Genomic DNA, 62,462 nt, shown 5'->3' on the forward strand with positions numbered 1-62,462 from the left:
GATACAGTGCACTTCCCATATTCACAGAATTATTACTTATAAGAGCCAAGACAGGGAGGCAACCTAGTGTCCATCCACAGATGAATGGATAAAGACGATGTGGTATATATTAGAATGGAATACTACTTAGCAAAAAAGAAAAGAATGAAATTTGCCATTAGAAACAATAGGGATGAGCCTAGGCATACCGTGCTTAGTGAAATAAGTCAGAGAAAGACAAATACTATATGCTATGACATATATGTTAATCGAAAAAAAAGAAGAATAACAGAACAGAAACAGATTCACAGGTATACAATACAAACTAGTGGTTACCATTGGGAGGGGGAGGTGGGAGGGGCAAGTTAGGGGTTAAGGATCAAGAGATACAACCTGCCATATGTAAAATAAATACACTACAAGGATATGTGGTAAACACAGGGAATACATACAATATTTTATAATAATTTCAAGAGGAGTATAATCTATAAAAAACACTGTATCACTAAGTTGTATATCTGAAACAAATATGTTGTTCATCAACTATACTTTAAAAATTAAATGAAAATAAAATAAAGCATATACGTTTTGAGTCAAAACATACATTCTAATGTGCCAGGAGAAAATAGGAAAGAATACAAGTGTAGAAATAAATTCCCAAGCTTAGATGAAAGGCAGTTCCTTTCATTACATTGGGGAGATGGCATAGTTAATACATGACCCTACAAGAGTTCTTTAAATCTTATGGTAGAAACAGTCCACACTCAAAATTATCTATTTCATTTTGGAAACAGTCTGTACATAATCTGATGGATGTAAAGGAAAAGGATGAGTCCATGGAGACTGAATGGTTATGGCATAAGTTTAAAATATTCTTTTTAAAAATTGAAGTACAGTGGATTTACCTTAATATACTAGTTTCAGGTGAAATATTCTTTAATGAATATGGGAGATGGAATTGAAATGCACAAGATAACAGGATCACCAGGCATTGTATGAGGTATTAAAAAAATGTCCTCAGATACAGTGAAATACTGTGTCCCTTGATTAAATTTTTTCCACTTGGCAACCAGAAGTTTTAAGCTTAAAGAGCCATCTTCACATCCATAAGCTTTCCACTCAAATGTTTAAATAACATAACATGTGCATAACATGGAAATAAAATTACTTATAATAGTTGAACATGTAGGAACACTTGTATGGATTTTCCTACTAACCAAGAAGCAAAGTATAAAGTTGTCTTCCCATTTTCTTTACACAGTTAATAGATTTTTTTTTTTGAGAGCAAACATTTTATTACTGATTTCTTGTAAATTACACATGGCTGTGTTTTAATGGATTTTCCTTCCAAGCCTCAGTCTCACAACATGAGTAGTTATATAGATTTTTATTATGATCTTGAATATTGACTTTTAATTATGCACTGGTTAACAAAACAAATAAGGCTGTCATTTCCATCAAGGGAGCATTAAAGATGGAGGGTATCTTTTGACATCACTCCTGCTTTCCCATTCCAGTACTGTTTTTTTTTTAAATATAAATTTATTTATTTTAATTGGAAGCTAATTACTTTATGATATTGTATTGGTTTTGCCTTAATAGAGTCTTAACATGTTCTTGAAGGTACTGTGTCATCAGTACTCTGCAGCCCAGCAATAGATTCTATGTTGTCGCCTCATTATTTATATTTCAAATGTTCATAGTTCTTCATCTTGTATTTTATTTTTAATTCCAAATTTCTCCCAGGGAACCCCAGCTTCGTTTCCACAGAATCCCAGTGTGTCTGATGCCTTGTTATTTGAAGACAGTACAGAGAATGAACTCAAAAGTATTTATGAATGAAGAAGAGAATGATGGATCTTCTCACTGTCCCTGGACAATGTCATTGCATCTTTGCTCTCCAACACTGGGTGTGGGTTACAATTTCAATTAATCTGGAAAATCCGGACTTTCAAACCGGACGGGGCGTGGCTCACAGACTGAAACCCTATTAAGCTCAGGATCTTGATAGGGTGGATCAGGTTGGGTTATAAACTGCTATTCAGGTTTAAAAGGACGTCAAACAGACAGAGGGAGGGAGGCATTTGCTCAGAGAAGAAGCTGGACTGTTTAGGAGGTTGGAGGAAGAGGAACAAGCTGCTTGCTATGGAATCCTTAGAATCCACTTGGCTAGACCCACTCCTCCAATTTAGGATTTTGGTGAGTGCTCCAAACTGTGAGATAGGAGTGTGCTTCCTTCCTTTGATGTTATGTCTTACCTGTCTCTAGACACGTCATGGTCTCTGAATCATACTGTGTCTACATTTTCTCTGCCACTGTCATTCCAACCTTTGACTGTTCACATCCCTTTTTTCAGCTCCAAATTTCTGTCTTGAATCTATTTATTCACCTAACCTAAGATCCTAATCTTGTGCTTTCAAACACACTACCATGTGGCTTGAACATTTAAATTAATCCAATTAAATAGCTGAATTTCAGCCATTGGTACTGCCAGCCAGACTTCATCCCACGTGGGTGACACTTTCTGTATCACACGAAGCAGATACAGAGTATGTCCTTCGTCTTGAAAAGTGTTATTGGTCATTGATCTACATCTGATGGTTTTAAATATTTGTTTCTAAATATTTAAATAATTGTCTTCTAAGTATTTCATTTTCTGCTTCTCTGAATTAATTTCCTTTAATGGATTTCATCAGGTGATTTTCCTCACTTTATTTCTTATGTGTCTTGAGATCTATTTTTATGTTGAAATAATTATCTCAAGGTGGAATAAATCACTTGAAATACTTAATTCTTCCAAAAAATTAATATATATTAACCTCCTTTGATTCTTATGACATCTAAGCTGGACATAGCCAAAGTTGCCTAGGTTCCATCTTCTTTCTGTTGTAAGCAGCCTGTTACATATGCCTGGGGTTTCCCTGGATATCACAGTAATTTACCTATTCCTATTATCAGTAGAAGAAATATTCTAAGAGTGAAAAAGAACACTTCACTTCACTTTGGAAATTGTCTGAAGTAAAATCTAAACCAAAGGCAATCCACGGTCAAGTCTGGATTGGTTTTCCTAGACAGTCCCTCCCAGCTTGGGTTTCCCCAGGTGCTCTGTATAATCTAATCACTAATCCAATCACTTTTTCTTGAGTGGATTTTGGGATCTGTGCTTTGTCCTGGACACTAGATTCCTCTCCACAGTGAGCAGAGGCGTGGGATCCAGGAATTCATTTCTGATAGGAAATGACACCTAGGCTTTCACTTTGGTTTTGAAGGGAGGACCCAAGAACAGAAGACTGAGAGCAAATATCTCCAGGGAGACTTCTGTTTCAAGACAGAGGGGATGTGGTGAGGGGATTGGCTTTGGAAATATGGAGACGTTCCCCCCAAACTAAGCGATAAATACGGAGAAATAACAGGAGTTTCTTCCGTATTGTTGTTAGAAGTCATATTACAGGTAAAACCTATTGATCTTTGTTAGGCTAAAGGTATTTGATCACAAGACACAGACTGAGCAAAATTAATGACAGCTGCTCCTTCCTCTAGTGGAACCCTGTCAGATATTAAAGATTTTGGAACCTCTGGGTGTCCATTGTAAATTGCTAAACAATTTCCTTCTAAATCTCCATATTTCTGACCATCCTTGACCAGGAGGATTGAGATAGTCTAGGACAGTAACACTGTGACTCCTGGACTCCTGTGACTTTCTGGTGCGGGGGATAAGGACAAGGCTGGCAGGGTGGGTGCTATGGTCCCTCCAAATGGAAAAAGTCCTCCATTTAACTCCATCCTTAAAGAGGTCCTCAGTTCAGATTAGTTCAGTCGCTCAGTCGTGTCCGACTCTGCGATCCCACGAATCGCAGCACGCCAGGCCTCCCTGTCCATCACCAACTCTCAGAGTTCACTCAGGCTCACGTCTGTCGAGTCAGTGATGCCATCCAGCCATCTCATCCTCTGTCGTCCCCTTCTCCTCCTGCCCCAAATCCCTCCCAACATCAGTCTTTTCCAATGAGTCAACTCTTCTCATGAGGTGGCCAAAGTACTAGAGTTTCAGCTTTAGCATCATTCCTTCCAAAGAAATATCAGGGCTGATCTCCTTCAGAATGGACTGTTTGGATCTCCTTGCAGTCCAAGGGACTCTCAAGAGTCTTCTCCAACACCACAGTTCAAAAGCATCAATTCTTCGGCGCTCAGCTTTCTTCACAGTCCAACTCTCACATCCATACATGACTACTGGAAAAACCATCCTAGGGTAATTGATATCCACATCCATGGGGGGAGAGAACTAACCTCAGGGCTGAGGGAGAGCTGGAAGGCAGTGTGTTTCCAGAGGACTGCCAGGGCTGTTGGAGAAGCACTGCGGGCGCACAAGGCAGGGGATGATCTGGGGGCCTCCAGAGCGCTTACCTACAGCAGTAACCACCATCCACTCTGGCGAGAGTCAGGGTCCCCGAGGGCTGGAATCAGGGAGGACACTGAGCGATTCTGGGTGCCACGGGCTGATGAACACAAAGTCAATGCTTAGCACATCCTTATTTGCAGACTCTGACTTGCTGTGTTAGCAACCGCAGCTCTAGCTCTTCACATGGGATCTGGGAGAGAAGAAGCTGCATAGTATTCCCTGGACGCACCACCGGTTTCCAAGTGCTGGGCTGAGGCTACACCCAGGTGAAGGTTGGGGGCTTGAATTCAGGTGGGTCTGGAAGCACAGGACTGGGGTCTCGTGGCTTCTCCATCCTCAGGTTGGCCTGCCTAGTGCCTGATCGGCTGAGTGAGATCCCGAGAAAGGCTCCCGGTGACTGAGCTGTTGAGCATGGAGCCCCTGGTGAGTAGGGGTGCTTCCTCCTGACGCTGCCGCCAGTCCCCATCCTTCCTCAGCTCAGCCGCCCACTCTGGACAGCGGGAGGGCTGCTCTGTCTAAACCAGAACATCCTGATGTTTTAGGAATCGGTGACATTTGAAGATGTAGCCGTTGACTTCACCCAGGAAGAGTGGAGCCTGCTAGACAAGTCCCAGAAAAACCTGTTCAGAAATGTGATGCTGGAAACGGTCACCCACCTGGTCTCTGTAGGTGAGTCTGTCAACAGGGATGTGCCTGCGCCTGTGTCCATTCTGTTCATTCACTCACTGAACGAGCATTTAGAACAGCTTCCCTGGGTCCCACTCCAGCTGCTCCCTGATTCTCTGCGAGTCCTCCTAACTACATAAAAGGAACATGTTCCTTTCTAGGTACTTTTTATTACCACATGGAAGGGGTATCTTGGCCAGGTTTCATATATTTGTTGCTACTCAGTCTCAACATTCAGAACAGAGCTGAGGATTCAATGGATATTGTAATACATAAATAATAGGATAAAGGATGAAATATTTTTAAAAATAATTCTTTTGTTCCTGTCACTGCATGAAGGCTTGAGACCAGAGTACATGTATATGTCATATTCATATGTCTGTATATGACATAATTTTGATTCTTCCTGTAAGGTGAATCACTCCTGGATCCTGTTTGACAGAAATATTCAGCCCACTGTAGAGTCTCTTGATCTTTCCCATTTGGAAAAGATTCTGTGGCCTCTCTCTGAACTGGTGCAGGGGCATCAGCCCTTAGACAGCCTCACTGTTCTTGCTGCTGCTCTGGGTTTCTTCCTGGTCTGCTTAAGGGCCTTCACTGTTCTGTCTGGTAAAGATGTTGCTGCCTGCACTGACCTTCAATTATCTCTTTATTTTCCTCAGTACCTTACCTGTTTTGAGCACAGCAAAGAGTAATTAGCCTGGACTCAACATCCACAGCTTTTTTTTTTTAATCAAACAGGCTATCAGATCAGCAAATCAGATGTGATGTTCCAACTGGAACAAGGGAAAGAGTTGTGGCCGGAAGCAGCAGGCCTCCAAGGTCAGAGTCCAGGTGAGCATCCTTGGAGATACCAAGTGGAAGTGAAGTGAGGGACATATCCTAAAATGGAAGTGAGGGCATTGGGCATATTCCTCAGATTGTTATCATCCTGTGCATCTATCACTACAGTTCATATTACTTCCTTCCAGCCACTTCCTCTTCTTTCAGGGAAAAAGTGCTGTGGACTTTCTGAATTTAAAACTTCTACACAGTGATTCTTGTCCTGATCCTCGCATTTAATGTTTTTTCCATCATTTGTTGACCCAGTGTCTCTTCACCACGTAACATTTCTATATTTAATCCTGGTTTTCTTCTAATAGACAACGACTCTAAAAATATATATATTTTTTTTAATATGGACCATTTTAAAGTCTTTATTGCATTTGTTAGTATATTTCTCCAGTTTTATGGTTTTTCAGTCACAGGACATGTGGGATCTCAGCTCCCCTATCAGGGATCGAGTCCACACTCCCTGTACTGGAAGGTGAAATCTTAACCACTGCACCACCAGGGAAAATTCTAGAAAATTACCTTTAAAGTATTTCTACTACCTCAGTATTTCTTTGTTATACACAGTTTCTCCATCTAAGTACCAATTTTTGAAACACAGGCACAGGGACCTTGGTATTTATCTATGTTTTCATTTCTCTAATGCCATTCTAAAATCTATATATTTTTTCCATTTCTGTAGGCAGTGAAAGTCTCTTTAGACATCAAGAAATGATATTAAGGCAAAGTGTTTACTGGAAGCACACATCCCCAACCAGGATAATGGTAAGTTTCATGGGTGAGAAGTCCAGGCATCAGCTGAATGACCTAGTGATAAGTTGGTAACTGAGCACAATTTCCTGTATGTAAGTTGAAATTGAGCATTTTCTAGGCAAATTTTTAGATATAGAGAAGCTACTTAATAAGATCGTATGAGCTCAAAACCATAATATAAGAAAAAAAAGTTGCAGAAACATTGCTCATCTTATAGTCTTTAAAACACAATAAAATCTTCAAAATTAATCTGATATCTGTGGTCAGGAAACTATAAAAGAATGTTTGTGCCTGCAGGGGAGTAACACAACATGTGTTTGCAACCAACCCTGGAGACACTTTAACAGGAGACTATTATCAGCTGATGCTCTAGGGTGAATATATAGACAATGAGTGTCTATCTGGACATGGGCAAACCAGTAACAGCCTCATATCTCCTCCCCTCAAAGCAGGTTTCTCACCCACAAAGGGATCCTGCTGGATGCGCTGATTTGAGAGATGAAGTTACACCTACATCTTCACTTCAATATCCAGTAGTTCCCTTCAGAAGCAAACATAATGTCAGCAAACAGCATGGCAAATCACTTAGTCAAGGGTCATCCCTCAACGGACAGGGTCGCATTCACACTAAACGTAAATCATGTGAATGTGTTCTGTGTGGGAAAGTTTTTAATAGATGCTCTAGCCTTAGCAGACATAAGATGATTCACACTGGAGAGAAACCATTCAAATGTCAACTGTGTGAGAAAGTCTTCAATCAAAGATTCTCCCTGAAGGTACATGAGAAAACTCACACAGGAGAGAAGCCCTACGAATGTCATCAGTGTGGAAAAGCCTTTAGTAGATGTGCCAGCCTCAGGAGACACAGCATGATTCACACTGGAGAGAAACCATTCAAATGTCATCTGTGTGGGAAAGTCTTCAATCAAAATTCCTCCTTGAAACAACACGAGAGAACTCACACAGGAGAGAAGAGATATGAATGTCATCAGTGCGGCAAAGCCTTTCTTCAAAGCTCTGGCCTTAGTTCGCATAAGAAAGTCCACACTGGAGAGAAGCCACATGTATGTCTTGAGTGTGGGAAGGCCTTTACTCATAGTTCGGGGCTTCATGTGCACAAACGAATCCACATTAGAGAGAAGCCATACGTATGCTCTGTGTGTAGGAAGGCCTTCAGTAAATATACTAAGCTGAGGGAACATGAGAGAACCCACAGCGGAGAGAAGCCCTATGGATGTCAGCTCTGTGGAGGACACTTCACTCGTGCCTCTTCCGTTAGACGACACAAGGGAACCCAGCACAGGAGAGAAAACCAGTCACACCCTCAGTAGACATTCTGACCTGAGGTGACATAATCAATATGGAGGTTCCTTCAGGCCCTGTGCTGTGCAGTCCAGACAGGCGCTGTCTGTGGGTGTGGATCCACACGTGTGCTATCTCTGTGACTAAGCCTTTAGTCATTAGCCTGACCTCGTGTAACTTAACAGAACTCACTCAACAAACACAATATGGGTGTTTCCAGCAACAGCCCCCAACTCTAAAGACCTTAGAGGACATGAGCAGAGGATAAGCAACCCCTTCTTTTCTTCGATAATTATTGATCAATGTGAACCAACTCCACGGAGAGAACCACTAAGACTGTAATAACTGTTGACAACCATTCAGTTGAGGGGCACAAGAAACCTTGAGAAAAAAATAAACACAAGAACAAAGATGAAGACTCTTGAAAGATACCAAAGTAGGTTGAGCAACACCAAGCATACTTTTAAATAATTCATCCTAGAGAAGTTATTTCATGGAAATGTATGCGAAATTCTTTCTCCATAGAGCAACCCTCCCGGTTCACACATGCTCAGGCTATAGAACACTCTCAGGGTCGTGACAGAAGGGAAGACTTCAGGGATCACTTTCATTTCTCAGTCAACATTAAATTCTCACACTGAGGATGCAGCAATCCTAAAATCAAAAGTGAATCTACAGCTAGATTTCATATCAGAAAAAGAAAAAAAGATACTGTGTGGGAAGGGGAATCCTAAAAGAATCCTATAAAGAATCCTAAACTGCCTAAAAGAATCAGGCAGTTTGTGACTGAGGGAAATACCTCTTCATGAAAATGTGGTATCAAATGGAGAGTGAAGTGACCCAGCAACATGGAATGTAGGGTTTTGTAAAATTAAAGTCTGTCCAAAAAAGTCATAGTTGAAAATATTCAAACAATAAAGTCTGGGACTAAAGGAGCTTAGTGTTGCTGTCTGGTTTCTTTGGGCCCCTGTAAACACAGGGATGGGCTTCCCAGGTGGCACTAGTGGTAAAGAACCTGGCTGCCAGTGCAGGTAGATGTAAGAGACACAGGTTCGATACCTGGGTCGGGAAGATCCCCTGGAGGAGGGCATCACAACCCACTCCAGTATTCTTGCCTGAAGAATCCCCATGGACAGAGGAATCTGGTGGGCTACAGTCCACAGGGTTGCAGAGTCGGACATCACTGAAGAGACTTAGCACAGGGGTGCAGGTCTGCACTCTGGGAAAGTGGGCAGAGACTCAGCCCCACTCTCTGAGTCCCCCTTTCTCCACTGCTCTTTCCTCACAACTCGGATCCACTCATTCCAACACCCCCCCGCCGCATCTACCCCTTCAGGTCCTGTGGGTGACACAGCTCTGATCTTCAGCTTCACTGGCCACGTTTCCCAGAATGTCACGACCTGCTCAGGCAAGGTCCTGGGGGAGGCTCAGAGACATCTGGTCCTACATTTGAGGCCCTTCAACCTATGGCTGCAGAGAGAAACCACCTGGGGCTCAAGAGACAAACGTCTCTGCCCTCCCAGACCTCAGAAATCTCTGTTATTCTGTACCAAAGCCTCAGAACTGTGCCAAGTGGATGGAGGGTTCCTTCCATGATCATACTAACTTACTCAGCTGATTCCTGAATTATGCACACAGTTGTCTCACTAAACAGGATAAGCTCATGGAATAAATCTGCAGGAATATAAAATGTGTAAAGCTACCAGCCATCACACAAGCAGGTTTTTAAAATAATTAGTGTAATGTACTTTTCCTCCCTCAAAAAATGCTGTCACAAAGCAGATCTCCCCACTCTGTCTGAAGGACTTGGAAAGTTATCCTTTGACACACATCCATATCCTCTTCCTCACAAAAACCCTCCCATAGCTTCAGGGCCCAAGACATTCACTGTAGCTCCTGTTCAAACTGCTGCTGGCCCAGGAGTTAAGACCCTCCTCCAAAACTTTAATCACCGGATTCTTTCTTAACATATGAAAGTAGGATACATATTTATGCCTCCAATAATACTTAGGAATTCGGGGAAACATTCTTTTTTTCCAAAACTTGAAACACTGAGGAAAGTATGGAATACCACAATGATTCCTTTCCTCCCAATTCCAAATTCTGTAAGTGACTTCAATTTCCTATCTCTTTTCTAGAGGAGGAGAGTCCTGCTCCCAATGTGTACACATTATGACATACTCCTTTTGGACAACCAGGAAAAGGAGGTTTTGGGGACTGGAAGCCAATAAAAGGGGAGGTAGCAGTCAGCCAAAGGGAGTGGGCCTTTTAACATGGCGGTTTTGGTGAAAATGAAGCCGAACATACGGCAACCCAGATCTTAAACCTGCTCCCTTGCATTGATATAGAGGGAAAGTGAAAGTGAAGTTCACTTAGTCCTGTCCAACTCCTGTGACCCCATGGACCAAAGAGTCTATGGAGTTCTCCAGACCAGAATACTGGAGTAGGTAGCCTTTCCCTTCTCCAGGGGATTTTCCCAACCCAGGGATTGAACCCAAGTCTCCCACATTGCAGGCGATTCTTTACCAGCTGAGCGTTGCCGAAGGTTTACAAGGGGTTTGAACATCTGTATCACAGAACTGAGACTCTGAAATGGGGATAGACCTAGAAGATCAGAATTTTGATGAGAAATCCAGAAATGCATTGAAAAGTGAGTGGAAAACTAGGAGGGAAGCCTCTTGGGATAAATACACACTGCTGTTCAGTTGCTAAGTCATGTCCAACTGTTTGCACCCTCCTGGACTGTACCCCACCAGGCTCTTCTGTCCTTGGGGATTTTCAGGCAAGAATACTGGAGTGGGTTGCCATTTCCTTCTCCAAGGGATCTTCCACACCCGGGACTGAATCAGAGTCTCCTGCGTCTCCTGCACTGCAAGCATATTCTTTACCACTGGGCCATCAGGGAAGCCAAATGCATTATCTTCAATGAAATAAAGCATTTTTTTTAAAGAACTGCATCCAAACCGCAAGGAAGAATCAAAGATGTCTGACTCTGCAGTTTTATTTTGGTAAATGAAAAAATAATTATGTTTTGTAGCTTCACTTGATTTAGAGGGTCACCTGGGTCAAGCCCCTCAATTTTTTCCCTTCAATATATAAGTTCTTCAGCTGGGGCATTTTCTACTGTAGGGCTTTTGTAGGGAAGGAGCAGGTACTTTATCTCATTAAACCAGTGGGTCAGCATAGCAAGGTCCTTTGGAAGTGGCAAATCCTTGACTTAAAGATGCACGTGGAAAACTCTCCCAAATTAAAAAGAGGAATGTGTGTGTGTGTGTCTGTTACTCACTCAGTCGTGTCCGACTCTTTGCGACCCCATGGACTGTAGCCTGCAGGCTCCTTTCCATGGGATTCTCCAGGCAAGAATACTGGAATTGGTTGCCATTTCCTTCTCTAGGGGATCTTCACGACCCAGGAATCAAACCTGGGTCTCCCACACTGCAGGCAGATTCTTTACCATCTGAGCTACTAGGGAAGCCCAAAAAGGAGGAATAGTTTGGCTAACTGCCTACTTTGAAAGTTAAACAGCCCACCTGCATCATCAGCATCACCATGCCTAAATGTCACTTATTCCTTAAACTACAGCTAGTTAGATAGACAGATAAGACACACACAGAGATAGATAGATGTGGTGGTTCAGACGGTAAAGCGTCTGTCTACAATGCAGGAGACCCGGGGTTCGATCCCTTGGTCGGGAAGATCCCCTGGAGAAGGAAATGGCAATGCACTCCAGGACTATTGCCTGGAAACTCTCATGGACAGAGGAGCCTGGTAGGCTACAGTCCTTGGAGATGCAAAGAGTCGGACACGACTGAGCGACTTCACTTCACTTCACTTCACTTGGTGAGACAGGCCTGGGACTGAGACACTTTGCTGCAGTGCTGGAATGCTTGCACCCTACAAAATACAAAGAAACTGTAGGAGACTAAAAATAACTGTGTGCATGTGCAGTTGGAGCGAATTCTTCACCCCAAAAGACACACAAAGACAAAAACAAACTCAGCAGTCATTTCTGGAGAGCCAGGAGCAAAAACTGAGTGTAAGAACAAAAGTAGGGTACTGAGCACCCTCTACTCTCAACACCACAAAAAGGCGGGCAAGCCACCTAAGCCACCCATCCGGCCTGACCCACCCCAACCCTCACCCCAAACAAGGAAGAAGCCAGAAGCCCCAGTAAAGCCTTGCCTGAATCTCTCCTCTGCCCTCTACTAATTTCTGCAGATTGCGGAAAGCCAAGACTGGTCGTACCACGTGGGGGAAGGTGTTTCCAAAGAGCAGTTCTACTTCTTGCACGTGGGAATCTTGATTAACCGTCAAGTCCATGTGGGGAGAAAAAAAAAAAATTGTGCGGACAGAGATCATGATGGATTTAAGAGTGAGAAACGGGGAAGATGCCAGCTTTCATGCCCTCCATGGTTTCGAAAAGACTCCTTAACGGTTCCAAGTCAGCTCCTCCCACAGACGCCCATGTGCTCTCAGACTAGTGGTTCACCAGACTGCCGCTCAGCGGCTCGAGGCGGGGGCAGGTTTCCGCGGCCCTAACACTCACCGAGTCCTGTCCCAGGGCCGGTCACAGGGCTGGGGGTCCGCCGCTGCGCACATCCAGAGGCCGGGTGTAATCCGTGCTTTACTTGACTTAGCAGCCAGACCACTCAAGCTGCCTCTCTTTCCGCCCTCCGCCCCGTCTAGTTACCCGAGAAAAAACCCGAGAGAAACCCGGGAAAAAACGTTGAGCCGAAGAGCCCAGCACAAACGCAACCTGCAGTGGGGTCTCCGGCCGGAAACCTCCCCGTCCCGGGTCGGCCAGAGGGGAAGGGGCGGGAGCGCAGGAGGCGGGCGGGCGGCGCGGAGGATGCACGCGGGGGTTCTGGGCCTGTCTGCCCTGCTGCTGGCGGCCGAGCAGAGCGCGCGTGAGTGCCGGGCAGGCCACGCTACCCCCTCCGACCCACCCTGACGCCCGGGAACCCTCATCCCCGCCCCGCCACGGCGGCAGCCTGCACCCCAGCACTGCGCGCCAGTGCTAGCCCTGGGCACCCCGCACCCCCGCCCAGCCCCTCGGGGATCCCCGCGAACGCGTGACCCTTCCGGGGAGGCGTAAATCCCCCGGAGGATGCATGGACCCCCGCCCCGCTGCACGCACGGTCCTCCAGGTGCCTGAGACCCCTCCCCTGGGGATGCACAATCCTCTCCCCGACCCCCAGCCCCAGCCCTCGTCCCCAGCGGACGGGCGATCCTCGCCGGGAGTCTGGGAACTTCTGACCCGCCTCCCCGCCTCCCTCCAGAAGGCCTCTCGGTGCTGCGGGGCCGGGGCGCTGCAGCGGGCCTGGCGCGCCCTGCTCGTCCCTGCCCGCTCCCTCGCCCGCCTGGGGTCCGGGCGGCGCGGGGACCCGTTTGGGGCCGGGTTGGGGTGGGACCGAGCTCGACGTCCGCGGAGCTCTGGAGGACAGTTCACCTCCTACCCGGAGGCGGCCGGTTGGGGACCCCGAGGCCGAGTGCTGAGCGCGGTCCCGCAGCCGCGGCGGAGCGAGCGCGGGGAGCGGTTTCGCGCCTTTCCAGTTTGAACGTGTAACTCCTTCAGTGCCAGCGCCGAGGCCTCCGCCGCTCTCTGCCCCGCTCCCTGCAGCTCTTCTTCCTCCGCGGGGTCCCCCCGGATGGCGGGTGCGGAGTGGATTTGATGGGGCTCCAGCTTCGAGACCCCCAGGGTTCCTCGCCCCTCCCCAGCTAGCACCACATTTGAGTGCCGGCCCTGAACTTGACCCCTGGGAGCGAGTTGCCCGCCACCTCCCACCCCCGCCCCCGACCTAGTGTTAGCGGGGCCCTTATGGACTGCGGTCCGTGCAGTTGCCCTGAGGTTTCTAAGGTGCACAGAGGAGGCGCCAGGCTGAGATCTGCACCTAAACTCCCGCCCGGGGCCAGCGTCCCCTATGAGACAGGACCCCAGTCCCAGCACCCACTCCAGGGGGTGCCGCAGACCAGCTTCCTCCTTCCCTCCCAGCCAGGGCTTGGGCATTCCTAAGGTTGGGGAGGCTGTGACTCCACCAGACGCTTTTTGCCTGGGGGACCCTGGTTTGCTGTGTGTGCCGGGTGATTAGAGCAGGGGACCGAACCAAGGAGATCCAACCAGTCCATCCTAAAGGAAATCAGCCCTGAATATTCATTGAAAGGACTGATGCTGAAGCTGGAGCACCAATACTTCAGCCATGTGATGTAAACAGCTCACTCTTGAAAAAGACCCTGATGCTGGAAAAGATTGAAGGCGGGAGAAGAGGGCGACAGAGGATGAGATGGTTGGGTGGCATCACTGACTCAACGGACATGAGTTTGAGCAGACCCCTGGGAGATAGTGAAGGACAGAGAAGCCTAGTGTGCTGCAGTCCATGGGGTCTCAAAGAGTCAGACAGGACTTAGTGACTCAACAAAACACAGAGCCTGTGGACCAAGGAGGGGCTGCCCAAGCTTCTCAGTCCAGACCTGCAGGGCTCCTGTCTGTAACCGGGGCTGGTACCCTCTTGCTGCTGCAATTCACGGCCTTATGCACCCATAAATCCATGTTAAACTCTGACATTGGGAAACCCAAGCAACAGTCGTATCAAACAATTCCTGTGAGTCCTGGGCACCCACCTCTACTGTCATTCATCAGGGAGGGCGGATCCAAATTAGATTGGTCAAGCTCCTTCCGCTACCTGACCCTGTCTTCTTCTTGTTGCTGTTTAGTCTCTAAGTTATGTCCAACCCTTCTTCCACCCGAGGGACTGTAGCCCGCCAGGCCCCTCTGTCTGTGGTATTTCCCAGGCGAGAATACTGGAGTGGGCTGCCATGTCCTCCTCCAGGGGATCTTCCCAACTCAGGGATCAAACCCATGTCTGCTGCATCGTGGGCAGATTCTTTACCACTGAGCCACCTGGGAAACCCGACCCTGTCTTAGGATCTTCTGTCCCCAGAGGGAAGGTTTTACATTTCTTAGCACATGCTAAGTATCCAGTGTTTTGTGCATGCTGCCCTATGCGATCCAGCAGTCTCCTTCTTGGACTATGGTGTCTGATCCTTTGGGTAGCTCTGGCCCTTCCTTTCAACCTCTTTCCCATCTAGGCTGCTTGTGGGCTCTGCCGGCTCCCGGGCTGGGTCTAGCAGGCAGCCCGGCCCACTCTGGGGATGCGGCGTTGCCCAGGCGCCCCTCGCCCCCAGCCTCCCACTAATCCTCTGGTCCTTCCTCTTCGGCCCCAGGCCTCTGCGCTGTGGTTTACTACTTCACCACAGGCCGGCTCCTCTGGGCCTGGCTGGTCCTCTCGGTGCTACTGCCTGGCTTCTTGGTCCAGGGCCTGAGCTATCTCTGGTTCCGAGAAGATGGACGTCAAGGTGGCTGCTTGCTGGTGGTCCTGCACCTCCTCCAGCTCGGCGTGTGGAAGCGGTAAGAACAGACAGCCCCTTTCACCCCGCTGGGTGACTTCACACCTGAGATAAGAGAGTCGTTCTGCACATAGAAAGCCATAGAAAGTGAGTCAGTTCGGGGCAGCCCGTGTGAACCCCACCCCTTCACCCCAGGAGGGCGACACAGATTGAAGCAGCGGAGTAGGTTGCATGGTGACATTTGTATTAAGTTTTTATTGCGAGAAGAAACCATTTGAGTGCCAGGGCCAAGAGTGAGTGAAGTCGCTCAGTCGTGTCCGACTCTTTGCGACCCCATGAACTGTAGCACACCAGGCTCCTCCATCCATGGGATTTTCCAAGCAAGCCAGGGCCAAAGTTTCTCATAAAAGGCAGCCTGGACAGGTGAGTGCTCAGTGGGCTGGCCTGTGGGAGACCAGACCAGCGCAGCCCCTTCGCTCAGGGTGCAGGAAGGCACCAGGGTGGGAAGGCCGTTCAAGGAGTGGTTGTCTAGTCTCAGATCTCAGGCTTGCTGCTGGGTATTTTATGCCCTCAAGCTGTAGCCCAAGGCTTTCTTTAGAGGAACTGAAGTGAGTTTTATGGTGTCTCAGCAGACTCTGAGGAGGAAGTGAATTTCAAGTTGGAGGCAGAGGGTGCTTTTTTTTTTTTTTTTGGCCTTGCTGCCAGGCATGTGGGATCTTAGTTCCCTGACCAAGGATCGAACCCTGGGCCCTCTGCAGTGAAAGCCCGGAGTCCTAACCATTGGACTGCCTGGGAATACCCCAGAGGGTGCTTCTTATAAAGATATCATGCAGCTAGCCAAATTTCACTGCGGTTCTCTGAGCTGGAACCCTCCGTCTCTAAAGGCACCAAAAGCATTTTCAGCCACACCAGTTTAGCCTAATGGTGGGCCACTGTGTTCAAGCTGTGTGGTTTCTCTGAAAAGATGAGATTCTGACCAGTGGGGAGAGAGCAGAGGCGGCTTTTCCTTCTGGCTCGGGGGTATTGAAGCCTGTCGTGGGCACTACTCACGCGTGCAGATGCCTCTCTCAGCCCAGCTTGGTCTGAAAACCATTAAGGGCTCGAGTCCTTCTGGGGACCACCTGGTACGAAATAGCCAACAAGCATGTGACCTCAAAGACAGACCACCTCTTGAAAAAAATGAATCAGCTTTCCCCTAAGCAAACGTGTCATAGCTCAGAAGAAGAGTAAAGTCTGCGCCAGTCACTTGAGAGAAGCTTCCTGAATAATTGTCAGAGAAGTCTGCCTTCTGGGGTCCTGTGGGGACCCTCCAGCCCATCTGATCCAGTACCTTTTTCAGAAGTGAGGCAGGGTCAGGGTCACGTGTCCACTTTCATGCTGGTGTCCAACACTGACCCCCTTACTCCTCCCCAAGTCTCTCCAATGATGTCATGAATACTAAATACATTTTTTTAATGGGAATAAATGAAGAGATACATAAAGATTAGAAACTAGGAAAAACAAATAGTCATCTATATCTCTTCTTATTTTAAAAAATCAGTTAAGGTGACTAAAATATATATATATATAATTTAAAAGGACCAAAAAAAAAAAGGCAAGAAGAAAGAAAAGAAGTGAGAACATTCAGGAAGCGGAAGGGAGTGTTGGAAAAGAAGGTAATGGCAAAAATGCAGTTATTCAAGGTGAACCACAAATTTGGGTCTGAGTTTTGTTAACATAAGAAGCTCCATGGTTTGCAGTGTTTCTGTATTAAAAAAAAAAAATCGAACAAATGGAAATCTACTTCCTTAGAAGAAAGCTTTGAAAGTTAAAGTAGAAAACAAATCTATTTCTCATCCTGAAACCAGCATATCTGGCTTTCACAGAGAAGACACTGGATAATGAACTGTCTTTAAGCAAATCCACACGGAATTTTGTAATGGACTCCCAATCAGGGTCAGTCAAGAAGCCTCTCAGCAAACTGCAGTTCAGTAAAAGCGCCTCTAGGTGGAGCCAAAGGAACTCTGTTTGCTAATTCTCTATCAGTTCAGTTCAGTCGCTCAGTCGGGTCCAACACTGCAACCCCATGGACTGCAGCACCCCAGGCCTCCCTGTCCATCACCAACTCCCGGAGTTTACTCAGACTCATGTCCTTTGAGTTGGTGATGCTGTCCAATTATCTCATCTTCTGTCATCCCCTTCTGCCTTCAATCTTTCCTAGCATCAGGGTCTTTTCAAATGAGTCAGCTCTTCACATCAGGTGGCCAAAATATTGGAGTTTCAGCTTCAGCATAGGTCCTTCCAATGAATATTCTGAACTGATATCCTTTAGAATGGACTGGTTGGATCTCCTTGCAGTCCAAGGGACTCTCAAGAGTCTTCTCCAACACCACAGTTCAAAAGCATCAATTCTTCGGCACTCAGCCTTCTTGATAGTCCAACTCTCATCCATACATGACTACTGGAAAAACCATAGCTTTGACTAGACGAACCTTTTTAAAATGGGATCCTGGCTTGGATGGTAAAGAATCTGCCTGCAATGCAGGAGACCCAGTTTGATCACTGGGTCTGGAAGATCCCCTGGAAGAAATGGCAACCCACTCCATTTCGTGCCTGGAGAATCCCATGAACAGAGAAACCTGATGGGCTACAGTCCATGGGGTCACAAGGAGTCAGACATGACTGAATGACCTAGCACACATGTGGCTTGATACAATGCAGAAGACTGTACTAACTACAGAGAAACCAATTAAACAAAAACCTCCTGACATAAAGTAGCTTATAAAAGTTCAAGGAGTTAAAACATAAATGTTTTCCTTTTTTTCTTTTATCCAGCCACATGTCATGGGATCTTAGTCCCCCCACCAGGTACAGGGATTGAATCTGTGTCCCCTGCATTGGAAGTGCAGAGTCTTAACCATTGGACTGCCAGGGAAGTCCCATGTATTTTTTAAAAATTCCAAATAATACCGATAATGTTAAGTCTGACTGTTCCAAAGAACTTGACATTAGTAACTACTTGTTTAAACAAAGTCAGTTACATTTTGTTTTTATATTTCTACTCTAATGCTACATGTTGCTGCTGCTACTGCTAAATCGCTTCAGTCGTGTCCGACTCTTAGCGACCCCATGGGCTGCAGCCCACCAGGCTCCTCCGTCCACAGGAGTTTCCAGGCAGGAGTACTGGAGTGGGGTGCCGTATGTTACCACCGAGTAAGAAAAATTTTAAGCCTGTAAATGCATTTGTAAACACAGCATGAGATGATAGAAGAATACCTAAACCATCTCATCCTGAGCCTGTGTTTTCGGTTAAAAATATTTGTTTAGTGGAAGGGAAAAATTATTACAAAGAAAGTTGAGATGAGCTTTAAGGATATGTAAGGCAAGCTTAATATCGATGGGTATAAATTTAACATTTAAAAGTTTGTAATGTACAGTCCCATCAATAAGCTTATGAATAAGCTTATGTTCAACTTCACTAACCATTAGGGAAATGCAAATCAAAACCACAATGAGATACCACCTCACACCCATTAGGATGGCTACTATCCCCCACCACCACAAAAAAAAAAAAAAAACCCAAGAACAGGAAATAACATGTTAGCAAGGACGTGGAGAAATTAGAACCCTTGTGTACTGTTGGTGACCATGTAAAATAGTGTAGCTACTGTGGAAAGCAGTATAGTAGTTCCTCAATTACTTAAACACAGAATTACCCTATAATCCAGCAAGTCCACTTCTGGGTAAATATCCAAACAAGTTGAAAGCAGTGTCCTGAAGTGATCTTTGCACACCTATGTTCATAGCAGCATCATTCACAATAGCCAAAACATGAGGCAACCCAAATGTCTATTAATGGATGAAAGGATAAGTAAAGTGTGGTCTCTACATGCAATGGAAAACAGAAGCAAATTCTGTAACACGCTGCAACATGGATGAGTCTCGGAGACATGATGCAGTAAGACACATGTTGTATAATTCCACTTACATGAGGTGCTTGAAGTGATGTGAAGTCGCTCAGTCATGTCTGACTCTTTGTGAGCCCCTGGACTGTAGCCTACCAGGCTCCTTGGTCCATAGAATTTTCCAGGCAAGAGTACTGGAGTGGGGTGCCATTGCCTTCTCCAGGGGATCTTCCCGACCCAGGGATCGAACCCGGATCTCCCGCATTGTAGGCAGACACTTTACCGTCTGAGCTACTGGGCCCCAGATATGAGGTGTTTAGAGTAGCTGGAAACAGAGAGAGAGAAATTAGAAGGGGGGTGGCCAGGGCTGGGGAGAAGGTACCATGAACGTGCCACTGGGTGCTTTTATGCCCACCTTGTCCTCTCTCCCCAGGACCCCTCTCATCCCTCTCATTTTGGCACATCTTTCTTCCCGCTTAAAACTTCGAGCATGTATGGCATTCTTTCCATAACTGAATCTTGGGCTTCTAGAGAACGTCTTCAATTTCTTTTGTGGCCTCTGCAGTCTCCAGCAGGTGGGGGCAGCCCATAAAGATGCCTGCTGAATGAACGGGGGCAGCTGGGAGGGCAGGAAGGGGGCTGGGGTGTCCCCAGAACTGAGGATTCAAGACCCAAAGGGCAGCTACAGGTTTGTCTTCATCTGCTTTTTCTTAACATTCTGTTTGGGTCAGAGATCACAGCTTCAAAGACTCAGTGAGAAATCACTTCACTCCAAGATCCAAGTCATGAAAAAGGAAAGCTGTTTTCTCCTGAGCCCCTTTCCTGGGCTCTCGGTACCCTGATTAAGAACATTTCAAAGAGGACCCCCTCCTGTTCTGGCCGAAGAAACGCTGGCCGGAGATCAGAGGGAGAGGGCGTTTGGGGTGACTTGAAAGGCACGCCCAGCTCTGGTTCAGGAATCAGTAAATTTAAATGATTTCCAGTTTTTCTTAACTTGGATAGGACTGAAGTTTGCAATCTCCCGTGGACTTGGCAGGCATGCCTGCCCCCACTGCAGGCAGGTGTAGGGATCACCTTGTTCCTGCCCCTGGGAGGGTGAGGGGGAAATTGCTGTGAAAACCTGAAGTCCTCAGAGCCTGCAGTGACATTTTTATACATGCATAACCGTCCAGGTGGCACGGACAGTGGCCCATGGCACCTCCGGTGGGCTTGCATGAGACTAAAGCATCAGGAAAGGTTTCGAGGATGGGTTTATCAGAAGTAGAATGAAGCAGGAATATTTACTGACTTTTTTTTTTTTTTCTCTTGTGTTGACTCCTTTTCCTGGACGTGAGGCAGGTGGCCCCCACTGGAGGAGCCAGTGTATCCCTGTGCCCGGGCCAGCCTGGTCTTGCAGACCCCCTATTAGCCCCCTGCCCTCACTGCCGTTCAACGGGACTGCATTAATTCCCATCACAAGAGGCTCTGGAGAAGGGCATGGCAACCCACTCCCATATTCTTGCCTGGGACAGAGGAGCCTGGCAGGCTACAATCCAGGGGGTCACACAGAGCGACTGACATTGGCGGCCCCAGGGTTGGAGACGGGGCTCAGGCTTAGCTCAGGATTCGCAGGGCTCAGAGAGCGCCCCCAGCAAACCTGTCTGCTCCCAGCTCCCAACCCAGCGGCCCTTCCACGTGTGGGCAGAGTGAGGTCCGCTGGTCAGGGTCCCTGTACTGGGAACAGGAGCACTACCCACAGTCTAGAGTCAGGGCTCAGGGACCTGGGGTGCGGACGTGGCGGGCTAGGCCCTAGAAGGCTCTCGGTCTCTAGGTGGTACGCCAGGAGAGGGGTCCGACTGAGCCCTCGCAGTGCGGTTCTGAGTCCTGGCCCTCCTCTGTCCCAGGCATTGGGACGCTGTGTCCGCCAGCCTCTGGAACGAAGGGCAGGCCGCCCCCCAGGCCCCGCTGCTGCTGTGGGAGGCGGACCTGGCAGCCCTGCGCCTCCTCGAAGCCCTGCTTCAAGTCGGGCCCCACCTGCTGGTCCAAACATACATTTTCCTCACCTCTGACTTCACTGCTCCTGTGCCAGGTGAGTGACTTCCACCCCCGACCGCAGACTGCCTGACTTCTCATGGGGGACAGAAGCTAACGCCTTGTTTAGCAAACCCTGGCAACCTAAGATGTCCTCTGTTAGGCAGAGTTAGGGCAGCCCAAGCTCACTACGGTGCACAAAAGTGAAAAAGTGAAAATGTGAGTCACTCAGTTGTGTCCGACTCTTTGCGACCCCATGGACTTTAGCCCTCCAGGCTCCTCAGTCCATGGGATTCTCCAGGCAAGAACACTGGAGTGGGTCACCATTTTCTCCTCCAGGGGATCTTCCCAAACCAGGAATCAAATCCAGGTCTCCTGTATTGCTGGCAGATTCTTTTACCATCTGAGCCACCAGGGATGTTACCTACGATGCCCAAGGTGACGGTTAAAACTGGCTTTTGTTTGGGGCAGTGAGTTCCCAGGGGATGGACTTCCTTCGTGGGGGTTGGTCTGTGAGAGGAAAGTTGCAGGTGGTGAGAGGACCCTGAAAGCACTTTGGGGAGGCCTGCGCTGCCCCTTGTGAGATCAGTGTGTCCTTTTCTCCTGGGACTAACTCCGTGCAGCCTGAGCCTCACCCCTTGAGAGCAGTGGGATCAACACCTCGGGCGCCGGCAGAGGCACTGGCACTCAGGCCAGGGCGCAGGGTGTCTCCTCCGGGCCTGGCACCCCCTGCTGTTCTGGTCTTATCTGGTCCTTTGTATGGACTGAGGGTTTCCCTAGTGGCACAAGTGGTAAAGAATCCACGTGCCAGTGCAGGAGACAGAAGAGATGTGAGTTTGATCCCTGAGTCAAGAAGATTCCCCTGGAGGAGGACATGGCCACACACTCCAGTATTCTTGCCTGGAGAATCCCATGGACAGAGGAGCCTTTCGAGCTATGGCTCACCAGGGGTTGCAGAGTTGGACACAACATACATGCATGCGTATGGATTGAACTGCAAAGTACAACTGACATGAAATACCACGTTCAGAGCTGTTAAGAGCTGCTTTGTCATAAACCAGAGGTGCCCGAGGGGCCCTGGCTGGGCTGCTTTTTTTTTTTTTTTTAAATAATTTTATTTATTTATTTATTGACTGCCCTGGGTGTTCGTTTTGCTGTGCGGGCCTTTCTCTGGTTGCTTTGAGTGGGGGCTACCCTCTAGTTGTGGGGTGTGGGCTTCTATTTGTGGTGGCTTCTCCTGTTGCTGGGCACAGGGTCCAGGTGAAGGGGCTTCAGTAGTCGTGGCAGGTGGGCTTGGTAGGTGCGGCTCCCAGGCTCCAGAGCACAGGCTCAGTAGTTGTGGTGCTCGGGCTGAGTTGCTCCCTAGCACATGGGATCTTCTTCCCAGACCAGGGATCAAACCTATGTCTCCTGCATTGGCAGATGTCTTCTTTACCCCTGAGCCACCAGGGAAGCCCTTGAGCCTTTTTCCTCAAGTGTGAACCCACAGAGAGCCCAGCCTGCCTTGGCGGGGAGGAGTACCCAAGTCCTCGTTTCTTCTGCATGGAGACAGGCCTGCATGTTTGCATAGAGGTGGCGATGCCCTCTGTGAAGGCAGGTTCTGTCGGTTAGCGGTCCTGGGGTCCCGCTTGCCTTCCAGGAGTGAGTGCCCTGTGCTCCTGGACCACGCTCTCCTGGGCCCTGGTGTGCTACGCCCGATCCCTGGGGTCCATGAAGCCGGACCACCCCTCCGCACCCTGGACGGCCCTCGGCTGCCAGCAGCTCTGGAGGATGGGCATGGTCGGGGCTCGCGTCCTCAGCCTGGTTCTCTTCTTCCGGGCTTACCGTGTCTGGGTGCTGGTAGTCACAGGTAAGCTGAGCTTCTGTCCCAACCATCTACTGCTGCACGACAAGCAACCCCAGAGCTTAATGCCTGAAAAGAACCATTGGTGAGCAACGACCAGGCCTCTGAGGGCCAACCGGGGTTTGCTGGGGGTTCCTGCCTGCAGGGTCCTCACACCATCCCTATAGGCTCGCAGGTATCTGGACCCACCGAGGGGCTTCCCTGGGCTGGCTGTTCAGACATCCTGCACCCGGGGCCCCTCCACCCTGTCCATGCAGGCGAGGCAGGTGGCTTCAGACGAGGCAGCTGAGAATTCCAAGAGCAAGGGGGTGGGAGCGGCCAGTCCTCTTAATCGGGCCCAGACCTGGATGAGCATGACTCCGGCTGAATTTTGCCCGGCAAAGCGGTCTCAGCCAGCCCAGGTTCAGGAATGTGGAGGGAGACCCTGAGTGTCCCTGAGTGTCCAGGGAGAGAGGAATGCACAAAGGCTCACGTGACATTAAACGTGTGACTGTTTTGTGTCCCTCGGATCTCTCCTGGGTTTTCGTCCGTCTCCTTGGGTGCCAAGTCACACGCAGTCAGAACAGAGGAGGGTTACGGCCCTGGATTCCGAGTCCCTGCCCCAGCCCTCCTGCTTCCCCCAGCCCTGCCCCTTCACTGGGCTCTGACTCCTGGGGCTGCTCTCTCCAGGTGCCCACTGGCTGGTGATGACCTTCTGGCTCGTGGCTCAGCAGAGTGACATCGTGGACAGCACCTGCCGCTGGAGGCTCTTCAACCTGCTCGTGGGTGCCGTGTTCATCCTCTGCTACCTCAACCTCTGGGACGGCCCCTCCAGAAACAGGATGGCCACGTTCTACACGGCAAGTGATCCTAACTTCACTGTATACATGGAATGTGGGCATGCATGCGTGTGTGTGTGCGCATGTGTACAATTGTGCACGCATATCTATTGTGAAGGAATAGCTTGATTTTAGGAGAAACTATTAAAGGAATTATAGTCTTGAGCAGAGATGATGGCCTCTGAAAGGAGCAACCGGATGTCTGTTTCCACATAGTTATCATAGCGAGGATTGTGGTGTGTTTGGTGATGCTTTTCAGCGACTCTCTACATCAGCCCATCTGATAAAGATAACCACAGTTCTATTCTTTGTCATATGCATGACATCCTTGTCAATCAGCTCAATTGCTGAGTTATAGCTGTGGTCATAGTTAGTGTGAAAAGCACAAAGGTGACATAATGCTTATCTGTAGGCAGCTTCTAGTGCATTAGAGGAAATAAGCTTGTACCCAAGTAATAATAAAGAGGCAGAAAGTGGACCAAGGCCAGCAGAGAAAGCAGTGTCTGAATCGCATAGGATTATCACTTCCTGCTCGGATGACCAGGGACACTTTTGACGAGAGGCAGGAAGTTGAGCTGTATCGCAGGAGGCGAAGGAGAGCCTGGATCAGCCACAGGCTTCAGAGCTGAGGCTTTGGAACCAGAGGGCTTCCATGGGACCCTGGCTCTGTCATTAACTGTTACCAACTGTGACTGAGAATTTAGACTCTCTGGACCTATTTTTTCATCAGCGCATCAGAAACTCACCTCTTGGTGTCGCTGAGAGAATAATGTTAATACCTACCTACTTTTCCAGGTCCCTGTGAAGAGTAAATAAAATAATAAACTTGGGCTGAAATAAGCAACCAAGAGTGGCCTTTATCAAAAATAGAAGTTGAGACTTTCAGAGGTGCCGGTGCTTCAGGATGGAGACCAGAGTGAAGGGAAAAGCCGGGGAGGCAGGTCCGGTCCAGGGCAGGTGACGGCGTGGTCACCTCCGGGTTTAGGAGAGCCCTGTAGAGCTCGCTGACCCCCGAGGCCACAGGCCCACAGAGGACCCACGATACTGGCTGAGTCACGCCAAGCCTCAGTCTCCACATCTGGAAACTGGGAGTAACCAGGCCCCTCACACCGTGTGGGCTGAGGGCTGGGTGTGTGGTCCAGCCCAGCCCACATGCACTGCAAGTGAAAGAGGGTGAATTTCATTGTCCGTTTGTGGGAGCTCACGTGCTGATGTCCAGAGGCGCCCTGAGAAGCAGAACTAAATGAGGAGGCGTTTCACATTTGCTGCTTCTGCTTGCTTTTGTCACGTTCACACCCTCATCAGCAGATCGTGTCCCAGGAGTTTTACGGGAAGGGGGCCTTCCCAGGTGGCTCGCGGGTAAAGAATCTGCCTGCCATGCAGGAGAAGCAAGAGACTCGGATTCAACCCCTGGGTCCCAGAGATCCCCTGGAGTGGGCATGGCAACGCACTCCAGTGTTCTCGTCAGGAGAATGCCATGAACCGAGGGCCTGGCGGGCCCCACTGCAGGGGCTGCCCAGAGCCGTGACAAGTGATTGAGTGCACACGTGCACACACAAGGAAGGGGAGGAAATGCTTCCTTCTTTCCAGCCGTCTTAGGCGCTGGACCACTGAGCTCAGAGCGATCAAGCAGGAGAGGCAGAAATTAGACACTGCGGAAGTGTCAAGTGGGGAGAAGCTGCAGAAGCACAGTGTAGGCTGTGGAACCCGGGGGGCGCCCAAGGGAGATCGCGTGTGGATGGTGCTGAGATAACACATCCAGACACGGAGGAAAGGCGAGGGACGCAAATGCTGCTAAGTCAACTGCAGCAAGGAGAGGGGGCCCGCATGGACTGACCCCTCACCTCCATTTATGCGGAGGCGACTGCATGTTTTAAAGGGGGAACGGGGGCAGGGAACAGTGTGGTCTCCACCAAAGTCGGGGAGTGACTGCACACCATCTGCACACCATCGTTCACACACTTCCCACGTACTCATGACGGGAGGCAGTGTTAACACACTTTAGAGCTGGGTTTCCCTGGTGACTCAGATGGTAAAGAATTTGCCTGCAGTGTGGGAGAACCGGGTTCAATCCTTGGGTCGGGAAGCTCCCCTGGAGAAGAAACTGGCACCCCACTCCAGTATTTTTGCCTGGAAAATCCCAAGGACAGAGGAGCCTGATGGGCCATAATCCATGGGGTCACAAAGAGTCGGACATGCCTGAGCAACTGACACACACAGAGCTGGGAGAGCCGTCTCCTGGGATGTCTATGTTTCCGAGGGCTGGTTCCCAGGTCCTGGAGAAGACGGCTCTGGGCAGTAAAAGACTGACATTTCAGAGGAGCAGAGAGAATCTGTGTAACTGCAGGCTTTCTAAAGTAGCTCCCCTGAGTGGAGGGGTCTAGGCCACTTTTGCATTATGACCAGGTGTTTTCCAGAACAAACAGTAAGTTCTCCAGGCAGCACCGAGTTTTCTCAGGGGGGAACTTCTTTGGGGCTGGGTCACCACGCTAGGGATGCAGGCTTGAGCTATTAGAAAGTACATTAGTGTTGGTTTCAAACAGTCATTTCTGCTTCAGGTCTGCAGTTGTTATAGGCCAAGAAGAGTGCTCAGAGAGCCCGTCTGAGTCAAGTTTGGTCCAGAAGAGCATCTTTGTCAGTGGAAAGTGGTTGCATTCACATCCTGTTGGTTCCGTTTCTCTGGAGGGCCCTGACAAATGCAACCACTAGAAACAGAACCAGTGAGATGTGTCTAGATACATAAGAAATGTGTTACAGGGATTTTCTCATGCAATTACTGCGCTACCAAGTCCCACAGTCACCCTCCACAAGCTGGAGAACCAGGAAGCTGGTGATTATTCAGTCCAGGCCCAAAAGACCAAGAACCATGAGCTCCGGTGCCCAGGGACGGGAGGAGATGGGTGTCTCAGGCAAATATTTGGGGGAAAAAAAAATTCTGAAATTGTTATCAATGTTTGTGACTCACTGGGATCCAGTGTCACTGTGAGCTCTGCAGGTACTTTTAATTATCGCATGATAAAACTAACATGTATGCAATTAACATGAGACTATGCAACAGATAAAGCAACAAAGAATTCCCTGTCAGCCCCCCGCCACCCCGACTCACCAAAGGGACCCCTGCAACCTTGCGAGCTGTGCCCTTCTGCTTCCCTTGCGTTTCTGCCTCTGCAGACACTTGGCGAGCTGCAGTGAGAACAGGAGGGCCCCCTTGGCGGGAGAGGCTCGCTCAGCCCTGCCCTGCTGCTAGGGGGGCCCAGTCAGCAGTGGGACCCCCCCAGCCCTGAAGGGGCTGCAGGAGATCGCGAGGCGGGAGCATGCCCAGGCTGTGTGCACTGCCCCGGCGTGCTGACTCTCCTGTTCTCACAGGTGATGCTGCTCGAAAATATCATCCTCGTGCTGCTGGCGACGGACTTTCTCCAAGGGGCCTCGTGGACCAGCCTGGGGGCCATTGCAGGCGTCTTGTCTGGATTTCTGATCGGTGAGCCCCGAGGTCACTTTCGCTGCCCCTTCGTCCCCTACCCACCTCCCACAACTTGCTTCTTTGCGGTCAGCTCACCCCCCAGGGGTAGGAATTGGGGCTCGGAAGCGGCTGGATGGAGACCAGGGCCGGGCCCTGCGAGGAGGGTGGCCAGGCCACGCCCCCAGGTGTGAGGGCCTGGATGGGCCTTTGTCTCCTTCGCTCAGCCGTGCTCAGAGCCGCAAGCCAAGCAGGGGCCGCCCCAGAGGTGGCCTGTTGGTGAGGCCGGGGTGGGGCTCAGGCAGAGCCAGGGTGGCTGGCCCTTCCCCCCAGCTTCCGGGGGCAGCGGAACCCCGACTGTCCAGTGCCCCGGACTAGAGTCTTCAGTGGGGAGGTGGAGCCCAGGCTATAAAGCAGCAGCTCCAGCTTCCATCTTGAGCTGCCTGGATAAACATTTATTGAGTGTCTACTGCATGCCAGCCTGGGGCTGCCACCAAGAAACCAGTTAAACGGCAGGCTTTTGAGGAAAGTCTGTCTTCACTGAACACACACAGCCCTGCGACTGTGGTGCGGATGGGGTCAGCTCCCCTTTCTTGGTCTCGGGGAGCTCCTCATAGGAGAAGGGGGACAATCCCTCCTGTCCACTGACCGTGAGGACTCAAGACACTGGGTGGAAATGGCCTGAGCCGTGCCCCCTGCAGAGACAACACCAGGTGACCCTCCATTAGGAGTTCTGACCCCATTCCCCCAGAGATGCTGACAGCAGGCGAGGGGACGTCTTTTGGGTTCCTTCTAGCTGCATCCTCGCTGCGTTTCCTGGCCCTGCTGAAGCTCACACCACCCCCCAACCCCCGCCCCCATATCAGACTTTACACTGTTTATTACGAGCTCCCTGAAACCCGGCGCTTGGTCTAGTATAACAGGAAACTGGAAATAACGTGGGAGGATTACTGGAATGCTCTGCTAAATAAATTATTGCCGCAGTCAACACTTCTGATCAAAATAAATGAAGCTGACAACAATGTGATTCAGATGTTTGTGCACAAAGGAAGTTTTGTTGCTGCTCGTGGAAATTCCTTGATATGGGGGTTTTGATGGGTATGTTTAACCTCTGCTTGGGTCTTGTTTTTGAAATGATTATCTCTCTCTGCCTTCAGTTTGGAATCCATCAATCAGTATGTGGATGGTTGTGTTCTGGGTATTTGACCCAGTTTTCTGAAAGTGAAATTACCTTTTCTATCAAACCTCTCTCTCTGTCTCACACACATGCACGCATACGTCTAAAGGACTCGGTTGGAGCCTCCTTCAAGGAAGAAGTCATAAAATCTCTAAGATTTAAACTCTGTTCTTACATTTTTTAACGGTAGAAACATTTGCAGCTTATTGGAACTGTATATGTGTGTATGTGTGTGTATGGATGCACACTCAGTCGCTCAGTTGTGTCTGACTCTTTTGCGACCCCGTGGACTGTAGCCCATCAGGCTCCTCTGTCCATGGATTTCTCCAGACAAGAATACTGGAGTGGGTTGCCATTTCCTTCTCCAGGGGATCTTACCAACCCAGGGACCAAAGCTGCGTCTCTTGCGTCTCCTGCACTGGCGGGCAGATCCTTTACCGCAGCACGACCTGGGAAGCCCTAAATTCCCCCAAATACCCCTTCTGATGCTCCAACAAGAGTCCTGTTTTGGATCCCAGATATTACTCTACTCAAAACTGGAGAACCCGGAATTCTGCAAACCACAGGGAGGACGCAGGACTTCAGAGAACGTAACCTTGTGCTTTTTTCTCCTCCCTTGTTTTGCAGGCAGTGTCTCTCTGGTCGTTTACTACAGCCTGCTGCATCCGAAATCCACAGACATCTGGCGGGGCCCCACAGAGGGTGATAAAGCAGAAGAAGACTCTTCTCCACAAGCCCTGGGCCCAGCAGGGGAGGGACCAGACAGCGTGGGGCCCTGCCCAGAGGAAAGCGATGAGCTCCCAAGCCTGGGAAAGCCCCCCAGCCCACAGTGGGCGCCCCCAGAGGCTGGGCTGGAAAGCCAGACGGTGGGAGAGGCCTCTTTCCTCAGCCACCACCACTGGCTGCTGGTGAAGCTCGCTCTGAAGACGGGGAACGTGTCAAAGATCAATGCAGTCTTTGGGGAGGATGGCCTGGCCCGCTTTTGCTCCCCTGAGTGGGGGTTGAGCCAACACCGCAGCGGCTGGAGGACGCCCCCACCCCCGCAGCAGGAGCCCCCTTCATCACCCCAGGACCCTCTAACCTCAGAGGAAGGCTCTGAGTTTCCAGTGGTGCCCAAAGCAGAGGCTGACGAGACCTCCAGTTACCTGTCTTTTGCCAGCGAGAGTCCTGACCGAGCTCCAGCCCAGCAGCCGTCAGCTGCAAGCGGTCAGCTGCGGGAGGGCGGCTCAGAGGAGGGAGCTGGGGCCGCCCCGGGGGTGAGGGGTGCAGGAGGGCGCCCCGGGGGCAGGGGCGGGCAGGCCGGCTCCACGCTGTACTTCAGCATCACCGCCACCGCCGAAGGGGCGCTCCCCTCCCCCGGGGAGCCGACGTCCCTCTCCGGGAAGGGGCTGGGGTCGGGCAGCTCCGAGCGCTTTCCCCTCAGCGTGGCCGACCTCAGCCCCATCTTAGGCCCCGGAGGACGCTTACAGCCCAGCGGCCGGGCCTGGGGCGGCTCGGGGCTCCGGGGGCAGCGGGAGTCCCCGCGTCGCCCCATCGCGGCTGGTACCCAGAGGCCGCTGCCCGAGGGCCGCCCGAGGCCCGCGGACGCGCCCTGCCTCACGTCCACCCCCAAGTGCACGGCCCCCGCCGGGGACTACGGCCGCAGGGCGAGGCTGGCGGCCGAGGCGGGTTTCCTCTGCTGAGCACGGTCAGTGGGTGACCCACAGGCCGGCCCGTCAGGCTGGTCGCTGGGGTGGGGACTTCCGACACCTCCACCAGTGAGTGTGTCACAGCCCCTCCGACGTCCGCCGCTCAGCCTGAAAACGAGGGAACCGGATTAGATTGTTTCTAAGGTCCCTGCAAGCACCACCCGCCACACGTTGGCATAGGAGTCCTGCTCGAACACCATGAGGGAGGCGACGATAAAGCTTCCTTCCAATCGCCTGCTTCTGATTAGCCATTCCCTCCTCCGGAGGATCTTCCCTGCCCCAGGGGTTGAACCCGACTCTGCATTGCAGGCAGATTCCTCACCATCTGAGCCATCACGGAAGCCCCTGAGAAACTCTATGATCCTTCCTGTGGCTTCCCCAGTAAACTCAAGGGTAAAACCCAGAGTCCTATTTTATTCTGTTAATAACACTTAAGTGGTTATTAATCATTCTTCTTTTAAATGTATTTTAGCTGCATTATTTTATTAAATCCCTTGTAAGCCTCAGGACACCTCAGGCCTCTGTCCTGTAGAAGGAGAGTTGAGAAAAGCCAGAGCTGGACAGAGTTGACATGGTGAAAACATTTTATTCAGGAGTTGTTGCAATAGGGGAAGAGGCCTCCGTGTAGAACTGGCTCAACTCAACTCAGTGTGGACAAGTGGGGTTTACAGCCGAGGAGCAGGTGGGGCTTAGTGGGTGGAAAATTATAGAGAGGAAACATCGGGGTTAGGGGGCTTCTGGCTAAACCAGTGTAACAGGAAGCTTGCTGAAGGCAGGCCAGTGAGGTCAGACATCCCGGGTCGGAGGATCGGGTGTGGAAGGTGATTGGATACTGAGGGTGGGGGCTTCTGGCCAAGTTGACTTAGGAGGATTCATGCTAAAACTGGACAAAGCAGAGAGGAGCACGGAAGAGGACTTGGCTGGAAAGTTCAGGGGAGCCTGAGCAGGGTTTTGTCAAAGAGAATCTTTGTCAGGAGGACATGGAGAACAGCATCAGTGGCTCCACCCGGCGCTTCTGGCCTTTCCCCTCTACATTGAAAGCTCGGCAAGAACTGGATGCTCTGTGTGACCTTGAGAAAGCTGTCACTGGAGGGAGCTTCCTACTCGACTCCTGCTCGTCTGGATCTCCGTGGTCGGGACGCGCGCTGCCTGAGCATGATGTTTGGAGATGGCATTGCACGTGTCCTCAGGGGAGGACCACCAGGAGCCACCTGAGCTGGAACCAGCAGGTTCAGGACTCATCACGGTGACGGGGAATGAGCCCTGCAGCACATCTCAGGACGAGTCTGAGGACGGACCGAGGCTGGGGCTGCGGTGTGGGAATTGGGAAGGACCTTGGGGAGCAGGTGTCTGCTCTGATTCAGGTGCAGTTCTGTGACCTGGCCCCTGCACCTGCAGAGACTCACGCTCACCTGCAGAGGCTAGACCAGACTGGGAAAGAAGCCACACTTGAAAACTGGGCCAGCCGTTGCCCCTTTGGGTAGAAGGGGTGCATCTTGCAAGGTGCAGCGATGCTTTTTCTCTATCGCCGTCTCCAGGTGGCCTCTTCTGAAGCTGATAACCTGTGAGACCCTGTGAATGACCACACACAGCCCGGCTGGGAGCATCCCCTGAGCTCCCAGATTTGGGGGGCTGCCCTCTGCTCCCTCGGAATATTGGTAGTCACTGCACAGCTGTTTGTTAGGCTAAGTCACATATTGGATGTATTCTGTTGATGTTCCTGCTTCAGTGAGTGGCCGTCACCCAAACCTTGAAAGTACAGGCTGCCCCCAGATATTTGCTTGAGGACATTTATCTCAAATCTGCTGACGCACAGGCTTTTCTTGTTTCTTTTAAGCCGACCTCACTCCCTTCTCCCTTGAAGCTGCATGGGAAGCAACGCTTCCGACTGCTACTGACTGCCCGCACGTCCCACGCAAAGAAGGGAAAGCGAGCTCTCCAGAAGCTGATGAAATCACGCTTGGTCTCCACGAATGTTTCTCTGATGGTTCGCTCCTTGGGACAGGCTGTTTTCTTCAGCTGTTTGCCTGGTGAGGCCTGGCTGGCAGACAGTTTACAGCACACAGTGAACACCCCTAAGTGGAATTAAATTCTAGATTTTTCTGAAGGACTAGAGATTGCGCCGGTCATAAGCAAAGCCTCTAAATAACCATCTGGGGAGGGCGTTTTTGTAAAAACAGTTGCACGTGCCTGCCTTTGTTGCTGAGGTCCCTGCTCTCCTGGAGCACAAGTGGCTCCTACGTTCACAGGCTGGTCAACAGTCTGACCCAGGGGGTGGTGTGCAGCGTTCTGGCTGGAGTCCTGAGAACCAGAGCACCCTAGCTTGCAAGAGGAGGGGGTTGCACCAGCCCCAGGAGGGTCCTCTTGCTGCAGTGGCGCCCTGGGTGTGCTGTGCTGCTGGTGCTGGTAAGGACCAATGCCAACCCACAGTGAGCAGGCCACAGGAGGCCACGGGGGTGAATGCCCTGGGCCCGCTCTCCACCACCACTGCCAGAAAGGGAGGACACGAACTCTCCAAAAGTGGGCACCCTGAGCCCAGTAGCTTTGGAGGCCAGCCTGGGGCGGGTGGCGTTGAAAGTAACCGCCCGGTTCCCCCCAGCAGTGCTCTCAGCTTCTTTCACAAACTGTAGCACGTTTGCCTCTAAACCAGTTGCCCCCAAGCAGGGATGTGGCCATTTTAAGTGTGCCCTGCTTCTCCGTCTCGATGCTGGACCTCAGAGCTATAGAATCTGCAACAGCAGAGATAACACACATCCACCAAGGCTCTGAGCTTATAGAAACAGCCTCTATTCCTACCCCAAAACCTCAGCATTTATAACCCCGAAGACGGGTTTAATATTTGTGTCCCAAGCTGCCTGGTTTTAGAAGCCAGAAGGAGGTTTGACACGTGTATCTTCTCACCCCTGTGCAGAGCTCCCTCGTTTTGGGATCTTGTGTTGGCCATTTTCTTTAAGATTTTTTTTTTTTTTTATGTGGGTGACTTTTAAAGTCTTTATTGAATTTGTTACAATATTGCTTCTGTCTTATGTTTCGGTGTTTTGGCCCCAAAGCATGTGGGGTCTTAGTTCCCTGACCAGGGATCGAACCTGCATCCACCCCGCATTGGAAGGCAAAGTCTTAACCACTGGACTGCCAGGGAAGTCCCTGGTGTTGGCCAGTTTTGCCTAGGCTTTGATTCCTTACTCTTCCGTTTCTTCCTACCCCAGTCAGCCTCCCAGTCCCTAAAAGGCAGAGGCTTCTGCAGTCCTTGGAAAGGGGCCAGGGCACTGAGTCGGGGCCCAGAGGGTGCACCCGGCTCCACGCCAGCCCTGATGCCTTCGCCCCTGCATCCTTCCCTCTGCGGGCCCCACCAGTGTCTCCTGGGACGGCCAGCATACCCTCGAGCCCCTTGTCCTGCTCACGCCTCCAGAGTGGGATCAGTCAGCGTAAGAAATCGTTAAGCAGCATGGTGGTGTCTTGGGTTTTTCATACTATATTGTGGCGAGCCAAGCATGAGATTGAGACCTTATTCCTTCTGAGACCCCGCTCCTGTGCCCCCAATTCAGTTCTCATGCTAAGGGCTGATGACACTTGAGTTTTTTTAAACACACAGAAAGGATTTTACTTGGAAACTCAGCTCAGTTGTAGAATTTGATTCAATTTCTCCTACTTTTTAAGATGACCGACCATCCTGGTTTCCCTAAGACTGGGGGTTTCCTGAGATGTGAGACTTTAGAGTTAAACCAGATAGTCTCCCGGGCTGTTTGGGATGGCTGGTTGCCTTGATACCTGTCCACTCTAGACACTTTTTCTACTTCATGTAGCCACTCAGCAGAGAACACAGTCTCTGGTTTAAAAACCTGGGCAACAATGCAAGGTTCCCAAAATACAGTCCTGAGCACCAAGCCCTTATCCCCCAGCCCCATCAGTCTTGCAAAGCTCAACTTGACTAATGTCCCCCTTGCTAATGCTGTCTCCCAAAGCCAATATGATGGTCGACTTTAAGCTCCGCTGATGCCAGGAGAAGTCTGCTCTGAAGTCAAAGCTATAGTCCAGATTTTAAGTTAACATCTCCCAGGGAGGAAATCTCCCATGGAAAAATACCATGGAAAAATCCACGACTGACCACAGAGATACATTCATTACAGCAAGACTATAATTACAACACTGCCCGTCAGGGTTTCCATTATAAATGGGGTCTAAATCTTGGTGGAACGCAATTCTTTCCAGCTGGAGCAAACCATGGACAGGTTTCCAGCCCACTGGGGATTTTTTTTTTTTTTTTTCTGATTTGTTTACAAATTGGCAAGGCTGGGGGTGGGGGGATGGGAAGAGGGGAACAGCAAAAACAATATGGATTTTTGTTCTTAGTGTATCCTTCAAGCTGAAACTAAGAGAACACAGACCAACCAAAAAATAACCAGTGTTACTGAGAATGACATCCAGACCTGAGAATTTTGGATTTCAAGGCGACGTTTTGTCTTTTCGTTGTTCAGTTGCTGAGTCATGTCTGACTCCTTGTGACCCCATGGACTGCAGCATGCCGGGCTTCTCTGTCCTTCACCATCTCCTGGAGTTTTCTCAAATTCATGTCCATTGAGTCAGTGATGCCATCCGATCATCTCATCCTCTGTCGACCCCTTTTCCTCCTACCCTCAATCTTTCCCAGCATCAGGGTCTTTTCCAATGAGTTGGCTCTTAACATCAGGTGGCCAAAGTATTGGAGTTTCAGCTTCAGCATCAGTTCTTCCAATGAGTATTCAGGATTGATTTCCTTTAGGACTGACTGGTTTGATCTCCTTGCAGTCCAAGGGACTCTCAAGAGTCTTCTCCAGTACTGCAATTTGAAAGCATCAATTCTTTGACGCTCAGCCTTCTTTATGGTCCAACTCTCATATCCGGACATGACTATTGGAAACATCATAGCTTTGACTATATGGGCCTTTAATTTACTTTAAAAGATGGAATATTTGGTAAGAGAATGGAGGTTCACTTTTTTTTTTTTTAATGCCTGGAAGAGATGAGATTTGGTGCACTGTACCTCTGAGGGAAGCTCTGAGGTGGGAGATCCCTGCAGATGAGACCTGGGCTCTCTTCTGCTCTTTCTCCAGCTAAAGTCTGACTGGACAGAAGTCAGTTCAGGGTTCTGAGCCTTGGGTTCCTCCTCTGTGAATCAGACGCTGAGCTAGACTGGCTGCCTCACAGAATCCCTGTGCACGGCCTCACGGCTAGCAGAGATGGCCTGCCCACCTCCGGGGCAGGGCCCTTCAGTTTGCGCACCCCCTCTCCCAAGCCCAGTGTCCCGGCTGCCCTCCAAAGAGGGTGGAGCCCGAGTCACTCCATGCAGTTGGGGGTGCTTTGTTCCCCAGACCATGGAGGAAAGGGGACACTACCACCTGCAGGATGCTGACGTACCCCAGAGCCAGTGCATCCTGGGTCCTCATGGAGACTTAAGCTTGTTTTGACTTAAAACGTTTTACAGTAATTGCTTCACAGCCATAAACTCACTTCAGGGCATCTCGCCACAGTCTTATGACCTCATGGGGTCACAAGGTCAGCCTCCTGCAAGAGTCCTGTAGGGTGAGGGCAGAGACCCTTCTCAGGCTTTGTGGGCTCATCGGGTGATCATTAGAAATGATCAACTGACCCTTATAAACAACTGACAAACAAAACAGGAATTCCTGAAATGTTCAGTCCCAGCCTCCCCCTCTAAAAGCCCCTGGACTTCTAGGAACACCAGAGGAAAAGAGATTGGTTCTGGTGGCCGGTCCTGTGTTTGCTTTAAATCACAGCCATTGCAAATCGAGGGATAAATATTTCCTTAGATACTCAGACCCCACTTTCCCTTCTCAAACGCCTGAAGAATTTAGAGGTCAATATTTTTTTCTCAGCAGTCAGGAAGCAATGTGATTAATCTGAGTAATGGAGTTAGGTGGACAAAGGTCCAAGTTGCATTTTGTAAGGTTATACAAACTTTTAGGATTTCAGGTCATTTATTTTAAATAACTATCAGCTAAAAAGCTTAATCTGGCTTCGTTTTGACTTGGGTTTGAAATAAATGGCCAACTGCTTTCTCCTCTCACTTAATTCATGACAAGGTTTAGCCATAATTCTAAGTTGCAAAAAGCCCGTTCTGTGCAGAGATGAGCATCCCCTGACATGTTAATGCATTAAATGGCCATAGATCTTATTGACTTTTGTAATGAATACGTGCTGTGTGGGGCTGTTACTAGATGTGCGTTATGGAGTTAAGCATACTATACATCCGTGTTTTAAGAGCAAGCGCTAGCATCACATAATCCCCAACCCTACGTAGCAGGGGCAGCGGACAGGGATTTCACTGCAGTCTCAGGCTGGCTCCCCGCACCTGCAGGGTGGCATGGGCTCAGTAGGTGGCGCTCTTGCCCCTCCATCAGCCCACTCCATCCTTCATCCATTTATGTACAAGTTTAGTTGGTTGATTTTAATCCGTTGCTTTCAGTCATGCACCCAAACACCCTGCATGGGCGGCAGCTCGAGCTCTGAAAAGCTACACGTGGCCTTTGCGTCTCCCAGCCAGCTGAGTCCCTGCCCTTATCAGCTGTGGGCTTAAGGGTTTATTGAGATAATTGTTAAGAGCAGAGCTGGGCTTCCCAGGTGGCAATAATGGTAAAGAACCTGCCTGCCAATGCAAGAGACGTGAAACTCAGGTTTGAGCCTGGGTCAGGAAGGTCCTCCGGAGGAGGGCGTGGCAGCCCACTCCAGTGTTCTTGCCTGGAGAATCCCACGGACAGAGGCGCCTGGTAACAGCACACCCAAGAGAAAGAAGCCGGTCTGAAAAGACTACGTCCTGTGTGATCCCAATTCTGTGACGTTCTCGAAAAGGCAAATATGGAGACAGTAAAAAGGTCAGTGGCTGCCAAGGCTTGGGGGCAGAAGGCAGGGGGATGAACAGGTGGAGCACAGAGGATGTTTCGGGCGGTGAAACTACTCTATGTGATGCTATAATGATAGATACACACAGTCACACGCTTGTCCCAACCCATGGAGGCCACAGCGCCAGGAGTGAGCCCTGACGGAAGCTGTGGCCCCGGGGTGGTGATGGTGCATCCGTGTCGGTTCATCGGTCGCAACAAATGTGCCATCTGGTGGGGATGTTGACGGTGGGGGAGGCGACGCCTCGGTCGGACAGGGGATACCTGGGAATCTGTACCTTCCTCTCAATTTTGCTGTGAATCTAAGGTTGCTATTTAAAAGCACTCCGTTGTTTTAAATCTTCATTATCCTCTCTTCTCAGCCACGAGCCAAAACCTACTTTTATCTCTCAGAACATTTCATCAAGCACCTATCTGTGCCAGGCCCCTCGCCAAGCGCTGGAAACACAAGGTCCAGCTCTGGAGTGTGCAGTCCGGTGAAGACAGCGGCACAAAAGGCAGAGGGCGTGCCTCCCTCGTGGGCTGCAGGCCTCAGACACAGCCCACCTGTGAGGAGCTCAGCACAGTTTTCAACCCGATAAGGTGCTTTGCAGCTGTTATACCTGAACCTTTGAGTCTGTTAAAAGAGCATCTTGGGCGAGCTGATTGAGACCTGGAAAGGCCCAGGAGTCATGACACTTCCTTGCTGGGCATTTCCTCCAAGTCCAGTCGGGTGGTTAGCAGTCAGCACTTCAGTCTGCCTGACTGGGTCTGGGTCCCTGCTCCATCCCTCGTGAGCTGAGTTAACCTTTCTGTGCGGAGTTTCCCTCAGGGCTCTGAAATCAGTGTGACAGAAACAGCCTCTGTTACAGGATTGTGTGTACAATCGAGTGAGGTCTAATATTAAGCTTTCTCTTTTTTTGACTGCACCGCGCAGTACATGGGATCCTAGTTCCCCGACCAGGGATCAAACCCACGCCCCCTGCATTGGAAGCATGGAGTCTTAACCACAGGACCATCAGGAAGGTCCCCCATACAGCTTTTCACCAAGTATTGGCACAGATGAAAACACAAGGTTAGTAGAGATTACTCTCCCAGGTGGTAGGCGTGTGGGAGGAGGTGAGTATGCCACGAACTCCTTATCTTCCTGACTACATTTAAATATATTAAAACCTCTCTTCTCTGAGACATTTGGAATCTCTCAGATTGTGCAGACCTACCTGACAGCCTTTGTCTGCTGTGTGGTCCCAGGAGGGGTACCCCGGTGGTGCTCCCCACAGGGAAAGGACACCAAGACTCCACTCTGCACCTGCGGGCTCGCTGTCAACCAGACTCCCCTAAGGCAAAGATGAAACTCCCGTGAGAGTTTCCCCTATCCTTTGCACCTAGGATAAAAGCCCAGAGCAACTCACACAGAACTTTCTTTAAGGGGGGCGGGGGAAGGTTACAATTTTTTTCCTGGTTTAGAGTTTCTGACGTGTTTCTTTTTGTTTTTCTTCATGCTTGGGGACAGGAGGAATGACACGCGGCTGCCCCATAATTGTGGGGCCTTCTCCAGTGGACCATGATCTATTTACTGAGAATTTTTTAATAAATAAACCACAGCCTTGAACCCTTGTGCCCTTATAAACCAGTTGGTTCTCATGGGGAGAGTTCAGGAGTTTTTATGGAGCAATAGTATGTTCTCATGAGAATTTTATTAGAAATCAGAGACTTGAAATGCATCAAGCAGGAAATATATGAGGTTACATGGGAACCATCCCTTCATTTTGTCATTCTGGGTTAATTTACTTCTTCACAGTGTGTTGATTTACTTTGTAAATTTCAGTCATGAATTCTAAGCTTCTCAGCAAATTTAAGCCTGCGCATCAACTTCTTGAACTTTTCCCATTTTTTATCCTTAAAATAAGATAGCTAATTATTGATAGCCTATATAAAAAAGTCCAAACATGTATGGGAAGCACATATTCCTGGGCAGAAATGTGTCCAAGCAGGTCTTTCCAAATGGCAAGGAATAAACAGAGCTTAGAGAAAAACATTTTTATAACCCACATGCAATTCTTTACGTCTTGAACTTTTCCACTTACTAGTTTCTCCAAATAATGTTTTTAATTGTGTTTTGCAAAGTACCCAGTTAAAGTTTCAGTCATTAAAAAAAAAAAAACCAAGCTTGTTTATTATCATGTAACACAACTTGGAAAATAGCCCAAACCCAGAATAGATGTTTGTGTGCTGGTAAAGTAGGGAGGAAGTGTTCTAAACAAGTTTTTCATCTGGGCCCGTTCCAGCATTTCATTAATTGTGTGCTGATGGTGTGAGGAGAGGGCAGGCCAGGACTGGCCTTGGCTGGAGCCAGGAAAGTGAGTGAGGAACCCCAGGAACTAGCCTTCTGTTAACCAGCTCACCCCTTTGCTGATAACTCAGCCTGACTCCTGGGTGAATCCCCATATTAGGTAATGTCTCCTAATCTTTACATTTAATTCTCAAGTCGTAACTATGTGTTTCCAGCCAAATACTTGCTCTGGGAGTTGAAGTTTATCAAGCTGCAACCATGGCATGGTGGCTTTGTCTTAACCTTTTCTGCCTACTCATCACCCCAAACTCCTAGGCACCTATTTTAGAAAAAATAAAAATCTTCATAATGAGACAACACAGGAAGGCAGCCTGGCAGCTGGCTTCAGATTTCTTGGTGCTGAGAATGATTCCAGCTCCCCTGTCCCAGCTCAGCTGTTATCTGGGCTAATGGAAGCTGGTCCTTCCTCCAAGATGCAAGCGGAACAGTCTCAGTCACCATTCTCTAATCTTTCCTGGGGTTGCCTGTGTGCCAGGCTCAGAGCTATGCTATATACAGCAGCAGGTTTACTACTGGAAACAACTCTCTAAAGAATATCCTGGGCCTCTCCCCATTTCACAGGTGATGAGCTTGAGGCTCAGGTGGGTGATGTAGCCTCTCTGTGATCACACAAGCAGATGTCCTCTTACCCCACAGTGCCCAGACTCTCCAGGGTCAAGGTCTGACCTGGGAGACACACCCTGTCCTCAGCAAGCTCTCTTCCTAATTTCAAGAATAAGGAATGAGAGACCAAGTCCAATGCTCAGAACCCAATGACTGCCCAGCGCGACCCTGTCACTGTGTGGGAGAAGAGATGCTCTGATGGCAAATAAGCACATGGAAAGATGCTCCTCGCATCTGATGTCATCAGGGAAATGCAAATTTAAGCAGTAGGGAGATGCCCCACACCCCTAGGAAAATAACCGGACCCGGACACTGACATCCCCAAAGGCTGGTGAGGATGTAGAACAGCAGGAAAGTCTCATTCATTGTTGGTGGGAATGCAAAATGGTACAGCCACTTTGGCACTTTCTTAGAAATTAAACATACTCTTACCGGCAATCACGATCCGGCAATCATACTCCTTGGCATTTCCCCAAAGGAGTTGAAAACTTAGGTCCACACAAAAATCTGCGCATAGATATTTTTATCAACTCTATTCATACTTGCCAAAACTTGGAAGCAATCAAGGTGTCTCTTAGAATGTGAATGGCTAAAGAAACTGTGGTTCCTCCAGACAATGGGATATTATTCAATGATAAAATCAAGCCATGAAAAGGCATGGGGGAACCTTAAACGCATAGGACAAAGTGGAAGAAGCCAATTTGAAAAGTCTCCATGCTGCGTAATTCCAACTCTGTGACATTCTGGAAAAAGCAAAACTATAGAGACTGTAAAGATAAGTGGTTTTCAGAGATTGAGGGGTGGTGGGATGAAGAGGTGAAACATAGAGGATTTCTAGGGCAATGAGAAGACTCTGAATGATGCTATAGTGGTGGATTCACATCCTTTTACACTTGTCCAAACTCATAGGATGCACAACACCAAGAGTGAGCCCTAGGATTTGTCAGTGGAGGTTCATTGATTGAAACAAATATGGCGTCTGGTTCAGGATGTGGTTCCTGGGAGAGGCCATGGTACAAAGGGGTCATGGGGAGTCTCTGCACCTTCCATTCAATTTTGCTGTGAACCTAAACTGCTTTTTTTTTTAAAAAAAAAAAAAAAAAAGAAGACTATTAAGAGAAACAAAACCGAGTCACAGGTGTCCTGGACTTAGGAAACATGGAACCCAGTGGCCTGAGAGCAGACAACTCCAAGCAGGGTTGCGCCATCTTAACAAGCATAAAAGCAAACCAAAGCGATGCATCCAGCTCATGGCTGTGCAGAATGCCTCCTGCAAAGAAGCAAAGAGAGCTGAGCACATCACCAGGAGGAGAAGGGCTCGAAGGCTTCCTGGAGGAGGAGGAGGACTTGCAGGGGTGAGGGTGAGGGGCCGGAGGAGGAGGCAAAAGCAGAGCCTGGACCCAGGCCTCTCTCTGGGCTGGCTGGGATTTTGCCTCTGGATTCTATTCTCCTGCTACCCACCCAGCCTCTTCTTTTTCTGAGGATTGTTAACAAATTGGTTTCTTCCACCTCCAGGCAAGCTGTGCTTTGGTGACAAGCCAAGAAAAATATCCACTGAATGCAAACCAGGCTCGCAGAACATGCCCAGCGAAGTGCACGGGAAACACTCTGTCCTCCGCGAGCCAGCGCTGAAGGCGGCCTCTCCTCTCTGCTTCCTCGAGGCCCCAGCCGCAGGTTTGCAGGGACCACACCTCCCCGGGCCTGCGGGGAAGGACAGGAGGGCCCTGGGAGTCCACCCCTGACCCCACCGCCCTCAGCTGGGATGTTCCCAGAGCACACGCAGAGGAAGGTCCTCCAGCCCCGGGAGAAAGCTCAGTCCCCCAGGGGCCACCCCAGAGAAGACAGCCTGCAGATTAGAGGCGTCCGGGGGTGGGGGCCGCAGCAGGGTCAGAGGAAGACACGCTAAGTCCCAGGGCCTGGGCTGAATTCCAGCCTCCACCCCGCCCCCTGCATCCCAGACCTCTTTGCTCCTGCCTAGACAGGGGCGTCAAGGGCAACACAGCCGGGAATTCAACCCGGCTCCCCCGGGTGCCCTCGCTGCGGCCAGTCCCGAGGCTGGTTACCATCCAGGCTGGGAAGCGATGGCTTTTCGGCTTTTCACCAGCCGTCCAAGTCCAGGGTTAAGGTGATGGGGGCTCCTGGTGCCTTCCTGGCTTTGCACCTCCGGAGCCTTCCCCCCAGCATTCGGAAAGGCGCTGCACGGAGCAGCGATCCCCTTTCTCCAAGGAAAGGTTGTTTCTTTTTTTTTTTTTTTTAATATATATTTATTTTAATGGGAGGATAATTACGATATTGTCTGACTCTTTGCAAGTACTGGAGTGGGTTGCCATTTCCTTATCCAGAGAATCTTCCCGACCCAGGGATCGAACCTAGGTCTCCAGCACTGTAGACAGACGCTTTACCGTCTGAGCCTCCAGGGAAGTCCGTAATTACAATACTGTGATGGCCCCTGCGAGCCGTGTGTGAGTCGGCCACAGGCACACACGTGTTCCCTCCCTCCTGCCCGCCCTCCCAACGCCCCCACCCCCCCATCGCTCCAGGTTGCCGCAGAGCAGCCGCCCTGGGTGTCGTGTCGGGTCACGCATCCAACTCCACGGGCAGGTGCTGTCTCAGCCTGGGTGCCGTGTGTGCCACCAGCGGCAGCGTGCCCGCCCGCCTGCGCCCCTCACCGCGGAGGCTGAGCTGCGGCACCTAGACGCCGGGGCCCCGCCGTCGGAGAGCGGCTCCATCCAGACCCCAGCCAGGCCCCGCAGGTGTGAGTGAAGGCCCCGGGCCTCCGCGAGTCTGCTCTGAGCAGCGCGGGGCTGAGATCGGCGGAAGGTTCTGGTTCCCGGGTGCTGCTTCTCCGCACAGGGATTTGTGGTCCCTTGTGGACCTGGCATTTGTGGTCTCCTGGACATGGAACAACAGACTGGTTCCAAATAGGAAAGGAATACATCAAGGCTGTATATTGATACCCTGCTTATTTAACTTATGTGCAGAGTACATCATGAGAAACGCTGGGCTGGAAGAAGCACAAGCTGGAATCAAGATTGCCGGGAGAAATATCAATAACCTCAGATATGCAGATGACACCACCCTCATGGCAGAAAGTGAAGAGGAGCTAAAAACCCTCTTGATGAAAGTGAAAGAGGAGAGTGAAAAGGTTGGCTTAAAGCTCACCATTCAGAAAACGAAGATCATGGCATCTGGTCCCATCACTTCATGGGAAATAGATGGGGAAACAGTGGGAACAGTGTCAGACTTTATTTTTTTGTGCTCCAAAATCACTGCAGATGGTGATTGCAGCCATGAAATTAAAAGACACTTACTCCTTGGAAGGAAAGTTATGACCAACCTAGACAGCATATTAAAAAGCAGAGACATTACTTTGCCAACAAAGGTCCATCAGCTCAAGGCTATGGTTTTTCCAGTGGTCATGTATAAATGTGAGAGATGGACTGTGAAGAAAGCTGAGCGCCAAAGAATTGATGCTTTTGAACTGTGGTGTTGGAGAAGACTCTTGAGAGTCCCTTGGACTGCAAGGAGATCAGCCCTGGGTGTTCATTGGAAGGACTGATGCTGAAACTATACTTTGGCCACCTCATGTGAAGAGTTGACTCAGTGGAAAAGACTCTGATGCTGGGAGGGATTGGGGGCAGGAGGAGAAGGAGACGACAGAGGATGAGATGGCTGGATGGCATCACCGACTCGATGGACATGAGTTTGGGTAAATTCCGGGAGTTGGTGATGGACAGGGAGACCTGGCATGCTGCAATTCATGGGGCCGCAAAGAATCGGACACGACTGAGTGACTGAACTGAACAGAACGTGAGCCCCCTGCAGCGGCCAGGCCCCCTCGCTCCCCACTGCACCCTGGAACCTAGGACCCTGCCTGGTTCTAACACTCTGAGTAATCAAGACACGTTTATGGAATGAAGAGTTTTCAGTGTCTGTTTCTGCAGTGGCACAGCAAGGAGGCTCCAGCTGGTCATTTGGTCACCGTGAGCCCCCAGGGAGGAGCATCTACAGAGCCTGAGGAGAGGGGCCCTGGACATGCCCCCACCCACCCCCAGAGGGGGTGTGTGCAGCCACTGAGGGACCGCAGTCCCCCAGCTCCCCCAGGCCCCCACAGGCCAGCCCATGACTCAGAAGTTCGAGAGGTTTGATGGCAACTTCAGCTCACACTCAACAGGGATAGCCATTATCCAGGCTCTGGGAGAAAACCCACAAAGCAGGAGACAGCCTCTTTGGTTGCACCCTCTTAGCTTTGATCTGGGCTTTTTGTGTGTCTACAATCACTTTCCCCACCTCCCCTTCCTCCCTGCAATGGTGCCCACAGCATTGATCGTGAGGGTCTTCTCCGTGCTTTAGCTGAGCTGGGAAGATAGACCCCATCAGAAGGGAAGAAAGCCCCTTGGCTTCCCATGTCCTCTTGCTGAAAGGGGTTGGGATCTTTGCTCAGCCTCTGTGCTATCTCCGGTCCTTGTCCTTACAAAACACCGTCTCCCACCCCTGCCCCTCCGTCCCTTCCTGTTCCCTCCTGACCTTCCTAGGTGACTTATCCCCACCACCTCTCTCTCCAGGTGCTTCTGCTAAGATTCCACACCCACCTGCATGTCCACTCAAACAAATGTTGCTTCAAAACATTCCCCAGTCCCGCTGCCTCCTCGGACCACCCTTTCTCTTCCCTGCCACCTTGCCAACTCCAACTCCATCAACTGACATCACCTCCATCCTCCAGGCTCTCTTGGAGGCTAATCCTAACTGCATCCCTTTCTCCTCCCACCTTCAGTCTTTCTCAGAATCAGGGTCTTTTCAAATGAGTCAGTTCTTCACATCAGGTGGCCAAAGTATTGAAGTTTCAGCTTCACTATCAGTCCTTCCAATGAATATTCAAGACTGATCTCCTATAAGATGGACTGGTTGGATCTCCTTGCAGTCCAAGGGACTCTCAAGAGTCTTCTCCAACACCACAGTTCAAACGCATCAATTCTTTGGCGCTCAGCTTTCTTTATGGTCCAACTCGCACATCCATACATGATCACTGGAAAAACCATAGCTCTGACTAGGTGGACCTCTGTTGGCAAAGTAATGTCTCTGCTTTTTAATATGCTGTCTAGGTTGGTCATAGCTTTTCTTCCAAAGAGCAAGTGTCTTTTAATTTCATGGCTGCAGTCACCCATCTGCAGTGATTTTGGACCCCAAGAAAATAAAGTCTGTCACTGTTTCCACTGTTTCCCCATCTATTTGCTGTGAAGTGATGGGACCGGATGCCATGATCTTAGTTTTCTGAATGGTGAGTTTTAAGCCAGCTTCTTCACTCTCTTCTTTCACTTTCATCAAGAGGCTCTTCAGTTTCTCTTCGCTTTCTGCCATAAGGGGGGTGTCATCTGCAGTACAGGTACCTGCTGCATAAGACTCAGATATGCTCTATCTGGAGTGCTGGTCAGAGAAATTTTTTTTTTCTTTCCCTCCCAACATATCCCCAAGTCAGTCCTTCTGCAGAAAAACAAAAAAGCAATTCTAGGACATGTCCACTAATAATAGAAACAGTAACACTTTGTGCAATAATGTATAATGAGGTTGTTTAAAAAACCTTCTTTGTAACACTTGGCAATTTTCAAGATACTTTCTCATCAGCTTTGGCTGCCTCCCAGAAAGAGTCTATTTTTATCTGAACATGTACACAACGTCTATAAACTTGGGGTGAAAAATAAATGCATCGTTGAGCAGCAGGACCTGGATCTGCATGAGGAGCAGCCAAAGGCAAAGGGCAGGGCTTGGCTTTGCATCAAGTGGGCCTGCCGTGACCTTGGCAGGGGTCCTGCCTCACGCCTCAGTCTCCTCATCCAGGAAGTGGGCCGGATGCTAGCGCCTGTCTTGCACAGAGCTCATCAGTGCTCCTGAGGTCACACAAGGATCCTGCCTACCATGGTGTTTGGCATGTGAGACTCGAGATAAATATTAGCTACCAAAAAAGGGAAGAAAGAGAGGAATTAAGGTGAAATCCTGTTGCAGTAAGGCTCCACACTGTTGGTTTCTTTCCCCTCTGTTGACGGTCAGCCCTCCGCATTGCTTCATGTCCCCTGCCCTCACTGTGGGGTGTGCGTGGGTGTGTTCAGTCGTGTCTGACACTTTATGACCCCATGGACTGTAGCCCACCAGGCTCCTCTGTCCATGGGATTCTCCAGGCAAGAATCCTGGAGTGGGTTGCGATGGCCTCCTCCAGGGGATCTTCCTGACCCAGGGATCGAACCCATGTCTCCTGTGTTGGCAGGTGGATTTGGCAGGCACTCGCATTTGAGCCGCCACCAGTTCCCGTCACCCCCTCCTACATGGCAGGAAAATCTGCCCCCTCTGGGTAGGTTTTAGCTTGTCTTTCCCCCAGCCAGATGCCTGCTACAAAACACAGCTTCCACAGTGATGTCCCACCTGGTCAGCCTCAAGACCAGGCCTCAATCACTGGAACTGCAAACAATTACACAGAGTCCAATCAATAGTTGAATCGATAGTAGCTGAAGTGTCAGGAGAGGACTCAGTCTGCCCTGGACATGAGTTTCCTTTTCATTTTTTATATCAGTAGTGATTTTTCTTACCGCTAAAACATAATGGTAGCTAATTTCTATTTAATGTCTATTTGTAAAGCTCTTAAAAGGTAATCAAATTTCTATTGAAAAGCATGATTACTATAGGCTCTAGAAAATACCAGGAAAGAGTTTAATCATCAATCAAATTACTAAGATGATAAGTTCCTGGTGGAAGTATTGACAGTGAGAGATGAGAGTCAGAAATACATAACCAGTTTCTAGGGGAAATGCATTTGTAAATTCAGATTGTTAGATGAAGGGCAAATATATATGGTCAATACATTAGGTAATATACTAATTGTTAAAGTCTCCATTGGGTTATTCCCATCTGCATACAAACTTGATGTCATTTCTCCCAACTAGAAATTAAAAATAAACAAAAACAAACAAAAAAAGCCAGGTATAAACAGATTTGTGTGTTGCACTGTCTAATCAGTTAGCCTCACCTCTGCAGGTAGGTAATTGCCTCTGGGGCTTCATTCTTCACCAGGACCCCAGTTTAAAAGGCCTCCACGAGGCCTGGGATCTTAGCCAGATAAACCTGTAGAGGCCTTCAAATTCCTCTCCTGAAATCTAACCCAAATCCCCTGGTGGGGTCTTCGTGTCTGCCAGAGCACAGCCCTCTGCGCTGGGACCGCGGCAGCTCCCAGGAGGAAGGGCATCGCCTGGAGGGGTCACCCCTGACTGCGGGCAGTGAGAGAGCTGCCCTGCAGAGCTCACGGAGCCCAGGGCTGTGGGGATTCTGTGTGCCTTCCCCTCAATTTCACTCTGAACCGAAAGCAGCCTTAACAATATAAAGTCTATTTAAAAGGGAACACATGTAAGAATTAAAGATTTTAAAATTTAAAAAAAAAAAAAAAGGGGTAAAATCCAGGGGTGGGTGTGTGCATGCTAAGTCGCTTCCGTGTGTAGCCCGCCAGGCTCCTCTGTCCATGGGATTCTCCAGGCAAGGATACTGGAGGGGGTTGCCATGCCCTCCTCCAGGGGCTCTTCCTGACCCAGGGATCGAATCACATCTCTTATGTCTCCTGAATTGGCAGGCGGGTTCTCTGCCACTAGTGCCACCTGGGAGGCCCTGGAGGTGGGAAGTAATAACTGATATAGAACAGTGTGGATGCCTTTAATGCCACTGAACTCTACCCTTAAAATGGTTAAAAGGGAACTCACGTAACTCAATGGGTTTCCTCAGTGGCTTAGCTGGTAAAGAATCTGCCTGCAATGCTGGAGACCTGGGTTCGATCCCTGGGTTGGGAAGATTCCCTGGAGAAGGGAAAGGCCACCCACTCCAGTATTCTGGCCTGAAGAATTCCATGGACTGTGTAGTCCAGGGGTCACAAAGAGTCAGACACAACTGAATGACTTTCACTTTGACTTTTCACTTTTACATAACTCAATAGCCAAAAAGAAAAAAAAATCTCATTTTTCATTTCCTCTCATGGGCAGAGGACGTGAGTGGACATTTTTCCAATGAAGACATACAGATGTCCCACAGGTACATGAAAAGAGGTTCAATGTCACTAGTCATCAGGGAAATGAAATCAAGTCCACAAAGAGACAGCACCTCACACCTGTCAGACAGCAAAAAGACCACTAATAACAAGTGTTGGGTGGATGTGGGGAAAAGGCAGCCTTGTACACTGTTGGTGGGGATGTAAATTGGTGCAGCTACTGCGGAAAACAATACAAAGTTTCCTTGAAAGACTAAATAGAACACCATAGGATCCAGGGATTTCAATTCTGGTTCTTTATCTGAAGGAAAAGACCACTAACTCGAAAAGGTGTCTGCACCCCCGTGTTCATGGCAGCGTTCTTACAGCAGCCAAGACGCAGAAGCAACCTGGATGAGTGGATAAAAAAATGATCCATCCATCCATCTGTCTCTTTGCAGATATAAGTACATGTGATGGGACTTCCAGGTGCCACTAGTGGTAAAGAATCCGCCTGTCAATGCAGGAGACATACGAAATGTGAGTTCAGTCCCTGGGTTGGGAAGATTTCTGGAGGAGGAAATGGCACCCCACTCCAATACTCTTGCCTGGAGAATCCCATGGACAGAGGAGCCTGGCGGGCTACAGTCCACGGGATCACAGAGTCGGACCCGACTGAAGCCACTTGGCACACACGCAGATATGGTGAGCCCTGATGGCGCCCTCCAGGGTGGACAGAGACTGGGGCTGCCTCCCTGGAAGGACTCCAGTCCCCGGCAGAACCTGAACCGCATGGCTCCTGCAGGCCCAGTGGTCTCCAGGGGACAGAGGGCTCACAGGAAGAGACCCCACAACCCTCTCTGCTCCACCTGCCCCCCACCGAGCTCGGGGTAGTCACTTCCTGAAACAAAACCAGGGGAACATCAGCCAAGTCCTCCAGTGATTTGTACCATTTACAGCTCACCTCCGAGCCAGTGTGGAAAACTACTAGGCTGGAGAAATTTTCCCCACGTTACTGCTTTTGTGTTTTATATATGAAAAGAGTGTGCACATAATAGTGATCACCCTCCCCCAACACACACACACACACACACACAGGGTAACTGTGCAGAGGTGATGGGTAAGTTATTTAGCTTGACTGCAGTGACGTTTTCATAATGCATACATTTACCAAAACATCCAGTTGTACACCTTAAATACACACACATTTGACATGTCAGTGACATGTCAATAAAGTTTAAAAAGTAAGTCATAAACTAAAAACAATGGAGGAAAGGGTAACAACAAATAAGATAGCCACGTGAGACAGGCGATACCCCGTGTGGGGAGAAATAAGCCATTTCACCATTGCTGCTGTTGGCTGAAGTCTAGTCGATCGCTTGCACACTGGCTTTTAATCATTAAACATATATTATCCTTTGGTCAAAACAGCAGCATCAAAAGGTACATGAAAATGCTCCCAGAAGGGACACGGCAGCGTCCCCAGCACTCAAGACACCAGGAGGCCCGTTTCCAGGCTGGCTTACCCCAGGCTTGTCTCAACTTCCATCAGCTGCTCTCTCTGGGAAAGTTTCCTGCCCGGAGCTGCATTTCCGCCCCCTCCAGGAGGGCACTGTCTCTCGGATCATCTTTCTGTAACAGTTGTGTCTCCTCCTGAGCTGCCTCAAAACAAAGCTGTGGGCTTTGATGCCCTCACAGGGAGAGAACAGAAACGTATTATCTCGGTTCTGGAGGCCGGATGTCCAGACTCTGGGTGTCAGCAGGGCCCCACTCCCCTGAAGCCCTCGGGGAGCCTCTCATCTCTGTGGCCGCTGGTGCTTTGCTGCTGTTCCTTGGCTCACGGGGGCCTGTCTCCAACCCACTGGCTTCACGTGGAGGACTGTGTGTCTCCCGTGCTCACACTGTCCTCCCACTGCGTGTGTGCTTATCACTGTCTTCGTGAAATACAGCTAGGACTTATATATTTTTAATATATCACACGCACCTACTGTTTCAGAGGCTTCTCTGTAAGTCTCCAGGAAACAGACTTTTTCCCCCGAACACACACTGGATGAGTTACCTGGTGCCGACCTGTCCTGCCGAATAAATAACTATCTGCCTTTGACATATGGTTACCAATGTTCCTCAAGCTCGCTCTTAGAGTTTCCACAGTCCCTCCAGTACCTGATCCTCGCCAACCCACCAGCCTTTCCCACCCACATCCTCATACACAGCCACTATCTATGCCTCATCTGAGCATCATATAACAAAACGCCACACTCCTCGGTTTTCTTTCCTTTGTTGTCATTCAGTCACTAAACAAATGTGGAAAACTCAGCAGTGGCCACAGGACTGGAAAAGGTCCATTTTCATTCCAATCTCAAAGAAAGGCAATGCCAAAGAATGCTCAAACTACTGCACAAATGCACTCATCTCACATGCTAGTAAAGTAATGCTCAAAATTCTCCAAGCCAGGCTTCAACAGTATGTGAGTCGTGAACTTCCAGATGTTGAAGCTGGTTTTAGAAAAGGCAGTGGCACCAGAGATCAAATTGTCAACATCCACTGGATCATGGAAAAGGCAAGAGAGTTCCAGAAAAACATCTATTTCTGCTTTATCGACTATGCCAAAGCCTTTGACTGTGTGGATCACAACAAACTCTGGAAAACTCTGAAAGAGATGGGAATACCAGACCACCTGACCTGCCTCTTGAGAAATCTGTATGCAGGTCAGGAAGCACCAGTTAGAACTGGACATGGAACAACAGACTGGTTTCAAATAGGAAAAGGAGTATGTCAAGGCTGTATATTATCACCCTGCTTATTTAACTTATATGCAGAGTACATCATGAGAAACGCTGGGCTTGGATGAAGCACAGCTGGAATCAAGATTGCTGGGAGAAATACCAATAACCTCGGATATGCAGATGACACCACCCTTTTGGCAAAAAGTGAAGAAGAACTAAAGAGTCTCTTGATGAAAGTGAAAGAGGAGAGTGAAAAAGTTGGCTTAAAAGCTCAACCTTCAGAAAACTAAGATCATGGCATCTGGTTCCATCACTTCATGGCAAATAGATGGAGAAACAGTGGAAACAGTGACAGACTTTATTCTTTTGGGCTCCAAAATCACTGCAGATGGTGACTTCAGTCGTGAAATTAAAAGACACTTCCTCCTTGGAAGAAAAGTTATGACTAACCTAGACGGCATATTAAAAAACAGAGACATTATTACTTTGCCAGCAACGGTCTGTCTAGTCAAAGCTATGGTTTTTCCAGTAGTCATGTATGGATGTGAGAGTTGGACTATAAAGAAAGCTGAGTGCCAAAGAACTGATGCTTTTGAACTGTGGTGTTGAATACTCTTAAGAGTCCCTTGGACTGTAAGGAGATCCAACCGGTCCATCCTAAGGGAAATCAGTCCTGAATATTCATTGGAAGGACTGATGCTGAAGCTGAAACTCCAGTACTTTGGCCACCTAATGTGAAGAACTGACTCATTTGAAAAGACCCTGATTCTGGGAAAGATTGAAGGCTGGAGGAGAAGGGGACAACAGAGGATGAGATGGTTGGATGGCCTCACCGACTCAATGGACATGAGTTTGAGTAAACTTCAGGAGTTGGTGATGGACAGGGAGCCCTGGCGTGCTCCAGTCCATGGGGTTGCAAAGAGCTGGACACGACTGAGCGACTGAACCGAACCGAATCACTAAGTTGAATCTGACTCTTTGTGACCCCATGGACTGCATTATACTAGTCTCCTCTGTCCACTATCTCCTAAAGTTCACTCAGATTCATGTCCATTGAGTCGGTGATGCCATCCAACCACCTCATCCTGTGCCACCTTCTTCTCCTCCTGCCCTCAGTCTTTCCCGGCATCAGGTCCTTTGCCAGTGACTTGGCTCTTCGCATCAGGTAGCCTATGTATTGGAGCTTCAGCTTTAGCATCCGTCCTTCCTTACTGATGAATACACAGGAACTGAGAAAGAAGGATTCCTCAAGATCACACAGTAAGTAATGTTAGGATGTAAGACCAGGTTGTCTAGATCCATCCCTCTTTCAATGAGCTGCCTGTGTGAAGTCCATTCCTGTTCAAACCTAGGCAGCACCCCCAGGAGGAAAATGCTTTCCAACTCGAGGCTAATGGCTGTGGTTTGGGGATGGGCTAGTTAAAGCAGATAGCCTTTCATGCTTTCAACAGAGTCAGCACCTTCTGGTGGTCAAGGGAAATGAAATGAACTAGGAAACGCTGTCCATCATGAGACACAAAGGGTTCCATGATCATGATCTCTCCCATTACAGGCAGTTTTTCCATGTGGAAAGAAAGCAGTCACCTAGTCACAGGCCTCAGATGGGTCAGGACCCAGGGGGAACCATCCTCACAGCCCTGCAGATGGAAAATCAGCCTGCATCATTTTATCCAGTCCGGGGAAGGGCATTCTCAGATGATTCCATGGCCTGGAATCATGAAGTGATGGCTTCTCTGAGGGCCCCAGGGAGGCCTTGAAATTTAATGACTCCACATAGCGGCAAATTTCCTTTAGTTCATTTGCTCATTTAAGTTTGCGGAGAGGTTTGTTTGTTGTCTTTTTTTTTTTCATGAAAAACCAAACCAAAAAAAGAAAAATAATATGGTTCCATATTTTAGCCAGGAGCTTCCCTGGTGTCTCAGTGGTAAGAATCTTCCTGCTAATGCAGGAGACATGGGTTCGATCCAGGGGTTGGGAAGATCCCCTGGAGTGGAAAATGGCAAGCCACTCCAGTATTCTTGCCTGGAAAATCCCATGGCCAGAGCAGCCTGGTGGGCTGCAGTCTATGGGATCACAAAAGAGTCAGACACAATTAGTGACTAAACAACAATTTTTTAGCCAATTTTTCTAGTCACAGAAAAATATACCAACTTAAAATTAATGTTTATTTCCTTGGATTTATTTGAATGAGTTAACAGGAATTCAGATTATGATAGCAAACATTTATCAAACACCTACATGCCAGCCCTGATGCACTGATTCAAGACGGAAGGAACTCTTGCCTGTTCCCAGACTGCAAATGAGGAAACCAGGACTCAAGCAGACTTCTCAGAGACATTCAGTAGGGGCAGGAGTTCCAGGCTACCATGACCAATGGACACTGGAGCAAAAACCCACGCTTCACGACCCCCTGTCCGTGCCAGCTGTGTCCAGTCTGGAAATGAACACATTTCAGTAGTGAGAAAAATTATGACCTGCTGTAGGTTATACATGGGCCCCTCACCATTTAGTAACATCCCACAAGGCATGTCTTCCCGACCTTCTTCAGACCTCTCTACGTGCATTTAGGGGCACAGTTTTCCACTAGTCGAGGCCCTGGTGCTGGGAAAGACTGCGGGCAGGAGGAGAAGGGGGTGACAGAGGACGAGAGGGTTGGATGGCATCACCAACTCAATGCACATGAGTTTGAGCAAACTCTGGGAGATAGTGAAGGACAGGGAAGCCTGGCGTGCTGCAGCCCATGGGGTTGCAGAGTCAGACACAACTTAGTGACTGAACAATAGCAACGGAAAGGGAATTACAGAGGGCTGTTTCCTTCATATCTCCTGACTTCAGACATCCCAGAGGGCACTCCAGGCCTCTGAGGCCAGGCTCTCTGTGAACCCCGCCCTGCAGCTCTCGGAAAGTGTCCCCTTGCTTCTAGGATTGCAGCAAAGATCTTTCCTGATGTCCAAAGAGAAAGCTGACCTCTCTGTCTCTAGGTCTTCTGCACGAGGGAAAACTAGTCTCTCCAGCACAAGGCAGCCAGCTCTCCACCAGTAACGCCAGCAACAGCGGGTCTCCCCCACTGGGAGAAGGAAGCCCCCAAAGGCAGGACTGTGTCCTAACCTGGGAGCTGACCCCACTTTCCTCATGTGCGAGACTGGTGTGAAAGGGGGAGGGTCCAGTTGGACGCATGAGGCCGACAGGACAGGAGGGACCTTCTGTCCCCGCACGGCGAGGCAGGGGTGACTGACGAGGGCTCTGGGCGCTTGGGCAGGCGGGGTGTCCTCCCCACGGAAGACAGCGCCCCTGGGCACCTTCTCCCGGCACTCAGGACGCAGGAGGGACTCGGGGTGCCTGGAGCAAATCACCTGGGAGCAAGCGAGAGCCGGGGAAAGAACCGAGGCCTGGCCTGGCTGCGGGGCAGCTACGTAGCGTCCCTCGGTGTTAACAGGATGACTCGGCCCTGAAGCCGCTGTCTTGCTTTCTGCGTCTTGGTTCCCAAACTCATCCTTGAAGGACGTGGGCTGAAGCCAGTGGCCAAACTGTCGTCCCTCCGCTGGCCACGAGATGGCGCGCCAGCCCTTTCTGCGACCCCCGTCCGCTGAGAGCCCGGCCCAGCGCCCGCTCCCCTGGGCGGCGGCTTTGCGTAGAGAAACGCGCAGAGAAGTCTAATCTAGGCGGGGTTTTCAAAAACAACAACAACAAAGAGCCAAACACAAATGTACTAAATCTGGAAGCCCGTCTGGGAGAAAAGAGCCTGGAGCCAAAATATTTCCCGGGTCACGGAAGCTGAGATGCGCTACCTAGGAATCCTCATCTCAGGTCCTCGGAGGTTCCGTCTTACGCGGGACCCGCGCCCCCGCCGCTTAGGAAGCCTCGCTCCGGCCACGGGCCGCCTACGGGCCCCCCTCACTCCCGGTCTCGATCCGCAGGCGGGGTCTCCCCGGGATGCGGCGGGAAAAGCCGGCTGTTGGTTTGGTTTTCCCATCAGCCTGGCCCTTCTGGCCGCTCCATCCTTTGCGGGGAAACCCGAGCTGTTTGGGCCTCGGGGTCCACAGGACCTGCTGGGCTGGGCCTCACTGTGTTCACAAGGCGGACTGTGAGTCCCTCAGTACCTCGGGCAGGCTGGTCCCTCCCGCAGAAAGCTGCCTCCTGCGTGGCTTGTCCCGAGGAGACTTGTCTTCCCAGGCCTGCGGCTGTGACCTTGACTGGGGACTTAGGGAGCCTCAGGCCTATGGAGGTGCTGGTCTGTGACCCCAACAACCTCTGCGGTCCGCACCCTCCAATGCTGCGGTCCCAGGACAAACAGGAAGGCCTGCAGAGAGGGAGGAGCAAGCCATGCTCTGGGCTCCCCTGAACTTCACATCGATTACCTTTGAGAAGAGTCTTCTGATGACCCACGGTATGGGGGCTTTTTCTGGCCTCCTCAAATAGGACCTTTGTTGGCTTCTGCCTCTGAAGTAAAATGAGTTGAAATAATAAGGCCCTAATTTTAAACCATGTGACCTCCTAGATTGCTCCAGGCCCGCCTTCCCACTCTGTCTGCTGGGCTTTCGTTTGCACACACATCCCTAGCATCTCTTTCTCTAAGACGGGTTTCCCAGGAGTCTCAGTGGTAAAGAATCTGTCTGCGATGCAGGAGACCCGAGTTCCATCCCTGGGTCGAGAAGATCCCCAGGAGACGGACATGGCAACCCACTTCAGTATTCTTGCCTGGAGAATCCCATGGACAGAGGAGCCTGGTGGGCTACAGTCCATTGGGTCGAAAAGAGTCAAATACTACTTAGCAATGAAAGAACACCTGTCCACTGGGATCAGGGTCCCAACCCAATGACCTCACTTTACTGTAATCACCATTTAAGACCTTCTCTCTAACACCAGTCACATTTTGAGGTCCTGAATAACAATCCCCGTGATTCCAGAATCAAGCCCACACTACTTTCACACCTGGAGGCGGGGGCAGGTTGACACGTATTCATTCACAAACCCAATTGGTCACTTTGCTTCCACTGGACACTGCTGGGCCCTGGGAAAGAAAGCTGACAGGTCAACAGTGGATTTGCCCAGATTAGATATGAGCGGCATTTTGAGAACAGGAAGATTTGTGGGTTGGGCTGGGCCAGGCTGGGAATTCGGACAAGGCTGGTGGTCGAGAGGGCAGACATTCCTTCCTGGGGCAACACCTGCCCAATGTCCATCAGCTGTGTCCCCCCAGGCTTCTCCTTGACAGTCCACACGGAGAGGGGGCACCCCACAGACAGACACCCAAACGCAGCACGCGTGCGTTCTCTCTCCCCCACCCCAAATCCACTCCTCGCTCCGGAGTCACCCTCGGCATTTACAGACAGAGCCCACCGCCAGCCTCACTTTGGGTACGCAAACCTCCCCTCCCCAGCCCCCTCGCCCGACACACAGACGGCATGAACGCATCTGAAGGAGCCAAACCAGAGCACAGAGAAGCTGAGAAACCCTGGCGGAGGCGGCGGCTCATGACAGCCTGTCCTTTCTGATTCCTGGTTGGGTCGGTTCAAGGAGGTCACGTTGTCACAGGCTCTCCTGCAGGCAGAAACTTCATCAACGGAAGAACAGCAAGAAGGCAGAAGTCTGACCCCAGGGAGAATCAGACGCACGTCTAGGCCAACTTCAGTCCTGCCGTGCAGTTCTGGAGAAAGGGGTGAGTGGGGAGGAAACCCTGGGTTTCTCCGCGATCACACGGGGCTGTGCCCGCCAGCTCTCCCAGGCCTACTGGGCGGGCGGTGTGCAGCCAGAGAGCTTCCCACGTAGGCGCTGGTCGCGATGACCTTCTAGATAACAGAGCCCTGCCGGTGACCGAGGGCTGCTGACTTCCCCAGGGAGCCGGGGACCCCCTGCCACGCTGGCAGAGGCCGGGCCGGGGCTGCCCCTCGTCCCGGCCGTCGGGGGATCTAGAGGCCTCCTGGGAGGCGCTGGGACGCCGGCCCTGGGGTGAGCGGTCCCAGGTGCTGGGCTCACAGGCACGGATTCGGACCTGGCTCCGCCCCTGGCTCTTCAGGAACTCTGCCTAAGTTATTGAGTCTGGGTGGGCTTCATGGGCCTCAGCCGTGACGCAGGATGGACTTGCCTGTCCTCGGAGTCTTGTACGGGATGGGCGGGTGAGGCAGCTCAGGTCCCCAGCCCAGCGCCACGCTCCGGTGAGACCTGCTGGTTCCTCTCCGCGTCTCCCCGCCCCCACCACCCACTTCCCCGTGCTTCCACCAAACATGCTTCTCCGGCCCCCAGACCCAGGCTGCTCCTCCTGCTCTCGCCTGGGTGGGGGCTCCGGCTCATTCTGTCTACACTCCAAACGTGCCTTTCACTCCAAAGTCCATGATCACGGGGGAACCCCCGGCTCCCCATGGGGTATCTGGACGTAGGCTTCAAAGTAGCTTTTAATGTGAAAATCTAAGTATTATGCAATATTATCAACGAACTATCTTCTGCTCTTACACCTTTACAGTTTCAAAAGAAATGACCAGTGGCTTTTACTCTGTAAACCCCTGGACCCCCAGAGACAGGGGACGTGTTTTTCCGACTGGCCTTGTCTCTGCAGACCTGTTACATCGTCTATGGAGCAAATGTCACACATCTCTTAGGGCCCAGTTCTGTTTTGGGATGAGATTTAAAAAAAAAAAAAGGTAATAAATGTTCACTGTTGTGAACAGGACATTTGGGGACCCCTACCTATTTCTCCTTGAGAGTCCCTTGGACAGCAAGGAGATCCATCCTAAAGGAAATCAACCCTGAATATTCATTGGAAGGACTGATGCTGAAGCTGAAACTCCAATACTTTGGCCACCTGATGCAAAGAACTGACTCATTGGAAAAGACCCTGATGCTGGAAAAGACTGAAGGCAGGAGGAGAAGGGGACGACAGAGGATGAGATGGTTGGATGGCATCACCGACTCAATGGACGTGAGTCTCAGCAAACTCTGGGAGATAAGGGAAGCCTGGCGTGCTGCGGTCCATGGGGTTGCAGAGTCGGACACAACTGAGCAACTGAGCACGCACACACAATGCGACATTATTCACAATATTACAAGATTGTTCTTCTAACAACTTAGGGGAATTATCTTGTTTCCTATGCACTTCTCAAAATCAACTGTAGCCTTGTTAAAAATAAAAAGTCTCATTCTTTTGCTGTCAGCATTTTTAATGTGTCTTCTGAGGCTGCTGTAAACATACTGCCTTTCAACACAATTCATCCCAAGTAATTCCCTTTGGAAAGAATGAAAGGAACAGACAGAAGGAACAAGAGCTTTGCTTTTCATTAGAAGCAGATGCGACAGCACACAGATATTTTCCAATAATTATTTGCAGTCACTGTAACACATAACATTAAGTGATTGAATTCATTTAGAGATAACCAGAAAGAGGATTTTTCAAATACTGCAGATTTTAAGACTTTATTGAATTACTACTAGTCATCATGATACCATATGGAATTATGTTCTGATAATAGTGCTAAACAAAATAACCTATGTGCCTAGTAAATTTAACAGTTTTAATTTGGAAAAACTTGAAGATACACAAAAAAATCCCACCCACCCCCCACCTTACCCCCTTCCTCCATACAGAAACTGATGAGATATGATAGCCACTCGAAGGCCAACCCAGAATGAAAACCTTGCAGTAGCATCGTGTTTGCCTCACATTGGCTTCCTTGGTTATGCTTTTCTGTCTTCATCACCATCAATTCCTGAATGACCTTCCCAAACCATAACTTCCATATCACTTGCTAAATATTGGTGATGCCATCGACTTTTAAAAAGAATTTGTTGACTTCAGACTGTAAAAGTGAGACACAGTTGCTTTTTAGAAAGACTTCAACTGATATTTGATCTGTTGGCCCAGTGATTAACTGTGCAACATCGAGCCTAGGATATGCACATCAGGCTTCCCTGTCCATCACCACCTCCCGGAGCTTGCTCAAACTCATGTCCATTGATTTGGTGATGCCATCCAACCATCTCATCCTATGTCCTCCCCTTCTCCTGCCTTCATTCTTTCCCAGCATCAGGGGGTTGTCCAATGAGTCTGTTCTTCCCATCAGGTGGCCAAAGTATTGGAGTTTCAGCTTCAACATCAGCCCATCCACTGAACATTCAAGACTGATTTCCTTTAGGATAGACTGGTTGCATCTCCTTGCAGTCCAAGAGGCTCTCAAGGGTCTTCTCCAAAACCACAGTTCAAAAGCATCAATTCTTCGGCACTCAGCTTTCTTTACGGTCCAACTCTCACATCCATACATGACCAATGGAAAAACCACACCTTTGACTAGACAGACCTTTGTAGGCAAACTAGTGTCTCTGCTTTTTAATACACTGTCTAGGTTGGTCATAGCTTTTCTTCTAAGGAGCAAGCATCTTTTAATTTCATGGCTGTAGTCACCATCTGCAGTGATTTTGGAGCCCAAGAAAAAAAAAGTCTGTCCCTGTTTCCATTGTTTCCCCATCTATTTGCCATGGAGTCATGGGACTGAACACCATGATCTTAATTTTTTGAATGTTGAGTTTCAGGCCAGTTTTTTTCACTCTCCCCTTTCATCAAGAGGTTTTTCAGTTCCTCTTTGCTTTTTGCCATAAGGATGGTGTCATCTGCATATCTGAGGTTATTAATGTTTCTCTTGGCAATCTTGATTCCAGGTTGTGCTTCATCCAGCCTAGCATTTTGCATGATGTACTCTGCATTTAAGTTAAATAAGCAGTGTGGCAATATACAGCCTTGATGTACTCCTTTCCCAATTTGAAACCAGTCCGTTGTTCCATGTCCGGTTCTAACTGTTGTTTCTTGATCTGCATACAGATTTCTCAGGAGGCAGGTAAGGTGGTCTGGTATTCTCATCTCTTTAAGAATTTTCCACAGTTTGTTATGATCCATGCAATCAAAGGCTTTGGTGTAGCCAGTAAAGCAGATGTTTCTCTGGAACTCTCTTGCTTTTTTGATGATCCAGCAGATGTTGACAATTTGATCTCTGTTTCCTCTGGCCTTTCCTGAATCCAGCTCAAACATCTGAAAGTTCTTGGTTCACGTACTATTGAAGCTTGGCTTGGAGAATTTTGAGCATTACTTTGCTAGCATGTGAGATGAGTGCAATTATGTGGTAGTTCGAGCATTCTTTGGCATTTCCTTTCTTTGGGATTGGAATGAAAACAGACCTTTTCCAGTCCTGGGGCCGCTGCTGAGTTTTCCAAATTTGCTGGCATATTGAGTGCAGCACTTTCACAGCATCATCTTTTAGGACTTGAAATAACTGAGCTGGAATTCCATCACCTCCACTAGGTTTGTTTGTAGTGATGCTTCCTAAGGGCCACTTGACTTTGCACTCCAGGATGTCTGATTCCTGGTGAGTGATCACACCATCATGGTTATCTGGGTCATTAAGGTCTTTTTTGTATAGTTCTCCTGTGTATACTTGCCATCTCTTCTTAATATCTTCTGCTTCTGTTAGGTCCATACCATTTCTGTCCTTTATTGTGCCCATCTTTGCATGAAATGTTCCCTTGGTGTCTCTAATTTTCTTGAAGAGATCTCTAGTCTTTCCCATTCTATTGTTTCCCTCTATTTCTTTGCACTGATCACTGAGGAAGGCTTTCTTCTCTCTCCTTGCTATTCTCTGGAACTCTGTATTCAAATGGGTATATCTCTCCTTTTCTCCTTTTCTTTTCACTTCTCTTATTTTCTCAGCTATTTGTTAAGTCCTCCTCAGACCACCATTTCGCCTTTTTGCATTTCTTTTTCTTGGGGATGGTCTTAATCACTGCATCCTGTACAATGTCATGAACCTCCATCCTTAGTTCTTCAGGCACTCTGTCTATCAGATCTAATCCTTTGAATCTATCTGTCACCTCCACTGTATAATCATAAGGGATTTGATTTAGGTTATACCTGAATGGTCTAGTGGTTTTCCCTATTTTCCTCAATTTAATTCTGAATTTGCCAATAAGGAGTTCATGATCTGAGCCACAGTCCGCTCCCGGTCTTGTTTTTGCTGACTTTAGAGAGCTTCACCATCTTTGACTGCAAACAGTATAATTAATGTGATTTTGATATTGACCATCTGGTGATTTCCAAGTGTAGAGTCATGTCTTGTGTTGTTGGAAGAGGGTGTTTGCTATGACCAGTGTGTTCTCTTAAGAAAACTGTCAGCCTTTGCTCTGCTTCCTTTTGTACTCCAAGGGCAAACTTGCCTGCTGTTACCCCAGGTATCTCTTGAGTTCCTACTTTTGCATTCCAGTTCCCACTGATGGAAAGGACATAGTTTAGTGTTAGTTCTAGAAGGTCTTGTAGGTCCTCACAGAACCATTCAACTCCAGCTTCTTCAGAATTAATGGTTGGGGCATAGACTTGGATTACTGTGATATTGAATGCTTTGCCTTGGAAACGAACAGAGATCATTCTGTCATTTTGGAGATTACACCCAAGTACTGCATTTCAGAGGGACTTCCCTGGTGGCTCAGAGGGTAAAGCGTCTGTCTACAATGTGAGAGACCTGGGTTCGATCCCTGGGTTGGGAAGATTCCCTGGAGAAGGAAATGGCAACCCACTCCAGTACTCTTGCCTTGAAAATCCCATGGACAGAGGAGCTTGGTGCAGGCTACTGTCCATGGGGTCGCAAAGAGTTGGGCACGACTGAGCGACTTCACTTCACTTCACTTTACTGCATTTTAGACTCTTGTGGACTGTGAGCACTAGTCCATTTCTTCTAAGGGATTCTTGCCCACAGTAGTAGATATAATGATCATCTGAATTAAATCGGCCTCTCTGGTAGCTCAGCTGGTAGAGAATCCACCTGCAATGCAGGAGACCCTGATTTGATCCCTGGGTCAGGAAGCTCCCCTGAGAAGGAACTCAGTTTTCCTTGGAAAACTCCACTCTTTCTTGGCCTTCCCTGGTGGCTCAGACAGTAAAGAATCCGCCTGCAATGTGGGAGATCTGGGTTCAGTCCCTGGGGTTGGGAAGATCCCCCGGAGAAGGGAATAGCTACCCACTCCAGTCTTCTTGCCTGGAGAATTCCATGGACTGAGAAGCCTGGCAGAATTCCATGGGGTCTCAAAGAGCCGGACACAACTGAGCTCCTTTCAGTTTCACTGTATCTATCGAGTGAGGGAAATAAACACGCTGGGCACCTAGTATGCCAGGAACTAGGATGGAATCTCAGGACCCACAAGCCCCAACCGACCTCTGTCATCCTGTAGACCAGTCTGCCCACCAGAAGCCAATGCCAGACACACATGCAGGTTAGAGCCGGGCCAGCAGTTAGGAATAAAATGTGTCAGCAAACAAAGCGACACACTCGACACCGGGAGCCAGCAGACACCAGCATGGGCACAAGAGTTAAGTGTGTCAGACAAGCTCGGGGCCTGGAGCTCCCCGAGAGAAGGGCCGGGGGAGGGTGCTCTGTGTGGAGTTACTTCTGACCTAAAGTCCTTTATTCAACTTCTAGAAACAGATGGGGAAGGACTGCTAACTGCTGCTAAGTCACTTCAGTCGCGTCCGACTCTTTGCGACCCCAGAGACAGCAGTCCACTAGGCTCCCCCGCCCCTGAGATTCTCTAGGCAAGAACACTGGAGTGGGTTGCCATTTCCTTCTCCAGTGCATGAAAGTGAAAGGTGAAAGTGAAGTCGCTCAGTCGTGTCCGACTCTTAGCGACCCCATGGACTGCAGCCCACCAGGCTCCTCCATCCATGGGATTTTCCAGGCAAGAGTACTGGAGTGGGGTGCCACTGCCTTCTCCATGGGGAAGGAATACAGAGGCAAAA

The 62,462-nt window shown here is 49.6% G+C and overlaps 2 protein-coding genes across 2 annotated transcripts; both read left to right on the forward strand.

Moving 5' to 3' along the window:
• Window positions 1-4,786: 4,786 nt before the first annotated feature.
• ZNF596 (zinc finger protein 596) lies at window positions 4,787-7,956 on the forward strand. The gene is made up of 4 exons (XM_068971397.1): window positions 4,787-4,798; window positions 4,918-5,044; window positions 5,783-5,875; window positions 7,163-7,956. Exons 1-4 carry the CDS (start codon window positions 4,787-4,789, stop codon window positions 7,954-7,956), a joined length of 1,026 nt encoding a protein of 341 aa, XP_068827498.1.
• Window positions 7,957-12,776: 4,820 nt separating this feature from the next.
• On the forward strand, window positions 12,777-30,142 carry XKR5 (XK related 5). The gene is made up of 7 exons (XM_068971398.1): window positions 12,777-12,834; window positions 15,149-15,332; window positions 21,039-21,223; window positions 22,805-23,014; window positions 23,678-23,847; window positions 27,193-27,304; window positions 29,088-30,142. The coding sequence occupies exons 1-7, from the start codon at window positions 12,777-12,779 to the stop codon at window positions 30,140-30,142; spliced, it is 1,974 nt and encodes a 657-aa protein (XP_068827499.1).
• Window positions 30,143-62,462: the final 32,320 nt, after the last annotated feature.

Source organism: Capricornis sumatraensis, chromosome 4 (assembly GCF_032405125.1).
Source record: "Capricornis sumatraensis isolate serow.1 chromosome 4, serow.2, whole genome shotgun sequence".
In the NCBI taxonomy this organism is placed as follows: Eukaryota; Metazoa; Chordata; class Mammalia; order Artiodactyla; family Bovidae; genus Capricornis; species Capricornis sumatraensis.

Excerpts from the sequence above, each read along its gene's own strand:
- ZNF596 (XM_068971397.1), top strand. Across the intron at positions 5,045-5,782 it reads CACCCACCTGGTCTCTGTAG|GCTATCAGATCAGCAAATCA; the intron begins GTGAGTCTGTCA and ends TTAATCAAACAG. Across the intron at positions 5,876-7,162 it reads CCTCCAAGGTCAGAGTCCAG|TTCCCTTCAGAAGCAAACAT; the intron begins GTGAGCATCCTT and ends AATATCCAGTAG.
- XKR5 (XM_068971398.1), top strand. The coding sequence starts at position 12,777 with ATGCACGCGGGGGTTCTGGGCCTGTCTGCCCTGCTGCTGGCGGCCGAG. Across the intron at positions 21,224-22,804 it reads CTTCACTGCTCCTGTGCCAG|GAGTGAGTGCCCTGTGCTCC; the intron begins GTGAGTGACTTC and ends CTTGCCTTCCAG. Across the intron at positions 23,848-27,192 it reads GGATGGCCACGTTCTACACG|GTGATGCTGCTCGAAAATAT; the intron begins GCAAGTGATCCT and ends CTGTTCTCACAG.